The following is a 72,089-nucleotide window of genomic DNA, read 5'->3' on the forward strand; positions in this document are numbered from 1 at the left end:
TTTTACGTGGACCAGAAATCTGATTCTCCCAGGTATGTGTGGGTCAGAAGAGGAGTCTCTATTCCATCATCGTATCACTGGTTCTCAGTCCACAAAAACCTGTTTGCCCCTTTTTAGTAAAATAAAAATTTCCAAACCTCTTAATTTTTTTATTTATCTTTCAGTTGAACAGATCTCAAGAACTAATTCATCTTGCATAACTTACTCTGTGAGTATATAAGCCTCCTTGAAGTAAGCTTTGTGCAAGCCCTCAATAAACCCTGGGAATTGAGCCTCTAGTTATATTCTCCTTGGACTTGCAGAATCATCTGCATTCAACTGTTGAGGGGTCTGAGTGGGGATGTATGGGGAGACACTCCCCAACTGGTGCAGATGGCAAATTTACACCAACATACTTTCTTTTATGGTTACACACAAGAATGTATGTGTGTGTGTGTGTGTGTGTTTCTGTGCATGTTTTTGCTGGTAAGGATGACAGAGTCATGTCTTTTTTCAGGGGGCATGTAAGACAGATAAGCAAACATCCACAAAGACTGATTTCCTTTGACACAATGTGATCATGCAGTATATTTATTTATGGAAATAAATTCCATTCGAATAAACAAGGGTGCAAATGACTGAAGCTCTGCGTTGGGATGGTTCTTGCTTGTGGTCCTGTGGGGACTGCAGGGAATGGGGGACAAGCACCCCTCATCTGTTCTCTGGAGAGAAGAAAACTCAGTGCAGGGAAAGACAGCCAAGGCCACTGGAGAAGAGGCAAAGCAACAGTGGTCTTTGGCTTCAGTAGTGAGAATGCTTAGGGAGGCTGGGTGGTATGAGACGGTTTTGGTGGGAGATGGGTCTCGGCAGAACTCTCACGGTGGTGGATTAAGGCGAGGTGAGGGAGGAGAGGAGAGTCTGTGAGCTCTGAACACCAAGTGAGGAAGATGAATGCGATTATCAGCTGAGGGGTCAGAGCCACGTTTACAATCTGTCAGTCAGATCTGACCTCAGCAAAGGCCGCCGACCAGCGCCTGTGGAGCAGCACGCAGAACAGGAGTGCGCCCCCCGGCAGCAGGGCCAGGCCCAGCCTCTAGCTCCAGAGCGGCTTCGGCCACGCCCACAACCCGGCCCGCAGCCAGGCGCCCCACGGCCTCCTCCGCATGCGGGCGGCCACGCCCTCCACCACCCTCCGGAGCCGCTCCTCCGGGCCTGCCCAGCGCAGGAGATGCGCCAGCTCGTACAACTCGTTGGAGTAGTGGGCGCCCTTGTGCTCCCGCACCAGGCCCTCCACCAGCCCCAGAAGCTGCTCCGCCTGAACCTCCTGCTCCCGGCCAGTGGCCCGGTTGTCAAAGGCACAGACCTGGCCCCCGCACTTGGCCACCAGCTTGCGCAGGGCCCGGTTCTCTGTGCTGCCCACGTAATCCTGCAGGGAGCCCCCCGCCAGGTCCTCCTTCCTGGTGAAGACGATGACAGTCCATTTCAGGACGTCCTCCCCGAACATGTCCCTCACCTGCCTCACCGCTTGCTGGTCCTGGGCGGTGAACCGGCCCAGCTGGGTCACCAGGAGCAGCGCGTGGGGCCCGGGGGCCGAGAGCAGGTAGCAGCGACCTCTCTCCTCACAGCCGGGGTCTGTCTTAGGCACTTCGGAGCTGAAAATGTCCAGAGTGTCCACTACTTCCACATGCCACTTGTCCCACCTGCGGCTGGCCGTGGTGCAGGCCCTGGTCACAGATGTGGCCCCCAGCCTGGAGAGGAACCGTCTCTTGCCCAGGATGCTGTTCCCAGTGGCGCTCTTTCCGGCCCCTGTTCTCCCAACAAGGATGAGCCTCAGCGTGGGCTCCTGCCGGGACTGGGTGTCCTCTGCTGAACCTGCGAGAATAAATTATTTGTAAGCTTTCAAACCTAAGCCAGCATACCTAGGTAAATGGATCTCTTGGATGCCTTCTGAATCAAGGAGAAGAGTGCGTTCGACTTTCACTTTTTAAAGCAAACCTTCACTGAGGTGATCTAATGAGAGATTTACCGTCCCGGGTGGTCCTTACTCATCCAGTCCTGTCCCCTTTGGTTTCACCACATGCCCCTGTTGATGTCCCAGAGCTTGAGGAACCTTTCTCCAGGGGGAACCCTTTATAGTTTCAGGCCATTACCTCATCTGACAGTAGCTCTCTCTGGTCATCTGCACACATGCAGGCTGCACAGGGATTTATTTCCCCTGCTTTCGCATTGGCCTTCCCACTCTGGACAACTGCAACTGTGGTGGGCTCTCTAACAAGTCTTCCAGAAACCACCCTTTGGAAGTGGGAGTAGGATCTGAGTGGGGGCTAGAGTCAGCTCAGCCCCTGGGTTTGAACCACCGCCTCTGCACTGGCTAACCGGGTAGCTGTGGGAAGTTATTTAATCTCCCTGAGCCTTAATTTCCTTCTTCTGTAAAATGGGAGTAATAATATCCATGGTTCCTCAGAGGGTTCTTGAGAGGGTTATATGAGCTAATCCGCATACATGCTGAGCAGAGTGGCTGGCACGTGGAACATCTTTAGTGAATCTAAGTCGTTGCTTTCAGAGGGCTGGGAATAAGAGACCATGTCAGCTTGGGTGGTAGATAAGGAATGTGATCTGGCGGTCTCCTGACTAAAATTCAGATCTTGGTGCCATTTCTAAGGCCCCTGTCTGTGATTTTGAGCCAATCTCTGGGAAGCTGAGCTGATACAAGGCAACTGTTTTTAGGTCAGCCTTGTATACAGAGCCTAAGAGAGTGAGGCAATATATTGGTTTCCACTTCTCTAAGATCAACTTCTTTTGAAATCTCTGTCCCTGCCCATCCGGATCTGGGCATTTGAGGGCTGGCATTATTCTCTGCAGGGGCTCTGGGGACTTCAAGGTCTAAAGTTATCTAGGCCAGTGGCAGACAGAGTGGAATCTACCATCCCACCCCAGAGATCAAAGCCTAACACTTTATTCCTAATCAACTGGGCCATACCAGCCTTTGCCATTGTATTAACAGGGGCAAGGAAATTACAAAGCCAGTGCTCCTGAATTTTCTTAGTCCCATTCAAAAGTCACGAATTGACTTCTGATTCTGATTCTGATTAGGAGAGAGGCACCTACAGGGTGTTAAGAGCTGCCCATACCTGGAAGGTAGAACACCTGAATGGTGGCATCTGCCCTGCTGCTGTCTGAAGTCCATGTACAGGAAAATCTCTGAATTTCACTTTTGTCACATTTTAAATGAAGGGGGTTGAATTTTGATAATCCCTGAGGTGCTCTCCAAATATACCCTTCCAAAATCTTCTTGTATCACTTCTCTTGGTAAATTTCAAAGTTTGTTCATTTCTGTCACAGAGTCTAGCATGACTCATTACCCATCCTAGTACCACACAATATTTCCAAGTCAACTATTTTGTAGTGTATGGCAAAAGTCACTTCTTTCCATATATAGCTCTTCTCAGTAATTATTTCTGACTTTACTTTACCTCTGCTATCCTCAGTTTCTTCATATTGAAAAATGCAGATAATAACTGTTTAACCTACCTTAAAGATTCCTTTGAGGATTAAGTGGGATGTTGCATACAGAGCCTGTCATACACTGAACTACTCATGATGCCCCTGATCCACAGGCTGTCCTGCAGTGCCGGCTTCCTGACCAAGTGAGTCCTTTATCATTTGAATAAGTAGTGCCCCGCCAAAATGGAAGGTAGGCAGAGACATTTCTTTTAAGGTGGGATGTGAAATAAATGATTGGGATTTATTCCACCCCCCCCTTTTTCTGTTCAGTCAGGATGTCATCTCTCTCCCAACTAAGTGCCCTCACTGGGCTCTGTCATCACTCCGCTCTTACATCACCATGTAAGTCGGTCATTGAGAGGAAATGATGCATGTGAATCCCCGTTCGTCTCCCCTTCTTGACTTGGATCTTAGTTTGTAAAATCCAACAGCAGAACCATGTTAGAGAGGTGCTCTCTTTGTCATTATCAGTCAGTCTCCATTTCCCATCTTCTGTCTCTCAGTCTCCCTTTCTTCTCTCTTTCTCCCTCCCTCATTTTCTCTCCCTTGAGCTCTCCTAATATTTTAACTCTTACTCATTGTTCTCCAACACTTTCTTTGGTAAATCATGTTTACTCTATCCTCTATACCCTTGGTCCTCACCCTGTTGAAAAGGACAGAGCCTCAACTATGCTCTCTTACTGAGGCCAGAGCAGTCAAAAGACTTTCCACAACATCACGCAGCAGACCAGGAGCAGCGATGGTGCCAGGGCTTTCACGGTGATATCCTACTGGTCACAACCCCTCTATCTTTTAGAAGATAGCTAAAGGAATTTTCTCCCAAAAGAAACATATCTTAGCTGTCTTCAGCCTTGAGTCATTCTCCACCCCTGTACCCAATCCAGGCACAAACACAGAGGGCATACGTGCCCTCCAGACACAAGTTCTTACCATGGACATGCTCCTTATTGCCTCCCATCTTCCCTTGTTGTCCCATGCTCACCTGGAAGAGTCACAAACACAGCTCATTTGTCCATTCATTTGTCACATAGGTATATATCACCTAAAGTCAGGAGGAGAACAAGATTCTGGGGAAACCACAGCGAGAAGACATTGTCCCTGCCTTCAAGAGTCTTAGAATCTAGTTGTGTACTGTGGTGTGTGTTTGTAGGAGTTGGGATGGGATGGGGAGGGGCAAGAATACAAATGGAATCAGTGATAAGTCCTACTTTAGGAGTGACATTAAGATATTGAATGTTAGCATTAGGATATTAGGATCTGGAAGGAAAGAATAAGGGCACCCATCCTGTTCCTGAGTTAGAAGGACATTTTGGAACCGTTTAATGTTTTCAGTTTCTGGTTCAGAAACTAAATAAGAGGATATTCTATGTCAATGACACATGAACTGTAGAAATACATTTTTTTCTAGGGAATTTGGGGATTACAAGAGACTTCAGTAAAAACTCTGAGTGTCAGAACATGTACTCGGTAACTTAGGGAATTGCCTTAGTGGGAACTGGCCTAGCAAACAAATGAGAAGACACTTGGAAAAATCTCAAGTTTCTTGGGTTCACAAATACATACAACAAGCTCACCAGAGCTTTTAGCTTTGCTTTCACAAAGCCAAGTATCTATTTGCTTGTCTGAATATGAACTCTGCTGTGGAGGCTCAAATGCTGTCCTCCACCTTTTGATGTCCTTCTACTCAAATCTGCGGCTTTTCTAAATAAAGTAATTGTGCTCAATCCTAACATTATTTAATATAACTAACACTCTGTGATCCAATTTGCCTGATCACACAAGCTCCTGAACACAAATGTACTTCTCCCTGCCTCTACGTCTCCAGCCTAATTCCCAGCCAATCCCCTACTCAGTCAGCTACTCCACAAACAGCAGATTTCAGGGCCTCCAACCTGCTCTGCTTCTCCTCCTAGGATTATTGATCCTCCCCAACCGTCTGTCTGTGCCTCACCATCCATGTCAAACTCACCTCTTTTTGTCTTCCACCCTGGTCACTCAGGTACCTGTGTTTTTTCCCATCGGCACCATACGTGAAGGAAGGGCAGAGAGAGAGGCTGCCTGGGTAACTTGTCTCTGGCTGAAGGCTTCTGGAACAGGTTTGCCTTGTACTCATTCCAAAGCTGTTTGTATCTCTGCAGGAACTCCCCTAACCTCCCCCTGCCAAAGTCTCCAATAAAGTTCACTCCGTGGGCCTTAATGTGATTAATTATTTTGTGTGTAGGAATTAACAGATGACCATAATTGACACCAGAGCAGAAAGTGAAGAATCAGCCACAAGATTCAGAGCAAAGGACAAGAATTTGACTGAATCAAAAAGTACTTGTCAACGACGACAAGGCGAAAGTGTGCCTCAGGGACCTGGAGAAATCAGGTAGGCCATTTGGAACTTCCCACAGAGTTTGGGATACAGTTTCAAAAGTTAGTGCAAAGTTCTTAAGTGCCAAAATATGGAGTTACAAAAGGCATATATTTAATGGAGATTGTAAAATGTGTAGAATCCTATAATTGTAAAACTCTGAGGTATCTCCAAAATTATCTAGTTCAATGCTTCCCCAAACTGCTACCTTTTGAAATTGTCTAAAGGACTCTTTAAGGTGAAAAGCATTATTTCTTACAGATTGTGGCTTACTAATCTGTATTTTTAATAAGCACCTCGCTTTTAATTTTGGCTTTTGTTGCCATTGCTTTTGGTGTTTTAGACATGAAGTCCTTGCCCATGCCTATGTCCTGAATGGTATTGCCTAGGTTTTCTTCTAGGGTTTTTATGGTTTTAGGTCTAACATTTAAATCTCTAATCCATCTTGAATTAATTTTCGTATAAGGAGTAAGGAAAGGGTCCAGTTTCAGCTTTCTACTTATGGCTAGCCAATTTTCCCAGCACCATTTATTAACTAGGGAATCCTTTCCCCATTTCTTGTTTTTGTCAGGTTTGTCAAAGATCAGATGACTGTAGATGTGTGGTATTATTTCTGAGGGCTCCATTCTGTTCCATTGATCTATATCTCTGTTTTGGTACCAGTACCATGCTGTTGTGGTTACTGCAGCCTTGTAGTATAGTTTGGAGTCAGGTAGCATGATGCCTCCAGCTTTGTTCTTTTGGCTTAGGATTGTCTTGGCAATGCGGGATCTTTTTTGGTTCCATATGAACTTTAAAGCAGTTTTTTCCAGTTCTGTGAAGAAAGTCATTGTTAGCTTAATGGGGATGGCATTGAATCTATAAATTACCTTCGGCAGTATGGCCATTTTTACAATATTGATTCTTCCCATCCATGAGCATGGAATGTTCTTCCATTTGTTTGTGTCCTCTTTTATTTCACTGAGCAGTGGTTTGTAGTTCTCCTTAAAGAGGTCCTTTACATCCTTTGTAAGTTGGATTCCTAGGTATTTTATTCTCTTTGAAGCTATTGTGAATGATAATTCATTCCTGATTTGGCTCTCTGTTTGTCTGTTACTGGTGTATAAGAGTGCTTGTGATTTTTGCACATAGATTTTGTATCCTGAGACTTTGCTGAAGTTGCTTATCAGCTTAAGGAGATTTTGGGCTGAAACGGTGGGGTTTTCTAAATATATGATCATGTCATCTGCAAACAGGGACAATTTGACTTCTTTTTTTCCTAACTGAATACCTTTTATTTCTTTCTCTTGCCTGATTGCCCTGGCCAGAACTTCCAACACTACATTAAATAGGAGTGGTGAGAGAGGGCATCCCTGTCTTGTGCCAGTTTTCAAAGGGAATGCTTCCAGTTTTTGCCCATTCAGTATGATATTGGCTGTGGGTTTGTCATAAATAGCTCTTACTATTTTAAGATATGTTCCATTAATACCGAATTTATTGAGAGTTTTTAGCATGAAGGGCTGCTGAATTTTGTCAAAGGCCTTTTCTGCATCTATTGAGATAATCATGTGGTTTTTGTCTTTGCTTCTGGTTTTTTTTTTTTTTTTTTTTTGTTATTATACTTTAGGTTATAGGGTACATGTGCACAATGTGTAGGTTTGTTACATAAGTATACATGAGCCATGTTGGTGTGCTGAACCCATTAACTCGTCATTTGCATTAGGTATATCTCCTAATGCTATCCCTCCCCCCGTCCCCTCCCCACAATAGGACCTGGTGTGTGATGTTCACCTTCCTGTGTCCAAGTGATCTCATTGTTCAATTCCCACCTATGAGTGAGAACATGCAGTATTTGGTTTTCTGTTCTTGTGATAGTTTGCTGAGAATGATGGTTTCCAACTGCGTCTATGTCCATACAAAGGATACAAACTCATCCTTTTTTATGGCTGCATAGTATTCCATGGTGTATATGTGCCACATTTTCTTAATCCAGTCTGTCACTGATGGACATTTGGGTTGATTCCAAGTCTTTGCTATTGTGAATAGTGCCACAATAAACATACATGTGCATGTGTCTTTAAAGCAGCATGACTTATAATCCTTCGGGTATATCCCCAGTAATGGGATGGCTGGGTCAAATGGTATGTCTAGTTCTAGATCCTTGAGGAATCGCCACACTGTCTTCCACAATGGTTGAACTAGTTTACAGTCCCATCAACAGTGTAAAAGTGTTCCTATTTCTCCACATCCTCTCCAGCACCTGTTGTTTCCTGATTTTTTAATGATTGCCATTCTAACTGGTGTGAAATGGTATCTCATTGTGGTTTTGATTTGCATTTCTCTGATGGCGAGTGATGATGAACATTTTTTCATGTGTCTGTTGACTGTATGAATGTCTTCTTTTGAGAACTGTCTGTTCATATCCTTTGCCCACTTTTTGATGGGGTTGTTGTTTTTTTCTTGTAAATTTGTTTGAGTTCTTTATAGGTTCTGGATATTAGCCCTTTGTCAGATGAGTAGATTGCAAAAATTTTCTCCCATTCTGTAGGTTGCTTCTGTTTATATGCTGGATTATGTTTATTGATTTGTGTATGTTGAACCAGCCTTGCATCCCAGGGATGAAGCCCACTTGATCATGGTGGATAAGCTTTTTGATGTGTTGCTGGATTCGGTTTGCCAGTATTTTATTGAGGATTTTTGCATCGATGTTCATCAGGGATATTGGTCTAAAATTCTCTTTTTTTGTTGTGTCTCTGCCAGGCTTTGGTATCAGGATGATGTTAGCCTCATAAAATGAGTTAGGGAGGATTCTCTCTTTTTCTATTGATTGGAATAATTTCAGAAGGAATGGTACCACCTCCTCCTTGTACCTCTGGTAGAATTTGGCTGTGAATCCATCTGGTCCTGGACTTTTTTTGGTTGGTAGGCTATTAATTATTGCCTCAATTTCAGAGCCTACTATTGGTCTATTCAGGGATTCAACTTCTTCCTCGTTTAGTCTTGGGAGAGTGTAAGCGTCCCGGAAAATATCCATTTCTTCTAGGTTTTCTAGTTTATTTATGTAGTCGTGTTTATGGTATTCTCTGATGGTAGTTTGTATTTCTGTGGGATCGGTGGTGATATCCCCTTTATCATATTTTATTGCATCTATTTGATTCTTCTCTCTTTTCTTCTTTATTAGTCTTGCTAGCGGTCTATCAATTTTGTTGATCTTTTCAAAAAGCAACTCCTGTATTCATTGATTTTTTGGAGTGTTTTTTGTGTCTCTATCTTCTTCAGTTCTGCTCTGATCTTAGTTATTTCTTGCCTTCTGCTAACTTTTGAATGTGTTTCCTCTTGCTTCTCTGGTTCTTTTAAACGTGATGTTAGGGTGTCAATTTTAGATCTTTCCTGCTTTCTCTTGTGGGCATTTAGTGTTATAAATTTCCCTCTACACACTGCTTTAAATGTGTCCCAGAGATTCTGGTATGTTGTATCTTTGTTCTTACTGGTTTCAAAGAACATCTTTATTTCTGCCTTCATTTCATTATGTACCCAGTAGTCATTCAGGAGCAGGTTGTTCAGTTTCCATGTAGTTGAGCGGTTTTGATTTTCTTAGTCCTGAGTTCTAGTTTGATTGCACTGTGGTCTGAGAGACAGTTTGTTATAATTTCTGTTCTTTTACATTTGCTGAGGAGTGCTTTACTTCCAACTATGTGGTCGATTTTGGAATAAGTGTGATGTGGTGCTGAGAAGAATGTATATTCTGTTGATTTTGGGTGGAGAGTTCTGTAGATGTCTATTAGGTCCGCTTGGCGCACAGTTGAGTTCAATTCCTGGATATCCTTGTTAACTTTCTGTTTCGTTGATCTGTCTAATGTTGATAGTGAGGTGTTAAAGTCTCCCATTATTATTGTATGGGAGTCTAAGTCTCTTTGTAAGTCTCTAAGGACTTGCTTTATGAATCTGGGTGCTCCTGTATTGGGTGCAAATATATTTAGGATAGTCAGCTCTTCCTGATGAATTCATCCCTTTACCATTATGTAATGGCTTTCTTTGTCTCTTTTGATCTTTGATGGTTTAAAGTCTGTTTTATCAGAGACTAGGATTGCAACCCCTGCTTTTTTTTGTTTTCCATTTGCTTGGTAGATCTTCCTCCATCCCTTTATTTTGAGCCTATGTGTGTCATGTGAGATGGGTCTCCTGAATATAGCAAACTGATGGGTCTTGACTCTTTATCCAATTTGCCAGTCTGTGTCTTTTAATTGGACCATTTAGTCCATTTACATTTAAGGTTAATATTTTTATGTGTGAACTTGATCCTGTCATTATGATATTAGCTAATTATTTTTCTCGTTAGTTGATGCGGTTTCTTCATAGCATCGATGGACTTTACATTTTGGCATGTTTTTGCAATGGCTGGTACTGGTTGTTCCTTTCCATGTTTATTGCTTCCTTCAGGATGTCTTGTAGGGCAGGCCTGGTGGTGACAAAATCTCTAAGCATTTGCTTGTCTGTAAAGGATTTTATTTCTCCTTCACTTATGAAACTTAGTTTGGCTGGTTATGAAATTCTGGGTTGAAAAATCTTTTCTTTAGGGATGTTGAATATTGGCCCCCACTCTCTTCCGGCTTGTGGAGTTTCTGCCGAGAGATCTGCTGTTAGTCTGATGGGCTTCACTTTGTGAGTAACCCGACCTTTCTCTCTGGCTACCCTAAAGATTTTTTCCTTCATTTCAGCTTTGGTGAATCTGACAATTACGTGTCTTGGAGTTGCTCTTCTCGAGGAGTATCTTTGTGGCATTCTCTGTATTTCCTTAATTTGAATGTTGGTCCGCCTTACTAGGTTGGGGAAGTTCTCCTGGATGATATCCTGAAGAGTGTTTTCCAACTTGGTTCCATTTTCCCCATCACTTTCAGGCACACCAATCAGATGTAGATTTGGTCTTTTCACATAATCCCATATTTCTTGGAGACTTTGTTCATTTCTTTTTACTCTTTTTTCTCTACATTTCTCTTCTTGCTTCATTTCATTCATTTGATCTTCAATCACTGATAATCTTTCTTCCAGTTGATTGAGTCAGTTACTGAAGCTTGTGCATTTGTCACGTAATTCTCATGTCATGGCTTTCATCTCTATGAGTTCTTTTAAGGTCTTCTCTGCATTGATTATTCTAGTTACCCATTCATCCATTCTTTTTTCAAGGTTTTTAGTTTCTTTGCGCTGGTTACGTAGTTCCTCCTTTAGCTCTGAGAAGTTTGATTGACTGAAGACTTCTTCTCTCAACTCATCAGCCATTGTCTATCTAGCTTTGTTCCATTGCTGGCGGTGAGTTGCGTTCCTTTGGAGGGGGAGATGCGCTGTGATTTTTTGAATTTCCAGCTTTTCTTAGAGATTTTAATCTTAGCTTTTCTTCTTCTGGTAATGTTTTTGTCTGTTGTTGATAATTTGGTGAGTCTGGCCTCATAGAATGAGTTAAATAGTATTCATTCTGCTTCCATCTTCTGAAAGACATTGCAGAGAATTTAAGAATTTCTTCCTTAAATGTTTGGTAGAATTCTCTGGTGAACCCACCTGGGCCTGATGCTTTCTGTTTTGGAAGGTTAATAACTGTTTTAATTTTTTTTTTTTTTTTTTGAGATGGAGTCTTGCTCTGTTGCCCAGCCTGGAGTGCAGTGGTGTGATCTCGGCTCACTGCAAGCTCCGCCTCCTGCGTTCATGCCATTCTCCTGCCTCAGCCTCCCGAGTAGCTGGGACTACAGGTGCCTGCCACCACGCCTGGCTAATTTTTTGTATTTTTAGTAGAGACGGGGTTTCACCGTAGTTAGCCAGGGTGGTCTCGATCTCCTGACCTTGTGATCCGCCCTCCTCAACCTCCCAATGGTTTAATTTTTTTAATCATATAAACTTATCCAGATTGTCCATTTCTGCTTGTCTAAATCTTAGCATACAAAATCTTTCAAGGAATTCATCTATGCCCAAATATGTGGGCATAGAATTGTTCATAATATTTCTTTATTATCATTTTAATGTCAATGGGATCTGCATGATGTCACCTCCTTCATTTCCGATGTTAGTAATTTATGCCCTCTCTTTTTTTTTTTCTTATCCTGGCTGGAGGCTTATCAATTTTATTGATCTTTTCAAAGAAGTAGCTTTTGCTTAGTTTCTCTGTTGATTTTCTATTTTTAATTTCATTGATTTCAGCTCTAATTTTTATTATTTCTTTTTCTGAACAGGCATTTTGTAAAAGAAGACATACAGATGGTCAACAAGCGTATGAAATAATGTTCAGCATCACTAATCATCAGAGAAATGCAAATTAAAACTACAATGAGATATATTACACCAGTAGAATGGCTATTATTGTCATTTTAACTTTTATTTTGGATTCAGGGGTCCATGTGCAGGTTTGTCATGTAAGTAAACTATGTGTCATGGGGGTTTGGTGTACAGATAATTTTGTCATCCAGATAGTAAGCATAGTACCTGATAGGTATTTTTTCTGGTTTTCTCCCTCCTTCCACCCTCCACTCTCAAGTAAGCCCCAGTGTCTGTTACTCCTCTCCTAGGATCCATGTGTTCTTGTTGCTAACTCCCACTTATAAGTGAGAACATATGGTATTTGCTTTTCTATCCTGCTCGAGATAATGGCCTCCAACTCTATCCATGTTGCTGCAGAGGACTTGATCTTGTTCTTTTTTATGACTGCATAGTATTTCATAGTGTATATGTACCACATTTTCTTTATTCAGCTACTATTGATGAGCATTTAGGTTGATTCTATGTCTCTGCGATTGTGAATTGTGCTACAGTGAACATATGCACGCATGTGTCTTTATGGTAGAGCAATTTATATTCTTTTGAGTACATACCCAATAATGTGTTTGCTGGGTTGAATAGTTATTCTGTTTTAAGTTCTTTGAGGAACTGCCACACTGCTCTTTCCACAACGGCTGAACTAATTTACATTTCCACTAGCAGTGTATAAGTGTTCCCTTTTCTCCACAGCCTTGCCAACATCTTTTTTTTTCTTTCACTTTTTAATAATAACCATTATGACTGGTGTGAGGTGGAATCTCATTGTGGCTTTGATTTGCTGTGATAAACATTTTTTCATATGCTGTTTGTTCACATGCATGTCTTCTTTTGAAAAGTGTCTGTTCATATCCTTTGTTTTTTAATGGGGTTGTTTGTTTTTTGCTTGTTAATTTAAGTTCATTATAGATTCTAGATATCAGACCTTTGTCAGATGGATAGTTTGCAAATATTTTCTCCCATTCTGTAGGTTGACTATTTACCCTGTTGATAGTTTCTTTTTTTTTTTTTTTCCTGTTCAGAAGCTTTAGTTTAATTGGATTCCATTTGTCGGTTTTTGCTTTTGTTGCAGTTGCTTCTGGTGTCTTTGTCATAAAATCTTTGTGAAGTCTTGTGTTCAGAATAGTATTGTCTAAGTTGTCTTCCAAAGATTTTATAGTTTTAGGTTTCACATTTAAGTCTTAATCCATCTGGAGTCGATTTTTGTATGTGGTGTAAAGTTAGGGTTCCAGTTTCAACCTCCTGCAAAAAGCAAGCCAGTTATCCCAGCACCATTTACTGAATAGGGAGTTCCTTCCCTATTGCTTGCTTTTGTCAGCTCTGTGGAAGATCAGATGGTTGCAGGTGTGTGGTATTATTTCTGGGCTCTCTATTCTGTTCCATTGGTCTAGGTGTCTGTTTTTGTACCAGTACTATGCTGTTTTGGTTGTTGTAGCCTTGCAGTTTAATTTGAAGTCAGGTAACATGATGTCTCCAGTTTTTTTCTTTTTTGGTTAGAATTGTGGAATGGTTATTATTAAAAAGACAAAGAATAATAGATCCTGGGAAGGATGCAGAGAAAAAAGAATGCTTATACTGCTGCTAGAATGTAAATTAATACAACCACTATGAAAAACAGTATGGAGATTTCTCAAAGAACTAAAAGTGAAACTACCAGTTGGTCCAGCAATCCCACTACTGGGTACATACTCAAAGGAAAAGAAATTATTATATAAAAGGCACGTGCACTCATGTTTATTGCAGCACTATTTACAAATGTAAGGAATCAACCTAAGTATCCATCAACGAATATTTGGATAAAGAAAATGTTATACATTTATATATGATATATATAGTATATTTAATTAAATATTAAATATTTCATATTATAAAATATCAAATTTTCCTTATATGTACATATATTTAAATATATACATTTATATAAACACCTAAATTTATATTATGTATATTTATGAATGATATTTAAATTATATATTTAAATATATTTACATATATAAACTGGATCCCTTCCTTACGCCTTATACAAAAATTAACTCAAGATGGATTAAAGACTTAAGTGTAAGACCTAAAACCATAAAAACCCTAGAAGAAAACCTAGGCAATACCATTCAGGACATAGGCATGGGCAAAGACTTCATGACTAACACACCAAAAGCAATGGCAAAAAAAGCCAAAATAGACAAATGGGATCTAATTAAAGAGCTTCTGCACAGCTGTAGGGAGACCCCCTGAAACTATTGCTACAGAATAAAAGATGAAATGCTCCTGATTATTGTAAATACAAAATTGCATGCAGGATTGTGTAACGACAATGCCCGGTTGGACTGCCAGAATGGGCCAACAGCGCGTGATGTGCTTCCCCCTGCAGAGAGCCTATGAATGGACCTGCAGTCAGGGAGGTTTCACATCACCAAGATTCCTATCCCAGAAAAGCAGATGTTCATAGCTCTGGGAATAGAATGTGACCCTCGTGGAGAGCCTATAAACAGACGCATGGGGGCGCCTGTCCATATGGATAAGATAGGGCTATAAACGCCTTCATCTTGCTGCGGCTCTTCTAGGCCTCTTTAGGGTTAAGGCATACTCCCTTCTGAGAAATTCTGGTCTAACCGGTTGTCTAACTTCTTGTCCTGTTTCTATGAATTGTTTGTAACCAGCTTTTGCTGTAACTGTTACTGCTGATTAATATCTTGCTAATCATAGGTTATGGAAAGGCTATATTCTTGTTTTAAGGCTCTGTTAGAAATTACTGATGCACACACTATATTGTAAATTTGTATCTGTATATACTGCTGCATACAGATGCTATGTTAAATAATTACTTCATCCCCATGTGACCATTTCACCTCATAATCAAATGACCCTAAATACCTCACAAACCTACCCCTGCCCTCACTAAACTTAATAATAAATGCTAACATATCCAGCACATTGTTGGCACTACGGGACCAGAAGGCGGTGACCCCCTGGACCCAGCTTTCACTATCTTGTGTGTGTCTATTATTTCTTGACCTGCCAGTCCACCTGGGAACAAAGAGGGAGCCCCATTGCATTGTGGGCTGCTGGCCAGATCCCGTAATATCTGGTGCCCAACGTGGCCTTCTTTGTTCCTCAGCTCAGTGCACTCTGAGTGCGGGTTCATGATGGCTAGTCTTCAGACTTGATGATAAGGTCTCTGGGTGTGCTTTTTCTGACTCTCCCCTCTTTTTGGATTTGTCAACCGGTAATATTCCAGGGTCATTATGGGACAATCGCAGTCTAAACACCAGGCTTATCTGTCTTTTATTAAACTTCTTCTTAAACAGGGTGGAATCAAGCTGATTCCAATAATCTTATTCTCTTATTTCAGACTATTGAAAAATATTGTCCTTGGTTTGCTGACAAAGATTCTATGGACCTGTTAGACTGGGATAGAGTTGCCACCACTCTCCACCAACTCATTAGAGATGGTGTTTTACTTCCTATTTCTGTTTGGACTGACTGGGCTCTTATTCGTGTTGCTTTACTTCCTTTTCAGTCTGGTGATCCTCTTCAACTGCCAGAAGTTAACATAGATGGTGAACCGTTCCCTTTACCTCGGGTAGCTGACTCCCCTACTGGCCCTCCTGATGATGAGGAAGAATTTGATCTCTCCTTGTTTTCTCCCCAAGAGGAGAAACCTGGTGATGATCCCCTCCCTCTGCCTCCTATCTTGGAACCTGTATATGTTAACTCTTCTTCTACTAAGCCGTTTCCCCCTCTGCCAGAGGAGGACATGTGGCATTCATTTAAATGGTCTTGTTCTCATTCCTTTCGTCCTTTTCAAACTCTCCTCTCTTCTAAGCCTACTGTTTCTTTTGGCACTCCGGGACCCCTTCTTTCAGAGGCTTGGAATCCTGCTTCCCCCCAGTCTGTATCCCAGCACCCTCAGTCTCCTTCTCTTCCTTTGCCCCTGCACAATGGATGTGTGAGTCACCTGTTTGGGTAGAGTGGTGGCCACTTTCCAAACACAAGTTGGAGGCTTTAATGGAAATTGTTAATGATTTACTGCAAGCAAACACTATTGAGCTCTCCTTGTCTCCATGGAACTCACCTGTGTTTGTTGTACAAGAAAAGTCAGGAAAATGGAGAATAGTAACAGATTTAAGAGCTGCTAATGCAGTTATTAAACCTATAGGGGCGTTACAACCCAGTGTACCCTCCCCTTCCATGATTCCTAAGGAATGGCCTGTAATTATCATTGACCATAAAGACTACTTTTTTTCATATTCCTTTAGACAAGTCAGACTGTGAAAAATTGGCTTTCATTATACCATCCATTAACAATTCTGCTCCTCCAACTAGATATCAATGGAAAGTTTTACCTCAAGGAATGATTAACAGTCCTACTATTTGTAAGTTGTTTGTCAGTACTGTGTTACAACCTATCCGACAGATTTTTAAAAATAATTACATTCTTCATTATATGGATGATATACTGATTGCTGCCCCCACTAAAGATGGATTAATTCAATGTTTTACCTCTTTAAAATTAACTGTTGCCAATGCAGGACTCCACATTGCTCCTGATAAAATTCAACAAGCCACTCCTTTTCTGTACTTAGGAATGCAGCTAGGAGCTCGCTCCATTAAGCCCCCAAAAGTCCAACTTCGTACTGACAATTTAAACACCTTAAATGATTTTCAAAAATTACTAGATGACATCAATTATCTCAGACCAACCCTAGGCATTTGTGCTTATGCATTATCTCATCTATTTGCCACTTTATCAGGAGATACAGATTTAAACAGTCCTCGCTCTTTACCTGAATCAGCAAAACAAGAGTTGTCTTTTGTAGAACAATGAGTGAGAGAGACACAAGTCTCTCGTATTGACCCAAATTTACCTTTACAATTTTTAGTTTTTCCTTCCATCCACTCTCCTACGGGACTTACAGTACAAAACGATTCTCTCGTTGAATGTGTATTTCTTCCTAATTCAGCCTCTAAAACTCTTTCAATATATCTTGATCAAATAGCCACTTTGCTTGGGTTAGAACGTCAATATATCACTAAAATTTCCGACTTTGATCCAAACATTATTGTGGTCCCTTTGTCAAAAAATGAAGTTGGAAATGCCTTTTCTACATCTTTGTGCTGGCAGACTAATCTGGCTGACTTCATTGGCACTACTGATAATCATTTGCCTAAGTCAAAATTCTTTCAGTCTCTGTGAAATAATTCCTGGATTCTACCAAAACTTACTTGTTCATCACCACTAGAGACAACCATTACCATTTTTACTGATGGATCCAGTAATGGAAAGGCAGGGTATGTAGGACCAAAAGATAAAGTCATTTCTACTCCATATACTTCTGCTCAAAAAGCCAAGTTGTTTTCTGTTATCTCTGCATTACAGGATTTTGATTAGCCTCTTAATATTGTCTCTGACTCAGCTTCTGTAGTCCATGCCACTAAAGCAATATAAACAGCTACCATCAAAAATATTGCTGACACTAATCTGTTTTCCTTGTTCTCTTTGTTACAAAAAACTGTCAGAAACTGAAACCATCCTTTTTTCATCACTCACATTCGTTCTCATACTAACTTGCCGGGACCTTTATCCAGTGGTAATCATAAAGTTGATACTCTAGTTTCTCTAGCCATTACAGATGCAGAACAATTTCATCAACTCACTCATACTAATACCTCAAGTCTTAAATATAAATATTCTCTCAGTTGGAAACAAGCTAAACAAATTGTACAATACTGTTCTCAATGTCAGGTTCTTGTCTTACCCACACAATCTCCTGGAGTTAATCCCCGAGGCCTATCTCCTAATGTTATCTGGCAAGTGGATGTTTCTCATGTTCCTTCTTTTGGAAAATTAGCTTATGTGCATATCACAGTTGACACCTTTTCCAATTTCATCTGGGCTACCTGTCAAACCAGAGAAGCCACTTCTCATGTTAAAAAACATATGTTTTCATGTTTTGCAGTTATGGGAATTCCCAGTGAGCTCAAAACAGACAATGGTCCAGCCTATTGCAGTAAAGCTTTTAAAAATTTTCTTGATCAGTGGCATACTAAACATCTTACTGGTATTCCTTATAACCCACAAGACCAAGCTATTGTAGAAAAAAGTAACAGAACTTTAAAATTATGATCACTTAAACAAAAAGAGGGGGATAAGGAGTTGTCTATCCCTCACATACAAGTAAACTTGGCATTGTTGACGTTAAATTTTTTTAATATTCCTAAATCTAGTTCTATTACTGCTACTGAAAAACATTTCCCTGGTAACCATCCTACGGTAAACCAAGGAAGGGTATGGTGGAAAGACGTCCAATCTAGTATATGGTCAAAAGGTTCTATTTTAACGTGGGGAAGAGGCTATGCTTGTGTTTCCCCAGGTGAACATCCATCTCCTGTTTGGATTCCTGCTAGACACCTGAAATTGTGTCCTGAAGATGCCTGCAACAACAAGACAGAGAAATTTGCTGAAAAAGCACCACAGCAGGAAACAACTAACACATCCAATTGTCAAAAAGAAGAAAATGACCACACTAACTCCTTTACAACAGACAATCCAGTCAGCCATCCTGAACAACTTGTCTCCAGCGATCCAGGTCTGGCTCAACCTCTGCCTACTCCTGATGACACTGATCCTTCTACCCTCTGTCACCCCACAACTGTTAAAAACTGTACATATTGGGCCTGTATTCCTTTTCCTCCTCTTATTCGAGCCAGGACATGGATGGACACTCCTATCGAAGTCTATGTTAATGATTGTATTTGGATGCCTGGTTCTGTAGATGATCGTTGTCCTGCCCAACCTTCAGAAGAAGGAACTCCTTTCAATATCACTTTGGGTTTTAGGCTCTGGCCCCAAATGTGCCTGCCCTTGTCCTCTGTCTCTGGATCTAGAGGGGCTGCTGAGCACTCCAGTAGCCCTTGCAGCCACTGGGACCTCCCACAGCTCTTGCCACCAAGAACTACACAGTTGCTGATGTGATGGACCCCAGCTACCTGATCTGATAAGACATCACACCTCCTAAACCTGGAGCCACTACATGCCGCAACACATGATTCCCTGAATGACTAGATCTGGTTCCACTACACTCCAGCATTCCCCCACCCCAGATGAAGGCCTTTCTTTAATGAAGTCAATCCATAAAGTCTGGAAGAAATGACTGCTTTTTCAAATGTACAGACACGAATGCAAGACTACAAGAATCAAAAACAACCAAGAAAACATGACACTATTAGAGAAACACAATAAACTTCCAGTAATTGACCCCAAAGATTGAAGAACCCCAAAAATTGACCCAAAAAATGAAGAAGTCGAAATAATTGTTCTAAAGAATCTCAGTGAGTTACAAAAGAACACAGATAAACAACTTAATTAGGAAAATAATACATGAACAAAACGAGAAGCTCAACAGAGAGACAGAAAACAAAAAGCAACCAAACACATTTTGGAGCTGAAAATAGAAGAACTAAAAATACAACAGACTGTATCAAGAAAATAATAAGTAAATTCAAAGATAGATCATTTGAAATCATCCAGTCAGAGGATAAAAAAGAAAAAAACTAATGAAAAGGAATGAAAAAAGCCTGTAGATCCTATGGAACACCATATAGAGCTAACATTCACATTTTAGGAGTTTTAGAGGGGGTAGAGGGAGAGGAAGGAACAGACGGCTCCTTTAAAGAAATAATGGCTAAAGCTCCCCAAATCTGGGGAAAGATATGAACATCCAGATATGTGAAGCTTATAGGTCTAGAATCAGATTCGACCCAAAGAATACTTCACCAAGACACATTATAAATGAAGCATCAAAAATCAAAGACAAAGAGAGAATACTGAAAGCAGTAAGAGAAAAGAAGCATATCCCATCCCAGGAAATCCCAATAAGGCTATCAATGATGCCTGCAGACCAGAAGTTCTGCTATAATCAAATACTATAGTCAAAGTAATGGAAGGGAAAAAAAGAACAGTCAACCAAGAATATTTTACCCAGAAACATTGTCCTTCAGAAATGAGAGAGACATAAGGACTTTCCCAGACCAACAGATCTGAGAAAGTTCACCACCACTAGATTTGCCTTACAAGAAAAGCTAAAGGGAGTTCTTCATTCTGAAACTAAAAGACACTGTATTAGTCTGTTTTCACACTACCATAAAGATACTACCTGAGACTGGGTAATTTATAAAGAAAAGAGGTTTAATTGACTCACAGTTCCACATGGCTGGGGAGGCCTCAGGTAACTTATAATCATGGCGGAAGGCAAAGGGGAAGCAAAGCATGTCTTACATGCCAGCAGGAGAGAGAGAGAGAGCAAAAAGGGGGAAGCACCAGATACTTATCAAACAACTAGGTCTTATGAGAATGCATGCACTATCACAAGAATAGCATGGGGCAAACTGCCCCCATGATCCAATCACCTCCCCACCAGGTCCCTCCCTTGACGTGAGGATTACAATTTGGATTACAATTCTATATGAGATTTGGGTGGGTATACAGCCAAATCATATCAGACACTAAGTGGTAACATAAAAACATATGGATGTATAAAACTCACCAGCAAAGGTAAATATATAGTCAAAATCAGAATAGTCTAATGCCACAATGATGTATAAACCACTTATCTTATTAGTATGAAGGTTAAAAGACAAAACTATTAAAAATAATAATAGCTACAATAATTTGTAAAGGATATGCAATATAAAAAGATGTAAATTATGGTATCAAAAATGTTGGTGGTGTATTTGAGTAAAACTGTAGAGTTTTTTTAAAAATGTGATCAAAGTTAAGTTGTTATCAGCTTAAAACAGACTGGTATAGGCCGGGTGCGGTGGCTCATGCCTGTAATCCTGGCACTTTGGGAGACCGAGGAAGGTAGATCACCTGAGGTCAGGAGATCAAGACCATACTGGCCAATATGGTGACACCCCATCTCTACGAAAAATACAAAAATTAGCTGGGCATGGTGGCGTGTGCCTGTAGTCCCAGCTACTTGGGAGGCTGAGGCAGAAGAATCACTTGAACCCAGGAGATGGGGGTTGCAGTGAGCCAAGATGATGCCACTGCACTCCAGCCTGGGTGACAGAGTGAGACTCTATCTCAAGAAGAAAAATAGACTGATATAGCAATAAAAACCTCCCATACAATGTTAAATTGATGTGACTAGAGAAGAACTCTTGTCTTGTTCCTGGGTGGGGGAAAGCTTTCAGGCTTTTACTGTTAAATATGGTATTAGTAATCACATATTCATAGATGCCCTTCATCAGGTAGTAGAAGTTCTCTTTCACAGAAAGAAATGATCATGTGATTTTTTTTTTCTGCATTATTTTGCTGACATAATGTTTGGTCAGCATTATGGTTGGTTTGGATGTTAAACCAATCTTGCATTCCTAAGATAAATTCCGCTTGGTCATGATGTATATTCCTTTTTGTAGATCGCTTAATTTTCTTTGCTAGTGTTTTTATTGGGGATTTTCTGAATCTGTAGTTATAGGAGATAATGATATGTGTTTTTCTTTGCTTGTCTCTTTCTGGTTTGGTATCATAGAATGAGTTGGGAAGTGTTCTTCCTCTTCTAAATTTTTGAAGTTAGTGAAGAAATGGTATTAATTATTCTTAAATGTTTTGTGGAATCCACTAGTGAAGCCATCTGGGCCTGGGTTTTCTTTGTAGGTAATTTTTAAAATTACTAATTGAATCTATGTGTTTTGCTAATTGAATCTATGTATAGGTCTATAATGTACTATGGAAGTAGAAAGCCTGTCAGTAGTTTTAGATCAAACTTTGGTCACATTGCTAACTCCTCTCTTCTTCCTGTTGATTGCATGGATTTTGCAGAGGTTGATTTTTCCCTTTTTGTTGTTATTTATTGTATTAGAATAAAATTGCTAAATGGGGACCTGGGTAGCCATTTAGCAATTTTATTCTAATACAATAAATAATAATCCATTGACATTGTCTTCTGGGTTACTATATTTATCTGTAAGTCATTGGTCTCCCACTAATTGCAAATCTGTTGTGCTTATAAAGGATAAGAGAACTGCTGAAGACTGGTTCCAAGCTAGCTGAATAGGAACAGCTCCAGTCTGCAGCTCCCAGTGTGATTGATGTAGAAGATGGGTGATTTCTGCATTTCCAACTTAAGTACCTGGTTCATCTCACTGGGACTGGTTGGACAGTGGGTGCAGCCCACGGAGGGTGAGCCGAAGCAGGGCAGGGCCTTGCCTCACCTGAGAAGCACAAGAGGTTGGGGTATTTCCCTTTCTTAGCCAAGGGAAACCGTGACAGACTGTACTGGGAAAATCGGGACACTGCCACCCAAACACTGTGCTTTTCCAATGGTCTTAGCAAACGGCACACTAGGAGATTATATCCTGTGACTGGCTCAGCAGGTCCCATGCTGATGGAGCCTTGCTCACTGCTAATGCAGCAGTCTGAAATCAAACTGTGAGGTGGCAGCCTGGCTGGGGGAGGGGTGTCCATCATTGCTGAGGCTTGAGTCGGTAAATAAAGTGGCCCAGAAGATTGAACTGGGTGGATCCCACTGCAGCTCAATGAGGTCTGCCTGGCTCTATAGACTCCACCTCTGGGGGCAGGGCATAGCTGAACAAAAGGCAGCAGAAACTCCTGCAGACTTAAACGTCTCTATCTGACAGCTCTGAAGAGAGCAGTGGTTCTCCCAGAACAGTGTTTGAGCTCTGAGAATGCACTGACTGCCTCCTCAAGTGGTTCCCTGACCCCATGTAGCCTAACTGGGAGACATCTCCCAGTAGAGGCTTACTGACACCTCATTCACTGAGGTGCCTCTATGAGACAAAGCTTCCAGAGGAAGGATCAGGCAGCAATATTTGGTGTTCTGCAATATTTGCTGTTCTGCTGCCTCTGCTGGTGATACCCAGGAAAACAGGGCCTGGAGTGGACCTCCAGCAAACTCCAACAGACCTGCAGCTGAGGGACATGACTGTTAGAAGGAAAACTAACAAACAGAATGGAATAGCTTCAACATCAACAAAAAGGACATCCACACCAAAACCCCATCTATTAGGTCACCATCATCAAAGACCAAAGTTAGATAAAACCACAAAGATGGGGAGAAACAAGGGCATAAAAACTGAAAATTCTAAAAAACAGAGTGCCTATTCTCCTCCAAAGGATTGCAGATCCTTGCCAGCAATGGAACAAAGCTGGATGGAGAATGACGTTGACAAGTCAACAGAAGTAGGCTTCAGAAGGTCGGTAATAACACACTTCTCTGAGCTAAAGGAGGATGCTTGAATCCATTGCAAGGAAGCTAAAAACCTTGAAAAAAGATTAGACAAATGGCTAACTAGAATAAACAGTGTAGAGAAGACCTTAAATTACCAGACAGAGCTGAAAACCATGGCATGAGAACTACGTGATGCATGCACAAGCTTCAGTGGCCGATTTGACCAAGTGGAAGATAGAGTATCAGTGATCGAAGACCAAATTAATGAAATGAAGTGAGAAGAGAAGTTTAGAGAAAAAAGAGTAAAAAGAAATGAACAAAGCCTCCAAGAAAATATGGGACTATGTGAAAAGAGCAAATCTACATTTGATTGGTGTACCTGAAAGTGATGGAGAGAATGGAACAAAGCTAGAAAACATCTCTAGGATATAATCCAGGAGAACTTACCCAACCTAGCAAGGCAGGCCAATATTCAAATTCAGGAAATACAGAGAACACCACAAAGTTACTCCTTGAGAAGAGCAACTCCAAGACACATAACTGTCAGATTCACAAAGGTTGAAATGAAGGAAAAAATGTTAAGGGCAGCCAGCGAGAAAGGTCGGGTTACCCACAAAGGGAAGCCCATCAGACTAATGGCAGATCTCTCGGCAGAAACCCTACAAGCCAGAAGAGAGTAGGGGCCAATATTGAACATTCTTAAATAAAAGAATTTTTAACCCAGAATTTCATATCAAGCCAAACTAAGCTTCATCAATGAAGGAGAAATAAAATCACTTACAGACAAGCAAATGCTGAGAGATTTTGTCACCACCAGGCCTTCCTTACAAGAGCTCCTGAAGGAAGCAATAAACATGGAAAGGAACAACCGGTACCAGCCGCTGCAAAAACATGCCAAATTGTAAAGACCATCAATGCTAGGAAGAAACTGCATCAACTAACAGGCAAAATAACTAGCTAACATCATAATGACAGGATCAAATTCACACATAACAATATTAACCTTAAATATAAATGGCCTAAATGCCCCAATTAAAAGACACGGACTGGCAAATTGGATAAAGAGTCAAGACCCATCAGTGTGCTGTATTCGGCAGACCCATCTCACGTGCAGAGACACACATAGGCTCAAAGTGAAGGGATGGAGGAAGATCTACCAAAAAAATGGAAAGCAAACAAAACAAAACAAAACAAAACAAGAACAAAAACAAAAACAAAAACAGAAAAACCGGGGTTGCAATCCTAGTCTCTGATAAAAACGACTTTAAACCAACAAAGATCAAAAGAGACAAAAAAGGCCATTACATAATGGTAAAGGGATCAATTCAACAAGAAGAGCTAACTATCCTAAATATATATGCAATGAATACAGGAGCACCCAGATTCATAAAGCAAGTCCATAGAGATTTACAAAGAGACTTAGACACCCACACAATTATAATGGGAGACATTAACACCCCACTGTCAATATTAGACAGATCGATGAGACAGAAGGTTAACAAGCATATTCAGGACTTGAACTCAGCCCTGCATCAAGCACACCTAACAGACATCTACAGAACTCTCCACCTCAAATCAACAGAATATACATTCTTCTCAGCACCACATCACACTTTTTCCAGAACTGACCACATAGCTGGAAGTAAAGCACTCCTCAGCAAATGCAAAAGAACAGAAATCACAACAAACTGTCTCTCAGACCACAGTGCAATCAAATTAGAAATCAGGATTAAGAAACTCACTCAAAACCACACAACTACATGGAAACTGAACAACATGCTCCTGAATGACTACTGGGTAAATAACGAAATGAAGGCAGAAGTAAAGATGTTCTTTGAAACCAATGAGAACAAAGACACAATATACCAGAATCTCTGGGACACGTTTAAAGCAGCGTGTAGAGGGAAATTTATAGCACTAACTGCCCACAAGACAAAGCAGGAAAGATCTAAAATAGACCCCCTAACACCACAATTTAAAGAACTAGAGAAGCAAGAGCAAACAAGTTCAAAAGCCAGCAGAAGGCAAGAAATAAGTAAGATCAGAGCAGAACTGAAGGAGACAGAGACACAAAAAACCCTTCAAAAAATCAATGAATCCAGGAGCTGGCATTTTGAAGAGATCAACAAAATTGATAGACTGCTAGCAAGACTAATAAAGAAGAAAAGAGAGAAGAATCAAATAGACACAATAAAAAATGATAAAAGGGATATCACCACCAATCCCACAGAAATACAAACTATCATCAGAGAATACTATAAACACCTCTATGCAAATAAACTAGAACATCTAGAAGAAATGGATAAATTCCTGGACACATACACCCTCCCAAGACGAAACCAGGAAGAAATTGAATCCCTGAATAGGCCAATAACTGGCTCTGAAATTGAGGCAATAATTAAGAGCCTACCAACCAAAGAAAGTCCAGGACCAGATGGATTCCCAGTCGAATTCTACCAGAGGTACAAAGAAGAGCTGGTACCAGTCCTTCTGAAACTATTCCAATCAATAGAAAAAGACAGGCCAGCATCATCCTGATACCATAGCCAGGCAGAGACACAATGGAAAAAAGAGAATTTTAGACCAATATCCCTGATGAACATCGAGGTGAAAATCCTCAATAAAATACTGGCAAACCAAATCCAGCAGCACACCAAACAGCTTATCCACCAAGATCAAGTTGGCTTCATCCCTGGGATGCAAGGCTGGTTCAACATATGCAAATCAATAAGCATAATCCATCACATAAATAGAACCAAGGTCAAAAACCACAATTAGTAGAGCAGATAAGGCCTTTGACGAAATTCAACAGCCCTTCATGCTAAAAACTCTCAATTAACTAGGTATCGATGGAACATATCTCAAAATAATAAGAACTATTTATGACAAACTCACAGCCAATATCATACTGAATAGGCAAAAACTGGAAGCATTCCCTTTGAAAACCGGCACAAGACAGGGATGCCCTCTCTCGCCACTCCTATTCAACATAGTGTTGAAAGTCCTGGCCAGGGCAGTCAGGCAAGAGAAAGAAATAAGGGTATTCAGTCAGGAAAAGAGGAAGTCAAATTGTCCCTGTTTGCAGATGACACGATTGTATATTTAGAAAACCCCATCATCTCAGCCCAAAATCTCCTTAAGCTGATAAGCTACTTCAGCAAAGTCTCAGGATACCAAATCAATGTGCAAAAATCACAAGCATTCCTATACACCAATCACAGAGAAACAGAGAGCCAAATCATGAGTGAACTTCCCTTCACAATAGCTTCAAAGAGAATAAAATACCTAGGAATACAACTAAAAATGTATGTGAAGGACCCCTTCAAGGAGAACTACAAACCACTGCTCCATGAAATAAAAGAAGACACAAACAAATGGAAGAACATTCCATGCTCATGGATAGGAAGAATCTATATCATGAAAATGGCCATACTGCGCAAGGTAATTTATGGATTCAATGCCATCCCCATCAAGCTACCAGTGACTTTCTTCACAAAATTGGTAAAAACTACTTTAAAGTCCATGTGGAACTAAAAAAGAGCCTGCTTTGCCAAGACAATCCTAAGCCAAAAGAACAAAGCTGGTGGCATCACGCTACCTGACTTCAAACTACACTACAAGGCTTCAGTAACCAAAACAGCATGGGTACCAAAACAGAGATATAGACCAATGGAACAGAACAGAGGCCTCAGAAATAACACCACACATCTACAACCATCTGATCTTTAGCAAACCTGACAAAAACAAGAAATGGGGAAAGGATTCCCTAGTTAATAAATGGTGCTGGGAAAACTGTCTAGCCATATGTAGAAAGCTGAAACTAGATCCCTTCCTTTCCCTTTATACAAAAATCAATTCAAGATAGATTAAAGACTTAAATGTAAGACATAAAACCATAAAAACCCTAGAAGAAAACCTAGGCAATACCATTCAGGACATAGGCATAAGCAAGGACTTCATGTCTAAAACACCAAAGGCAATGGCAACAAAAGCCAAAATAGACAAATGGGATCTAATTAAGCTAAAAAGCTTCTGCATGGCAAAAGAAACTACCATCAGAGTGAACAGGCAACCTACAGAATGGGAGAAAATTTTTGCAATCTACTCGTCTGACAAAGGGCTAATATCCAGAACCTACAAAGAACTTAAACAAACTTACAAAAAAAAAATCAACCCGATAAAAATGTGGGCAAAGGATATGAACAGACATTTCTCAAAAGAAAACATTTATGCACCCAACAGACACATGAAAAAAATGCTCATCATCACTGGTCATCAGAGAAATGCAAATCAAAACCACAATGAGATACCATCTCACGTCAGTTAAAATGGTGATCATTTAAAAAATCAGGAAACAACAGGTGCTGGAGAGGATATGGAGAAATAGGAATGCTTTTACACTGTTGGTGGGATTGTAAACTAGTTCAACCATTGTGGAAGACAGTGTGGTGATTCCTCAAGGATCTAGAACTAGAAATACCATTTGACCCAGCAATCCCATTACTGGGTATATATACCCAAAGGATTATAAATCATGCTACTATAAAGACACATGCACACGTATGTTTATTGTGGCACTATTCACAATAGGAAAGACTTGGAACCAACCCAAATGTGCATCAATGATAGACTGGATTAAGAAAATGTGGCACATACATGCCATGGAATACTATGCAGCCATAAAAAAGGATGAGTTTGTGTCCTTTGTAGGGACACGGGTGAAGCTAGAAACCATAATTCTGAGGAAACTATCTCAAGGACAGAAAACCAAACACTGCATGTTCTCACTCATAGGTGGGAACTGAACAATGAGAACACTTGGACACAGGGTGGGGAACATCACACACTGGGGCCTGTCGTGGGGTGGGGGTTGGGGGAGGGATAGCTCTAGGAGAAATACCTAATGTAAATGACTAGTTGATGGGTGCAGCATACCAACATGGCACATGTATACCTATGTAACAAACCTGCATGTTGTGGGCATGTACCCTAGAACTTAAAGTATATATATATATATATATATATATATATATATATATATGAAAAAAAGAATATATAACAATAAAAAAGAGAACTGCTGATGCCTCTTTATATTTTCAGATAGTCATTTATAATATTTCTCAGCTTAGAAATGTGTCATTTAAATACTATTTTCAAATTATCTTTCCTCATAACGAACAATTTAAAAACACGGAGTCTGCTCCACTGTTTATTAGCTACATAAGTTTTCAGAACTTCATTGTTAGGGTTTAGAAAAGTAGCAACACACATAAGCACCTGTTCCAATTCACAGCAAACTTTATTTTGTTTAGCTCACGTCAGAGTCAAGAATGATAATGATTGCACCTCCGAATAAGGCACTGGTGTGGGTTTGGAGACTCAGAGGAATACTCTTCTGCCTCATCTCCGGGCCAGTACCAACTGGAAGAAGGACCAAAGGAGGAGACAGAGCACAGTTGAAAGCAGTCTCCATGGTGATATTTCTTCTTGGCACTGTCTGTCTCTTTCAGATTTCTTCTGAATACTTCAGCAGATGCAAAGATGGAGACCTGGGCCTTGTAGCATAACCTTTCTAGCCTGTGATTTGACCACAGCTTTAAGTGATGGGTAAGACAGAATGGGAAGGAGGTAAGGCAGGAAATGGCTGTGGCTGAGGCAGGATGCATTTTTTTTTAAATGAACCAGTGAATTTACAATAAATCATCTTGTAGCTTATTTCTTGAAGATATAAGGGATTACGGGAAACAGAAGAAGAAAGGGTGTTAAATTGAAAACAAAATGAGGAAATTAAGATAATAGCAGAAATCGCACAAGCCTAATTATAAATTCTAGAGAGAGGGTAAGTTACTGAATGCTATCTGGTGGCGATGGCAACCTCTTAATTATTTCCCCAGTTTCTGTTCTCCTAAGCATATTTTGCTTCCACAATTAGTATTATGGAATGGCTAAGAATTCAGGAGTGTATAAGCAAATCCTGGATTTTAGAGGGGTGGGGCTAAAAAGACTGTGTAAACAAGTATGGAAGGAATCTGGGGTGTGGAGAGAGTAGCAGAAACCTATGGAAGAAAAATACCTGCTTCCTTGCTTCATGCTTTGTTGGCTGTTCTGTGCCGAGTAATACATAAAGCTGGTATCTGTAACTGTCTGCACATTACTCACATGACCATAGGGCCTCAACGGCACTGGGAGAAGAGGGCTTGTACTAATATTGCTCCCTCATGTCGGACTCCTCAAGAGAAGTCCTAGGACTGTTCTGTCCCTTGTAGTCTCTCTTTGAGGATCATTGTTCTCTGCACCACTTTGTAGGTTTATAAATATGTTCTGACCAACATACCACCCTGTAGGTTTGTAACTATGTTCTGACCAACATCTGAGAAGTACTGTGGGTAGGTGGGCCAGGGCTCATGATTTGAGAGAGTCTGGGAATTTGTACTCATTGGGTAAGGCCTAAAGATACTGGTGCTTAGTAACATTTTTCCCCTTTAAAGCCATAGATATTACCAGTGGCAGAATCAGACTCATACACTTTTCCACTGATGCATTTTGTATAGTAATGGGAGACATCCAGTGCTGATATGCTAACCTGAGAATCTACTACTGAAGCTCATGGAACAAAGCAGGCGTCATTGGGCTAACAGAAAGATACCGTTTACTCTTAAACAACTCAGATAAAGTTAGTAATCTTGTGCTGACAGTGTCCCCCAGGGAGAAATCCCCTGTATATTTAAATGCATTAAAGCTTGTTTTATTTCATTTTAAGGGATAACACCCTCCTCTTTAGTGATAAAACAGTTGTTTTGATATAAATTGGAAATTCTGTAAGAGTAGGCAATCGGCTCCTGCTGGTGAGACTGGGACATGCTTTTAGGCAGAGGTGGCCTTATAAGCTGCTCAGCTCTTCCTGTTTCAACTGTCTGTCTGCTCCTCATAGGATTCAAAGGCCTGTTTGCACACCTTAATTTCCTATGACTGTCTTTAAAGGTAACACTTTTTTTTGTCTTGGTGTTTATAAATTGATGACAAAAGTTAAATACTTCTGCCAAAGGATCTGAGGTAGGAAAGGGTAAAGTAAAAGGGAGTGGGTTGAAGGCAGCTGCAGAGTCAGAGAGACCTGGCAAATGAAAAGTACCCGAGGAACAGTCTCAGGTAATGTCTAAAATGACCTTCGGAGAAAGCCCACAGCTACTTCTCTCATCAGCGAGAGTTTCATGTTCCATCTGGGCCAGATATGTGGATGAGGAATGAGGAAGGATGTACAGGTGCACTTCATTTTATTGTACCTCACTTCATTGCAGTTTGTGGATGACGTGCTTTCTACAAATAGAAGAAACCCTGCATCAAGCAAGTCTGTTGGTGCCATTTTCCCAACAATACGTGTTCACTTTTTGTGTCTGTGTCACTTTTTGACAATTCTCACAGTATTTCAAACATTTTCATTATTGTCTGTCCTGATGATTTGGGATCAGTGATCTATGATGTCCCTATTGTAATTGTTTTGGGGTGCCACAAACTGCACCTTATAAGAAGATGAACTTAATTGATCATTGTGTGTTCTGACTGCTCCACCATGCAGCTGTTCCCTTGTCTCTCAACCTTGCCTCAGGCTTCCCTATTCCCTGACACAACAATATTGAATTGCAGCCATAAAAAAGGATGAGTTTGTGTCCTTTGTAGGGACATGGATGCAGCTGGAAACCATCATTCTCAGCAAACTATCGCAAGAACAGAAAACCAAACACTGCATGTTCTCACTCATAGGTGGGAACTGAACAATGAGATCACTTGAACTCGGGAAGGGGAACATCACACACCGGGGCCTATCATGGGGAGGGGGGAGGGGGAAGGGATTGCATTGGGAGTTATACCTGATGTAAATGACGAGTTGATGGGTGCTGACGAGTTGATGGTTGCAGCACACCAACATGGCACAAGTATACATATGTAACAAACCTGCACGTTATGCACATGTACCCTAGAACTTAAAGTATAATAATAATAATAAAAAAAAAACCTTACAGTGGCCTCTAAGTGTTCAAATGAAAGGCAGAGTCACACACTTCTCACCTTAAACCAAAAGCTATACACGATTAAGTTTAGTGGGGAAGGTATGTGAAAAGCTGAGATAGACCAAAAGCTAGACCTCTTGCACCAAACAATTGGCCAAATTTGAATGCCAAAGTAAAGTCATTGAAGGAAATTAAAAGTGCTACTCTAGTGAATACATGAATGATAAGAAAAGCTAAACAGCCTTACTGTTGATATAAGGAAAGTTTTATGGGTCTGGATAGAAGATTAAGCCAGCCACAACTTTCCCTTAAGCCACAGTCTAATTCAGAGCAAAGACCCCACAATTTTATATAGGCGGACAGAGGTGAGGAAGCTGCAAGAAATAAGTTTGAAGCTAGCAGATGTTGGTTCATGAGGTTTAAGGAAATTACTTGTCCCCATTACATAAAAGTGGAAGGTGAACCAGCAAGTGCTGATGGAGAAGCTGCAGCAAGTCATCCAGAGGATCTAGTTAAGATCACTGATGAAGATGGCTACAATGAACAACAGATTTTCGATGGAGACAAAACAGACTTTTGTAGGAAGATTATACATTCAGGACTTTCATTGCTTGAGTGGAGAGGTCAATGCCTGGCTCCAAAGCTTCAATGGGCAGGCCGACTCTCTCATTAGGGGCTGATGCAGCTGATGACTAAGTTGAAGTCAATGCTCACTTACCATTCCAAAAAACCCTAGAGCTTTTAAGAATTATGTTAAATCTATTCTTCCTGTGCTCTATAAATGGAACAATAAAGCCTGATGACAGCACATCTGTTTACAGTATGGCTTACTGAATATTTTAAGCCCACTGTTGATACCTACTGTTTAGAAAAAAAATTCCTTTCAAGGTATTACTGCTCATTGACAATGCATTTGTTCACCCAAATCTCTTATGGAGGTGTACAAGGAGATTTCATGCCTGCTAATACAACATCCCTTCTGCAGCCCATGGATCAAGGATAATTTTGACTTTTGAGCCTTATTATTTAAGAAATACATTTTGTAAGGCTATAGTTGCCATAAATAGTTCCTCTGATGGACCTGGGCAAAGTAAATTGAAAACTTTCTGGGAAGGATTCACCATTCTAGATGCCATTAACAACATTTATGATTTATGAGAGGAGATAAAAATATTAATATTAACGAGTTTGGAAGAAGTTGATTCCAACCCTCATAGATGACTTGGAGGGGTTCAAGACTTCATTGGAGGGAATCACTACAGATATGGTGGAGGTAGCAAGAGAAGTAGAATTAGAAGTGGAGGCCAGGTGTTTTAGCTCATGCCTGTAATCCTAGCAATTTGGGAGGCCAAGGTGGGAGGATCACTTGAAACTAGGAGTTTGAAACCACACTGGGCAACACAGTGAGATCCTGTCTTTACAAAAAATAATTAATCAGGCATGGTGGTGTGTGCCTATAGTACCAGCTGCTTGGAAGGCTGAGGTGTGAGCATCACTTGAACCCAGGAGTTCAAGGCTGCAGTGAGCTATGATCACATGACTGTACTCAAGCCTGGGTGACAGAGTGAGACCCTGTCTCTAACAACAAAAAAGAATGTAGGCTGAAGATGTGACTGAATTACTGCAATCTCATGATAAAACTTGAATGGATGAGGAGTTGCTTCTTATGGATGAGCAAATAAACTGATTTCTTGAGATGAAAACTACACTATGAGAATGCAAAGGCATAAGAATGATACAATGGACTTTGGGGACTTCGGGAAAGGGTGGGAGGGGGTGAGGAATAAAAGACTACACACTGGGCACAGTGTACACTGCTCAGGTGATGGCACCAAAATCTCAGAAATCACGACTACGGAACCTATCCATGTAACCAAACACTACCTGACCCCCCAAAACCTATTGAAATAAAAAATAAATAAAATCTCCTTCTTCATCTTAAAAAAAAAAAAAAGAAACTACTTTTGGTGAAGATGCTGTGAACATTATTGAAATGACAACAAAGGATTTAGAATAATTAAATAAACTTGATAAAACAGCCGCAGGGTTTGAGAAGATCGATTCCAAGTTTGAAGGAAGTTCTACTACACTTAAAATCCTATCAAACAGCATCACACATGCTACAGAGAAACATTTTGTGAGAGGAAGAGTCATTCTATGTGACAAATGTCATGTTATTTTATTTTAGGAAATTGCTACAGCCACCCCAGCCTTCAGCAATCACCATCTTGACCAATCAGCAGCCATCAATACTGAGGCAAGTCCCTCCACCAGCAGAAAGATTATGACTCACTGAAGGCTCAGAGGATTGTTAGCATCTTTTGGCAATAAAGTATTTTTAAATTAAAGCATATATATTGTTTCCTAGACATAATGCTATTGCACATGTAATAGACTACAGTGTAGTATAAACATAACTTTTATATGCACTGAGAAACCAAAAAATTCATGTGGCTCTTTTTATAGTTACATTTGCTTTATTGCAGTGGCTGGCATTGAACTTGCAGTATCTCTGAGGTGTGCCTGTAGTATCTATAAAGGGGTTAGAAGGGTACTCAGCATACAGTAAGTGATCAGCAAGTGTCAGCCAGTAGTAGTGGTGTCAGCAATAGTGATGGTAATGGTAATACTCTTGATGTCAGTCTCAGGATCATGGTTTGGTCTCCTTAAGCTCATGTATTATATAATTTCACATCATAGGTGTCCAGATACATAAATAGAACTGAAGGCTCTAAAGGGAGAGACAGAGGTGGCAGACTTGGAAAACACTTGCCTCATGTTACCTATACACTGCAGACAGCCTCACCTTCCAATTCCAAGAAAGGACTGTGCCTTACTAGCAGATACGAAAGTTCTCAGTTGCTGTTGATTTGTGGTTCAGCAGCTCCTCCTCTGCCTATGTATCTGAAAACACTTCCCTCCTAAGTCTTCAAAAAAGGCAAAATCATAAACTTCTGCTACAAAACATCCCTTCCTTCAGGCAGGGATCAATGTGGGGACAGACATTGGGCCTGACCCAGTTTGTCTTTTATCTGGACCGTCAGATAGATGATGGGTGATGAAGGCAGCCAGGGACACCAGCACTAGGGCCTTATCTAGACTGTGATATCTGAGAGTGGTTTTCATTTAATCAGGTACAATAAGGCCACTACTGAGGAATAGTGATTAATATTCTATGTGAGACTAATGCCTCCAAAACCCTCCCAAGAAAATTGACATTGTACCTGTCATCCAGGCTCCTAGTGTCACAGGCAGTAAGTAAGTCTGCTACCTGTCAGGCTGGGAACCTCTGCAAATTTTGGAGACCTCACAAAAAAGTAAAATTCACCTACATTTATAAGAACTGCATGTAAAATCTATTGGAAAAAGTGTCTTTGTCTTGGTTTTCTACATTTGTGATAGAAAACAAATAATAGAACTTTTCAAGATTGTAATTCAAGATTCATTTTGAAAATTTCCAAACAGAAGTTCATTCTTTGGCATTGGTAGTTATTTAACACTGTTAGGCTCTGGATTTCCTGAGCAAGCTTAGGAAGGCCTATCTGGCTAATTAAAACTCTTGCTGTATATTTGTAAATAACCAAGCCATACATAATAATGGTGTTGAGGGATCAAGAATCATTGTTGGAGATTATGTATGATTACAAGGTAGTAAATGACATTAAAATGATCCAACATATGGAAATAAGCAAAATAGATTAATGGGTATTCTTTCTGTGTGATTCGAGGCTTGGCTGATGTCTAAGATACTACAACTCTGTTGAGAGGTAACTTGCAATTTTGCTTATAGACAAGTAAATAATTTTTTTGTCTGGCAGAACATATACCCCAAAATTACATTTTATGACTGATATGGTTTGGGTCTATGTCCCTGCCCAAATTTCATGCCAAATTGTAATCCCCAATGTTGGAGGTGGGGCCTGGTAGGAGGTGATTGGGTCATGGGGGTGGTCCTTCAGGAACGGTTTGGCACCATCCCTTGATGCAGTTCTTGTGATAGTGGGTAAGTTCTGACGAGATCTGGCTGTTTAAAAGTGTGTAGCACTGCCACCTTCCACTCTTGCTCCTGCTCCAGCCATATAAGACATGCATACTTCCCCTTTTCCTTCCAACATATTGAAAGTTTCCTGAGGTCTTCCAAGAAGCCATCATGCTTCCTGCACAGCCCATGGAACTGTGAGCCAATTACACCTCTTTTCTTTTTAAATTACCCAGTTGCAGGAATTTCTTTATAGGAGCACAAGAACAGACTAATACAATGACCATCTTAGGAACAGTCATTAAATGGGCACACGGGAAACCTTATCCCCTTACAAATGTCCTTTGAACTAATTATAATATCTTACTGGTTTCCTCATTAATCAATAAGTTAAGTAAAATCTTTTACATGTATGTATTTTAAATTTGCATAAAAATCATGACCTTGCTTTTTTTTTCCTTTTAATTTTACTTTAACAGGAAACACAGAAATATCACAAGCAAAGCCTCAGGGGTGGGACTATGAGACACAGAGAAGATTAACCAACTTGAGGAGGGATCTGCTGCTGTCTGAATGTTTGTGTATCCTCTTCCAAATTAATGTATTGAAACCTAATCCCCAAGTGATGGTATTAAGAGGTAGGGCCTTTGGAAGGTACTTAGTTCATCATGGTGGAGCCCTCATGAATGGAGTTAGTGCCGTTATAATAGGCTGGAGAGAGACCCTTCACCCCTTCCACCATGTGGGGACACAGCAAAAAGGCACCATCTATGAATCAGGAAACAGGCCATCACCAGATAACAAACCTGTCAGTACTTTGATCTTGGATTTCTCAGCCTCCAGAACTGTGAGAAACAAATTTCTGTTGCTTATAAATTACTCATTCTACAGTATTTTGTTATAGCAGTCCATACAAACTAAGATGGGATCATTAAAAGCATTTACTGAGTACCTGTGACATTTCAGAAACTGCCTTTATACCTCTGTCTCCTTTAGCCATGTGAAATAGGTATTAACAGGAACTGTGATTGGAATTTTAGGTAAGCAGAGCTCCACTGAAACATTGTGTTAAATTGCCTCTCAAGGAGAGGAATAGAGGAAGATTTGGCCCAGAAAGAAAGATTGAAACACTGCAACAATAGCTGAATTCCAGGCTTAGCAATAAGGATGCTAAATCTTATGCAATAAGAGCTTTCCAACTACCATGACATGGACTGTCTGCGTAGGCTTCACCAATTCATTGCAACGGGGACTGGAAAGGGAGAGATCTAGAGTGTTTCACTCTTAAAATGCGTACACTGTCCTTTTTTTTAACAACCAATTTTCTATCACAATTTAGAATTGTATCCACTAAAAGAAATGTTCAAGATCTAACCCCTAGTACCCTAATACTTGAGAATGTGACCTTATTTGGAAACAGTCTTTGTGATGTAATCAAGTTAAGATGAGGTTTTGGGGCAAGCTCTTCTAATGCAATGACTTTTATCCTCAGAAAATGAGTGAAATTTGAATAGGCACATGGGGAGAAAACCATGTAGCTGCGGAGGCAGAGATTGAAGGGACACATCTACAAGTCAAAGAGTAGCAAGGATTGCCAGAAACCACTAGAAGCCAGAAAGAGGCAAGGAAGGATCCTCCCCTAGAGTCTTCAGAGAGAGTGTGGCCTTGTTGACACCTTGTGGCCTCAAGAACTGTGAGACAATAATTTTTTCTTGTTTTAAGCTACCCAGTTTGTGGTAATTTTTTACAGCAGTCCTGGAAACTAATACAAACTTGATATTGGGAGGTACCAGTGACTGTTGCTTTATATAGCAAAAGAGTCTTTGTAGATGTGTAGATGTGATTAAATTAAGGCTTTCACAGTGAGGAGACTGGATTATCTAGATGAGTTTAAATCTGAACACAAAGATCTTTCTAAGAGGGAAACAAGAAAGTCAAAGAAGGAAGGCAATGTGAAGATGGCAGCAGAGATTGGTGCTATGCAGCCACAAGCCAAAGAACACTAGTAGCATAGAGATGCTGGAAGAGGCCAGGAACAGATTCCCCCATGGAGCCTCTAGAAGATGCCCTGCTAATTAACTTGATTTTATCCCCATAATGCTCATTTTGGACTTCTGACTTCCAGAACTGTAAGAGGAAAATTTTATGTTGTTTTATGCCACTACATTTTTGGTAATTTGTCATGATAGCAATAGCAAGCTGATACTCGAAGGTTACATAGTTAATTTGTGTAAGAGCTAGAACAGTACTATACCTTTCATCTCCTGTTATTATTTCTGCACTATCTTAATAAGTTAAGCTTTGCATTTATCTAGCATTGTGGCAGCAGAAAAAAAGCCCCGAGTTTTGTGCACACACACATATACACATACACACAAAATCAAAAACATAATATTCCTTTTTTATTTTTATTTTTAAACACAGTATTCTTTTTTATATATTTCAAGTGAATCATTTAATGTGAGTGAGGCTGAGTTAGATGTTTCCATAAGTATTAACAGAAGAAAAAGGGAAAGTAAAGACATTTTCCCTCTACCATGAAAGGGTCTGATGCAAGATAAACTAGCCTGTTGGTTTAACAATAGCTCATTAAAAAGGCCAGAGAATCTGGGAGAAGATGTATTTGGAAGCACTATCCTCTGAAGGACCATTCCCAAGAGGACAGCAAAATACTGAAAAAATTAACTGACTCAAAAATTATATTGAGAGATCAAGAGAGTTAGTCACAGCTTAGAATAATTTCCAGAATAAATAACACTAGCTAGATTAGTAGTTCTGATGTTTCCTTGGAGTTGTCATAGCACTCTGTGTGAACCGAAGGGACTACAAACTGATGCCCCTTTGAACAGAGTGATTTTAAAATAATAGATTCTCCAGTGCGCCAACTGTGTTTTCAAGTATAATTCTGGTATTTGTACCTAGCAATACAGAAGAAAAAGCAGCAAGGAGAAAGCGTCAAGTATATAGGACATAAAATGATTTGGCAGCCCTAGAATTCCCAATATGAGTCTTTTTCATCAGGAAAGTCACAATCTGGCTCAGTCCAGGGTAACACTGGAGGCAATGACACTGATGGCTTGTTATAAGCAGGAGGCAACAGTGAAAGTATTGAATCCTGGCTATCTTCTTTCATCTGTTTGAAGAAAACATGGGACTATAAACTGCTTGCTGATGGCCTTTTCTCCAGATCTTGTTGCAAACACAGTGGTAAAAAGCTAAGGAAGGCCGGAGAGACGGTTTTTGAGGATGGTGTGTGTAATCGGTCACTATTTACTGTGTGAGTTCCACTGGAGATAAGCACACTTGCTCCAATCCCAGAGTCTACACCTGACCGGGAATCTTTCATTTTGGATTCTGATTGTGGGAAAATACTGATATCCAATGGGCTTTAAGGGGGAACTTTCAGTTTCTGTAACAGCATCTGAGTTCTCTTCATATCCTGGAAAGGCACCTGCGTACTGGCTAATTCACATGTTGTAATCCCAACACTGTAAATATCTGACTTCACATTATACCCATGTAAATCCTGTCTCAGTAGTTCTGGACTCAGCCATGGTTGCACTGATGTGCTGAACTGTGGGAAATCATACACAGCCCTATGGCTCTGTCCATGCTTAACCAAACTATGCAGATGAGACAGGCCAGAGAGGGTCACTAGGCCATCATCAGAAATGAGGATATGGCTGGCTTTACTACTCCTATGAATACAGCCATATTGGTGCAGATAGTTCAGTCCTCTCACTGCTCCAAAGAGAATGTTTCTTATTAAAGTTTTACCCATTCCTTCAGGAAAATAGGCCCTCAAGAGTTGACTTGCTGAACCATAGGCCATAAATGGAGAAATAACTCAAAGCCAGCTGTCAACACTGAAAACTGTCCAATAAGTTGTAATATTGGGATGCCAGAAAAAGTGGGATAGAATCATGGCTTTCTGTAAAACTTTCAGACATTCTTCATTGCAGTTTTCCAGATTTGTAACTTTTATAGTTACCAGTGTTCCTGTAGGAGTATGCCGTGCAAGATGGACAGAAGTCAAGTTGTCAAATCCTCTTCCTATTTCTACTTGGAGCTCATAGTGAGAAATGTTGATGGAACATACTACTTCACTGGCTCTAGTGGATGGACCCGACCAGGAAAGGGTTGGCTCATCGACCAAGTATTGATGGATGCTGGTTTCAGGTTTGTGTTTTGGGTTTGAGTGATCCAACTTGTGTTCTTGAAGTGCAGAAACAATCCAAAGGAGACACCAAATCGCTTTAGTTCACAGAAAGTGACAAAAATCCAAATATTCCAAAGAAGGCTTTTGTTTCATCTTCCTTTCAAGATGCAGATACATCATACCTAGCGGCGACCACGGCCAGCGACTCCCTTCAGGCTGCCAGTGGTGCGGACCTGGGCAGGTGCCGGAGCCCGGATCATGGAGGGGCAAGGCGAGTGCTCTAGGCCCGCTCCTGGCATGGGGTGCTGGAGGGTGGCAAGGCCGCGACAGGGGCTATGGGCTTGGAACTCTAAACATAGTATTCTTATGGAGCCAACCGGAATATCTGGTCAACTGCGAGAGCTTTGGGAGCATGCCTCTCACCTCAAGAAACCTCCAGAGCAGATTGGAACCATCCACTGGGTAAATTTGGGAAAATCTATCTCTGCCTGAGACTGGAGTAGGAAGATGTGGGGTAGAGAGGAAGGTGGGGGAAGGGATGTAGGATCTATTCCATGGGTGCATCTTTACTTGTTAGGTCATGCGTATTTTCAAACTTGGAAGAATTATATGAAAAGCAACTAGAGAAACTATGTGGTCAAGGGCAGATTATTTTTCCAGGCCTCACCTTCCTTTTTTTCCGTGGTTCCTAATGATTTAGACTCTGCCTTTGAGCCTCAGTGCTGTTAACTTTTGAATGAGTAACTTGAGGCCTTCCTGAAAGACTACAATTAAAAACCCATATTACACAATCAGTAAGAACCCCCAGCTCTACGCTTGGAAACAGCAAGGTATATGCCTGTCTCCCTTCTTCCCCAAATCACCCCTCAGCCTCCCACTCCACCCAGGGAAGACAATCAGATCCTGTGCCTTGTTTTCTAGGCAATATTTGGGTCGTTTAATAAGGCTTTTTTGCACCCATCACTATAACCTGAAGCAAAAATTGTAGCTTTGGAAATGGTGTTTACAGCAGGCCCATGGGCAAAAGGTTTCAACCAGCAAAATTGAAGCAATCACCAGATTATGGATCAGTATTTCTGTTTCTTTAAAGACAAACTTTTTTTTTTTTGTGGCTCCACCCAGTCTGAGCTTCCTGACTTAGAGGCTTTGGTGGGGGTGCAGGCACTTCTGCCTCATAGTCAAAGCAAAAGCAACAGCTCAAGCAGCCTCCTTGGAGAAAATCTGAAAATTCAACTTGTTCAAGAGAAGGTGAGCCTGGCTGAGAAGAGGGCCGGGGGTATCAGGCTGTGAAGGGCAGTGAGGACAGGGTGTGTGGGTGGAGTGGACTCTGCCCTTAGGAGGGACAAGGCACTGTGCCAGCAGCACTGCAGAGAAGGGACTGTGGGAGGGGTGAGTAGGAAGGGGAGTGAGGAGATTTATTTGCACTTGAAAACTCAACTTGTTCAAGAGAAGATGAGCCTGGCTGAGAAGAGGGCTTGGTGCTATTGGGCTGTGAAGGGCAGTGAGGACAGGGTGTGTGGGTGGAGTGGACTCTGCCCTGAGGAGGGACAGGGCACTGTGCTAGCAGCACTGCATAGAAGGTGTTGTGGGAGGGGTGAGAAGGAAGGGCAGTGAGGAGATGTGTTTGCGGAGTCTATGCATCTCATATGTAACAGAACATGCGTGGCTGCATAGTGCACCCTCCACTCACTGGCTGTTGTGATAGACACAGAGTATTGCCTGATAACTTGCATAAGAAATTAAGGGCTCCTAAGGCAGATTTGTAGAGGTGACAGGCAATTTAGGGTCCACCTGTCTAAGTCCCTCTTCTTACTGAAAAAGAATCAGAATCCCAATTCAAGGGGTACCCAGAATCCTAACCCAGAATCCCAAATCCAAGGGGTACCCAGATCACTCATGGCAGAGGAACACTAGAATTCAGCCTGCTGAGTTTTTCCAGCATTAAGCAGAGACAAGCTGTGTCCCTAACAGTATAACTTGTGAGGCTGCTCCGCCATTCAATACAAAAAGAGTTGCTATAAAAGACCTTTATAGAAATCACTCTATGAAAGCCTAAGGACAACCCTGCAAGATTGGTTTTATTTTCCCTTTTTATAGCGGAGGGACTAAATCTCAAGGAGCTTATGAAATTTTCTAGAACTGTTGGGTCTGGCCACAGTTTAGAACTGTTCACCTCTGTTGTAAATGCTTTTGTCACTTCTCAGCCTGTCTCTTAGCTGGAGGTCCTCTGGATCTCCAAGAACCACTTGAGAAAGTTTTAAAGTGATTTTTCTGACTGTCTCTCTCACGTTTGGCTTCTCAATATGGGAGAGATGGAAAAGTCCATGAGAAATGCAGAGCCCTCCTCACGGTTCCCTTATCACAGGCTGGCTCCCAGCTCACTTTTTTGCAGAAAGTGTGGATCATCTCCTTTGCCCTCCACTGATCTATCTCTGATGCCATGTCAATGAAAATTTAGAATCATGGCCTGAGAGTAACCAAGAACAGGCGGTAGAGTGCATGGTTAAGAGTGAGCATGGTAGAGTCAGACAGACTTTGAATCGAATGTCTTCTCTGCCCAATACCTATTAGCACAGTGACCAGAGGCATGTTTCCCAGAATTTTTGAGCCACACCAGCTTCCTCATTTAAAAAATTAGAATAATAAAATTAGTTTCACTGTCGAGTATTTTGGAAGAGTAAACGAAATATACAAAACATGTTTTATCAGGGTGTTCTGATATGCATTATATACTCGATAGTGGTTACACTATACATGGGTTCATTTTTTTATTTGAGGAAAATTTATACTTATTCAAAGGTAAAAATAATATAAGGAACTTCCTTGTACCTATACTACAATCTAACAGTTGTCAATTTATGCCAGTCTTGTTCAACTATCTGCTCCTATTCTCAACTCTATCACAGATTATTTTGAAGCAAATGTCAGACATTACATCATTTTATCAGTAAATATTTGCGTATGTGTCTCTGAAAGATAAAGACCATTTAAAAGCATTTCCACAATTTCATAAACAGGCTTCAAAAGACAATTATAAATTTTAATACTACCAGTTGTATTCAGATTTCCCTGAAGATCTCATAATTTTTAAAATCATTTGAGGTAGGATCTAAGTAAAATTCATACATTACAATTGTTTGACATCTCTTAAGTTTCACTTAATGTTGTGTTAAATTTCTTTGTTTAAGGAAGGGAAGGTCTTTTGTCCAACAGAACTGGACAGTATTCATACTGCTGAATGCATCCTAACAATGTCATTTAACATTCACTTCTAGCTCTAGTGTTTTCTGTGAATTTATATTAATGGGGAGGTTGGATCAGATTAAAGTTTGACTTTGTTTTTTTAGTGGGAATACTTCATAGATGCTATCCTAAACTTCCATTAGAAGGCACATAATATTTGAGTGTCTCTCTTTTTGTGATGTTAGCAGATGTTAATGATTGTCTAGAATGAATTTGTTTCATTAAAAGTTACCAAAAGATGATATTCTATCATTCTTTTTTCATTTATTAGATGGAATAGTCCTATGCAAAGGAACTTTCATTCAGCGATTCTTTCGCTTTTGTGAGATATAGTTAAAAGATGAGATGTATGAAAGACAAAATAAATGCTTCTTTCCCTTTAGTTGTCATTGTTCAGCATGATGAGTCACTTTCCTAGAATACTTCCAAGGGAGCAATTAGGTTCTTTCAGGAACATGGTGTTGTTATAAACTACTGGATTTCAATATATTTGGTATATTTTAATCCATTGGAACAATCTTTATTAGTGATGCTCAAATTGTTCCATCTTCGTCCAGTTGGAACCTCTTTAAGATAGCTTCCAAGTTCTTCTGATAAAACTAAGTAATTTTTGATAACATCCCTGCTTTCTAGTATGAAAGATGTTATAGGCTAAACTTGTATGTTTACTGGCCCAGACCTGCAATCAGTACTTTTTCCTAGTAGTCCTAATTTATTTTGTGGGAAATGCCATTTGAAGATCACAATCTGGGTGTTAAGTGCACTCATTGCTACTTGGCTGACCATGGTTTATGCCTTTTAGATGGACTTCAAAACAGTACACACACATACACACACACACACACACACACAGTGAAATTATTAATACTATATTTTCAAGCCTCTCAGGACAAATCTTTGTGTGGTTCATCCTTGACACAAAATACAATTAGGTTTATTTGTTCCATTTCTTTTAACTTTTACTGGTGTTTTAAAATATAATTGTTATTGTACAATTATGTAAACCATTGAAATGGTCTCAAGATCAAATTTGCAAAAACAAAGGATATTCAAAGAAGTCTAGTGACCATTTTCTGTTCCTGTCCCTTGTGCCTTGTTCCTCCCATCTTCATATAAATAATTCTTTCGTTTGTTTAGTTTTCAAATGGTTCTGCCATTGCTTTTTCACATGCACATAAAAATTATTTATACATAAAACTAATATTCCTTCTTACTATATAAATGGTAGTAAAAGATACGTTATTTTCTTCACTTGGCTTTTTTCACTTAACAGTATATCCCAGAGATCTCTTCATACTGGTATATCGATCTATTTCTCATTCCTTTTTGCAGTTGGATAGTACTTTTCTGTATGAATATACCTTAGTTTATTCAACTGGTCCCCACTGATGGCCATCTGATAGGGTTTTGATCTTCTGCTATTACTAATAGTACTGCATGAATAACCACATGCATATATCTTTCTGTATTTTTGTCAGTGCAGCGCTGGGATAAATCCTAAAATTGGGATTGATAATCAAAGAGTAAATGCATGTGTAATTTTCCAAGGTATTGCTACTTTCTCCTCTATAGGTGTTAGGTTGTTTTCCCCTTCACACTAGTCATGCAGGACATTACCTGTTTTCCCCATACATTTACCACCAGATTACGCTGGGAAATGTGTGGATTTTTGCCATACCTATAGTTGAGAAAGAGTTATCTCTGAGAATTTTTTATTTTTTCTATGTTTTTAATTTATTCTTCTCTATTGTGAATGAACTTGGATATCTTTTTATGTATTCAAGGATAATTTGCATTTTTTCCTTGGCTGCGTATTTATATTTTGCCCAATTTTCTATCAAGTCATTGGTCTTTTGTTTCTTTACTTTTAGATATTCTTCGTACAATAGGAAAAGTAGCCGTCTTTGAGATAAATTGGAAAAAATGTTTTCCTAGTTTGATATTTGTGTTTTGTCTATAGTGTTGTATGGCTTACATAATTTTTTAGATTTTTGTGTAATCAAACTTACCAGTCTTTTCCTTATACTATTTTAAATCTTAGTTATTAACATCCTCTCCACTCCCAGGTTACAAGGAATTTACCTGTGTTTCTCTTATTATTTATATGGGATAGTTTTTTACATTTAAATTTCTGATCTATTTGGAATTTGTATGACATTTTAAGGATAAAATTGCATTAAATTATATGGTGGTATAGTTATTTCAGTGTTACTAATCAAAGTGTCCATCATCTTTCCCATTGGTATGAGGTGTTGCTTCACAGAATGTAAGTTAATGTAATTGAATTGAATATAAATGAATGTAAAATGAGCAATGGCCTATTTGTGAATTCTGTTTCTGTTTCATGGCCCGTCTCTGTTCACTCACCAATATCATACTGCTTTAATTATAGAGATTATAATGTTTAATTGTCTGGTAGAGCTAATCTTTCCCTGTTCTTCTTTTCCTTGATTGTCTAGGCTAACTTGCACTTTCCTTCATCCAAATGAACTTTATAATCAACTATTTTAGTTCCAGAAAAAAAATAAAGATGACAAAATTAAAAAATTATATTTATATAAAATCATATTAAAGAAATATATATTTTTTCTGTTCTACAAACTACTTTAAACACGAATCCGTGTTAAATTTGGCCAAATATCTTTCCTGCATCTAGCTAATTTTCTTCTTAACCTATTAATGGGATGTGTTGTAACAATCAGCATTCTCATATTTGACCCACCATAGTATTTCTGAAATAAATCACACTTAATCACAGTCTATTATTTATTAGAGTCTAATAATTTATTTAGGATTTTTATATTAATATTCACAAATGAGACACATCTGTAGTTTTCTTTATTGATGAAATATTTGTCAGCCTTTGGAATCAATATACTTGCTTCATAGAAAAAAATGTAACTTTTTCCTTCTTTTTATATGTCCAGGAGCAGTTTTAGGTAGCTTTGAGATGATCAGATCTTAAAAGGTTTAATAGAATCCCCCTGTGAAACCATCTATACCTGGTACTACTTTGTGGGGAAACTCTTTAACTGCTTTCTCTATTATTTCTTCCATATTAATCGGACTATTTCATCCTTCTGTCTTTACTGGGATTAATATGGATAATAGGATGTTACAAATTTTCAGGAAGAAAGAGAAAGCAGAAAAGAAGGTTGGGAATGGATCCCACTTACCAAAATCGGCTTTTTTTCCTATCTTCCCCTCTTTAAGGTCTTGTACGTGCCTAAGTTCCAGAGCCTCCTGACGTGAGCATGGCTGAGAGTGAGGACCCCTCTCTGAGGATCGTTCTGGTAGGGAAAACTGGAAGTGGGAAAAGTGGAACAGCGAACACCATCCTTGGAAAGAAAATCTTTGAGTCTAGAATTGCTGCCCAAGCTGTTACCAAGACCTGTCAAAAAGCATCCCGGGAATGGCAGGGGAGACACCTTCTTGTTGTTGACACTCCAGGGCTCTTTGACACCAAGGAGAGGCTGGAAACCACCTGTAGGGAAATCAGCCGCTGCGTCATCTCCTCCTGCCCAGGGCCCCATGCTATTGTCCTGGTTCTGCAGCTGGGCCGCTACACAGAGGAAGAGCAGAAAACTGTTGCATTGATCAAGGCTGTCTTTGGGAAGCCAGCCATGAAGCACATGGTCATCTTGTTCACTCGCAAAGAAGAGTTGGAGGGCCAGAGCTTGAGTGACTTCATAGCAGATGCGGATGTGAACCTAAAAAGCATCGTCCAGGAGTGCGGGAACCGCTGCTGTGCCTTTAGCAACAGCAGCCAAACCAGTGAGGCAGAGAAGGAAGGTCAAGTGCAGGAGCTGGTGGAGCTGATAGAGAAAATGGTGCAGTGCAACAAAGGGGCCTACTTTTCTGACGCCATATACAAGGACACAGAGGAAAGGCTGAAACAACGGGAAGAGATTTTGAGGAAAATCTACATTGATCAATTAAGTGAAGAAATTAAACTAGTAAAAGAGGATGAGCATAAATCAGAGGCAGAAAAGGAGGAAAAAATAAAATTATTAAAAATAAAATGTGATGAAAAAATAAAAAATATAAGGGAAGAAGCTGAAAAAAATATATTTGCAGATGTTTTAAATAGGATTTTGAAGATGATTTCAAAAATATGGCATTTCTTTTGGTAGTAATGTAAGTTTTATTCTTCTTAATTTACTATGATTTGTTAATGTGATGAATTGTATTTTGCAAGATAGTTACAGAAATACCTACCTCCCTTTAGCTTTATTAAGGTATCATTGATAAATAAAAATTAAATGTTTAATGTGTATAATGTGATTTTTAATATATATGTGTATATATACACATATACATTGTGAAATAATTAAATCAAGGTAATTAACACATCTAGCACCTCTCAGTTACTATTTTCTTTGGTATGGTGAGAACATTTAAGGTCTACTCTCTTAGCAGATTGCAAAAATGCAATACAGTATTATTAAGTATAGTTGTCATGCTGTATGTTAGATCTCCAGAGGTTATTCATCCTGCATAACTAAAGTTTTGTACCCTTTGACGAACATTTCCCCATTTCCCCCAACACCCAGCCCCTGGCAACCAACATTCTATTCTTTGCTTCTGTGCATTCTACTTTATCAAATTCCACATGGAAGTGAGATCAAGCAGTGCTTGTCTTTCTGTGCTTAGCTTACTTTACTTAGCATACTGTCCTCTGGGTTCATTGATATTGTTGCAAATGACGCGATTTACTTCTTTTTCAAGGTTGAATAATGTTCCATTGTTAATGGAATGTTAATAGTGCACCACATTTTCTTTATCCATTCATCTGTCCATGGACGCACTTGAGTTATTTCTATATCTTGGCTATTGTGAATAATGTTGCAGTGAGCGTGGGAGTGCAGATATTTCTATAATAATGCTCATTGCAGCATTATTCACAATGGATAAAGATACATTTCAGTGGAATATATATATATATAATATACATATATATTATATATATATAGTTGTTTATAAGCCACCTAGTTCATGATATTTTTATAGCAGCCCGAATGGGCTAATACCTAAAGGAAACTAAATATATCTTTATCCGCTAGAATATATATATTCAGTGGAATATATATTCAGGGGTCTCTCTTCAGCCTCTTTTATGAGGGCATTAATTTCATTTCTGGAGGCTCTGACCCGATGACCTAATCACTTCCCTAGGGCCTACCTCCTTATACTATCCCATTGGGAGTGAGGATTTCAACATATGAATTTTGGGGGGATGTAATCATTTAGACCATAACATTCTGTTCCTGGCTCCCCAAAATGTATGCCCTTATCACATGCAAAATACATTACTTTCATCCCAGTAGCCTCAACAATCTTGTTTCAGGATCAATTTTCACATGTAACTCCAAAGTCTCATCTAATTATCATCTAAATCAGATATGGGTGAGACTTAAGGTATAATTCATTCTGAGGCAAATTGCTTTCCAGTTGTGAATCAGTGAAATCAAGTAAATTATGAGCCTCAAACATATGATGGTGGGACAGGCATAAGATAGACATTCTCATTCTGAAAGGGAAAAATAAAAATGAATAAAGGAGTGACAGTTACCACGCAAGTCCAAAACCCTGTGACTCAAGAATAATCTTTTTTGGTTTGATGCTCTCAAGGCCCACTGATATGGAGGTCCTGCCTTTTGGACCCTTTTTGGCAGTAGTCCAGCTTCCAAAGCTTTGCCTGTCCCCACACTTTGCTGAGCTCAGCACACACCACACCAGAGCCTGCCAGAGCAGCACCGAGGGGAGCCGAGCAGCATGGCAACAGAGTGTGGGGAGCAGAGTCCACAATGTGAGGTAACTCTGGGCAGCAGTGGCCCCTCCTTTGAAATTGTTCTGATCCCACGGGCCCTAGCATTCTGTGACGGCAGTCAGCCCTACTGATTTCTGAAATGCCTTTGGGGTCATTTTCCCATTGTCCTGGACAATAGGTCCTCGCTTGGGTTTAGATGGCTCACTGCCTTGGTCAATAGCACATGACTTCCATTGAGATGGCTGATCCATACTAATTTTCTTTATCAAATGATCAATAGGCCACATCATTTTCTCTTCTGATAAAGCTTTCTTATCTTTTTCCAATATGGACAGACTAAGAATTTTCTAAATGTTTCAATGCTACTTCCCTTTAACTAACAAATCCATTTTCATTTCTCTCTTCTCACATTTTACTATAGGCAGTGAAGAGAAGCCACACTGTACCTTCAACGCTTTGCTTATAAATTTCCTCAGCCAGATACCCAATTTCATTACTCACAAATTCTACCTTCCACAAAATACTGGAACAAGAACACAACACAGCCAAGTTATTTGCCACTTTATGATAAGGATTTCTGTTCTTCCATTGTCCAAACAACACATTCTTCATTTATCTCTGGTGAGATCTCATCAGAATGGTCTTTACCAGCCATATTTCTACCAATAACCTAAGTTATTAGTATATCCACTTAGGTATTCACTAAGAAAACTGAGGCTTTCTGAACTTCAGCAGAATCATCCTTAATGGTCCATTCATAGCAATGCAGGCTTTTTCTAGCACAAACCTCTCACTCCCAGCCTATACTTATCACCCAGTTCCAAAACTGTTTGCATATTTTAGGTATTTATTACAGCAGCACCTTCAGTTCTTGGTACCAATTTTCTCTTTTAGTTTGGACCGCTATTACAAAATACTATAAGTTGCATGGCTTATAAGCAACAGAAATTTATTTCCTACAGTTCTGGAGGTGGAGAAGTCCAAAGCACTGGCAGATTCAGTGTCTAGTGAAGGCCCACTTCCTCATAGACATCTATCTTTTCACTCTAACCTCACATGGTGAAAGGGACAAGGGTTTTCTCTTGAGCCTCTTTTATTTTTGGTTTTAAACTTCCTATTGAGCCTCTTTTACAAGGGCACTAATCACATTTATGAGGTCACTACCCCCATGACCTAGTCACATTCCAAGAGCCCCACCTCCTGTTATCATCACATTAAGCATGAAGATTTATCATCACATTAAACACATCAATTTTGTGGGAACATAAACAATCAGAATATAACAGATATATACCCAGAAACTTGATGGATTATATGATAGTTCTTATTTTTAATTTTTTGGGGGAACTTCCATCCTGTTTTCCATAATGGCTGTACCAATTTACATTCCCACCAACAGTGTACAAGAGTTACTTTTTCTCCACATTCTTGCCAACACTTGATATCTTTTGTCTTTTTGATAATATACGGGTATGAGATAATATCTCATTGTGGTTTTGATTTGCCTTTCATTGACGATTACTGATGTTGGGCATTTTTTCATACCCTTGTCATAAAGAAACCTGTATGTCTTATTTTGAGAAATGTCTGTTCAGGTCCTTTGCCTATTTTTTAATCGGGTTATTTGTTTAATTGCTCTTGAGTTATTTAAGTTCCTTGTGTATTTTGGATATTAACGCCTTGTGAGATGTATGATTTACAAATATTTTCTCCTATTCCATAGGTTGTCTCTTCACACTATTGATCGCATCTTTTGCTATGCAGGATATGTTTTGTTTGAGGTAACCATGTTTGTCTATTTTTGCTTTTGTGGCCTTTGCTTTTGGTGTCATAAAAAATCATCACCCAGATCAAGATTTTCCCTGTGTTTCTTCTAGTAGTTTACAGTTTTAGGCCTAACATGTAACTATTTAATCCATTTTGCGTTGATTTTTTTTTTAAGATAAGGGCCCAATTTCATTCTTCTGCATGTGGATATCCAGTTTTCCCAACGCTGTTATTGAAGAAACTATCCTTTTCTCTTTGTATGTTCTGTGTTCAACTGACCATAAATGTGTAGCCTTATTTCTGGGTTTATTATTCTGTTCATTGGTCTTTATGTCCATTTTTACGCTAGTAGCATATTTTTTATTACTATAGCTTTGTTTTAATTATAATAGTATGTTTTGATTGCCACAGCTTTGTTTTGGTTACTATATTTTGAAATTAAGTAGTGTGAGGGCCCCAGCTTTGTTCTTTTTGTTGAAGATTGCTTTGGCTACTTAGGGTCTTTTGTGGTTCCATATAGATTTTAGATTTTTTTAAACTCTTGTGAAAAATGATATTAGAATTTTGACAGAATTTCATTGACTATATAGATTGCTTTGGGTAGTAAAGACATTTTAACAATATCACTTTAATCCATAAACATCACTCTCTCTCTCTCTCTCTCTCTCTCTCTCTCTCTCTCTCTCTCTCTCTATATATATATATATATATATATATATATATATATTTGTATCTATTTGTGTCATCTTCAATTTCTTTTATCAACGTTTTATAGTTTTCAGTGGATAGGTCTTTTGCCTCCTTGGTTAAATTTATTCGTGAATATTTTAGGGGTAGCTATTGTAAATAAGATTGTTTCTTTAATTTCTTTTTTGTATAGTGAATTGTTAGTAGGTAGAAACACAACTGATTTCTGTATTTTTTTTTTCAAGTGGAGTCTTTAGTTTTCTATGTATAACATCATGTCATCTGTAAATAGAGGTTATTTTATGTCTTTCTTTCCAATTTGGATATCTTTTATCTCTATTTCTTGCCTAATTGCCCTGGCTAGAACTTCCCACCGTGTTAGAAGTGGCAAAAGTGAGCATTCTTGTCTTGTTCCTGATCGTGCAGGAAATGCTTTCAGCTTTTCAACATTGAGTGTGGTGTTACCTGTGGGCTTGTCATATAAGGCCTTTATTGTGTTGAGGTACATTTTTTCTTTCTTTTTTCAACTTTTATTTTAGGTTCAGGGATACATGTGAAAGTTTGTTACATAGGTAAACTACCATTTCTAGGTAAATTAAACTAGATTACTTCATCACCCAGGTATTAAGCCCAGTACCCAATAGTGATCTTTTCTGCACCTCTCCCTACTCCCACTATTCACCCTAAAGTAGATCCCAGTGTCTGTTGTTTCCTTCTTTGCATTCATAAGTTCTTATCATTTAGCTTCCCCTTATAAATGAGAACATGCGGTTTTTGGTTTTCTGTTCCTGCATTAGTTTGCTAAGGATTAACAGCCTCCAGCTCCATCCATGTTCCCAGAAAAGGCAAAACTTTATTTTTTTTGTGGCTGCATAGTATTCCATAGTGTATATGTACCATATTTTCTTTATCAAATCTGTCATTGATGGGTATTTAGGTTGATTCCATGTCTTTGCTATTGTAAATAGAGCTGCAGTGAATATTCATGTGCATGTGTCTTTATGGTAGAATGATTTATATGCCTCTGGGTATATACCAAGTAATGAGATTGCTGGGTTGAATGGTAGTTCTGCTTTTAGCTCTTTGAGAAATTGCCATACTGCTTTCCACAGTGATTGAACTAATTTACACTCCCACCAACAGCATATAAGCATTCCCTTTTCTCTGCAACCTCACCAGCATGCTATTTTTCTGGCTTTTTAATAATAAATATCTTGACCGGTATGAGATAATATCTCTTTGTGGTTTTCATTTGCATTTCTCTAATGATCAGTGATGTTGAGCTTTTTTTCATATGCTTGTTGGCTGCATATATGCCTTCTTTTGAAAAGTGTCTGTTCATGTCCTTTGCCCACTTTTTAATGGGGTAGTTTTTTATTTCTTGTACATTTGTTTAAGTTCTTTATACATGCTGGATATTAAACCTTTGTCGGATGCATAGTTTGCAAAAATGTGTCTGATTCTGTAGGTTATCTGTGACTCTGTCGATATTTCTTTTGCTGTGCAGAAACTCTTATTTAGATAACTGTTTGTCAATTTTTGCTTTTGTTGTGATCGCTTTTGGTGTCTTGGTCATGAAATGTTTGCTCATTCCTATGCTGAGAATGGTATTGCCTAGTTGTCTTCCAGGGTGTTCATACTTCTGGGTTTTCCATTTAAGTCTTTAATCCATCTTGAGTTGATTTTTATATATTGTGTAAGGAAAGGGTCCAGTTTCAATGGTTTCAATCTTCCACACATGGCTAGCCAGTTATCCCAGCACCACTTATTAAATAGGGAGTCTTTTCTCCATTTCTGGTTTTTGTCAGCTTTGTTGAAGATCAGATGGTCATAGATGTGTGACCTTATTTCTAGTCTCTCTAATCTGTTCCATTTATCTATGTACCTGTTTTTTTTTTTGTTTTTGTTTTTGTTTTTGTTTTTGTTTTGTTTTGTTTTTTACCAGTACTATGCTGTTTTGGATATTGTATCTCTGTAGTATAGTTTGAAGTGAGTAATGTGATGCCTCCAGCTTTGTTCTTTTTGCTTAGGATTGCTTTTGCTATTTGGGCTCTTTTTTGGCTCTATGTCAATTTTAAAATAGCCTTTTTTCTAGTTCTGTGGAGAATGTTGTTGGTAGTCTGATAGCAATAGAATTTAATCTGTATATTGCTTTGGGCAGTATGGCCATTTAAACAATATTAATTCTTCATCTTCATGAGCATGGAATGTTTTTCCATTTGTTTGTGTCTTTTCTGATTTCTTTGAGCAGTGTTTTGTAATTCTCAGTGTAGAGATCTTTTACCTCCCTGGTTAGCTGTATTCCTAGGTATTTTATTCTTTTTATGGCAATTGTGAATGGGATTACCTTTCTGACTTGACTCTTGGTTTGGATCTTGTTGGTGTATAGGAATGCTAGTGATTTTTGTACATTGATTTTTGTATCCCGTAGCTTTGCTGAAGTTGTTTATCAGCTCAAAGAGATTTTGGCCCATGACCATAGGGTTTTCTAGATATACAATCATGTTGTCTGCAAACAGACATAGTTTGACTTCCTCTCTTCCTATTTAGATGTTCTTTATTTCTTTCTCTTCTCTTATTGCTCTGGCCAGTACTTCATCCTATGTTGAATAGAAGTGGCAAGAGAGGGCGTCCTTGTCTTGTGCTTGTTTTCCAGAGGATTTGCTTCCAACTTTTGCCAATTCAGCAATGTTAGCTGTGGGTTTGTCATAGATGGCTCTTACTATTTTAATGTGTGTTCCTTCAATACCTAGTTGCTTGAGAATTTTTAACATGAAAGAATGTTGCATTTTGTCAAAAGCACTTTCTGTGTCTATTAATCATGTGGTTTTTGTCTTTAGTTCTGTTCATGTGATGAATCACATTTATTGATTTGTGTATATGGAACCAACCTTGCAACCCAGGAATAAAGCCTAATTGACCATGGTGGAATAGCTTTTTTTTTTGCGGATGATAGGATTTTTTTTAAAATTATTATACTTTAAGTTCTAGGGTACATGTGCACAACGTGCAGGTTTGTTACATATATATATATATATATATATATATATATATATATATATATATATATACACATGTGCCATGTTGGTGTGCTGCACCCATTAACTCGCCATTTAGATTAGGTATATCTCCTAATGCTATCCCTGCCCCCTACCCCCTCCCCACTATAGGACCTGGTGTGTGATGCTCCCTTTCCTGTGTCCAAGTGATCTCATTGTTCAGTTCCCACCTATGAGTGAGAACATGTGGTATTTGGTTTTCTGTTCTTGTGATAGTTTGCTGAGAATGATGGTTTCCAGCTGCATCCATGTCCCTACAAAGGACATAAACTCATCCTTTTTTATGGCTGCATAGTATTCCATGGTGTATATGTGCCACATTTTCTTCATCCAGTCTGTCACTGATGGACATTTGGGTTGATTCCAAGTCTTTGCTATTGTGAATAGTGCCACAATAAACATACATGTGCATGTGTCTTTAAAGCAGCATGACTTATAATCCTTTGGGTATATCCCCAGTAATGGGATGGCTGGGTCAAATGGTATGTCTAGTTCTAGATCCTTGAGGAATCGCCACACTGTCTTCCACAATGGTTGAACTAGTTTACAGTCCCACTGACAGTGTAAAAGTGTTCTTATTTCCAGTCTTCAAGTTCTGAGATTCTTTCCTCAGCTTGATTTATTCTGCTGTTAATACTTGTGATATTATTGTATTATGTTATTCAGCTCTGTCAGATGCATTGGTTCTTTTTTATACTGGTTATTTTGTCCTTCAGCTCCCGTATTGCTTTATTGTGATTCTTATTTTCCTTGCATTGGGTTTTGCCATCCTTCTGAATCTCGAAGATTTTTGTTTCTATCCATATTTTGTACTCTATTTCTGTCATTCCAGCCATTTCAGCCTGGTTAAGAACTCTTGTTGGATAACTGGTGTGCCATTTGGAGGACATATGACAATCTGGCCACTTGAGTTATTGGAGTTCTTGCGTTGGTTCTTTCTCATCTCTGCGTGTTGGTGTTCCTTTAACTGCAGTGTAGATTGAATACATCAATAGACTTCTTTTTCTGGATGTTTTCGCAGGGCCAAGTCTTTGTGCAGGGCCTTGTTTGAAGCTGACTTCTTGTCTCTGGTTTCAGAGGAGGGCATGTTAGTGAGGTATTTTTGGTGTTAAAGGTTTAGGGTGTGATCCAGCAGGTGGCACTTGTGTTTGTTGGTCAGTTTGTAGACTCTTGCTTGGTTGTGTGGCTCCCCTATGTTTCCTCACAGTTGTGGCCATGTTCCCTCTCAATGCTCTGAAAGTATTGGTTTCTCTCTCCTTTGAGTGCTGGCTGTAGATCGTGGCTTGGCGCTCCTGGGCTGCCCACTGCAGCTCTGGGGTGATCTCAGTGTTGATGTTCCTTCCTCAAATTGGAGGCAGAAAGGAAGGACCTTAGTAGTGGTTGTGGACAAGGGTCTTTTGCTTGTCTCCCAGGGGCCCTACCCCAGAAAGATGCAGGTCAGCAGCTGCTCAGTGCAATTAGCCCAAGATGGAGGGTCTGTGCTGGTGGGCCCAAGCCGGGGATTCCTTGTCTGGTGATGAGCAATGGGGGGTGTGGGGGACCCATGGAAAATTGTCTGGCTTCCTCTTCTTGGGTCAAATGTAGCTTGTTGGAGGTGTGTATAAGGCACTTAGGGTCTTTGTTCCTATGTTAGTCCAAGGGTGGCAAAGGCAGTTCCATTGCAGAGGCAGGGGCAGAGAGGTTTTCAGTTGCCCTGGAAGGTTCTGTCCAGGGAGTTGCTGAGTTGCTATTGGCTTGATAGCTCTGGTGGTGGGTGGCTGGAGGCCAAGCCTGGAGGACCTGTCTGGTAAGGAGATACGGGAATGGGCACCCACATAACAGTCTGGCCACTTTTCCATAGGGCTTCTGCGGTATGCTAGGGGCCCACTCCAGTCCCTAGTCACCTCGGATTTTCCAGTGCCTGGAGATATCACCAGTGAAGGCTGTTAAATAGCAAATATGGCAACGTGCCCATCCCTCTGGGAGCTTCATTCCAGGGAGGTGCAGGCCTGTTGCTAGCCTGAACACACCTGTAGGAGGTGGCCTGAGACCCTGATAGAAAGGCCCCACTCAATGAGGAGAAATGTGATTGGGGACCCACTTTAAAAAGCAGTCTGGCCATCATTTCATAGAGCAGCTAAGCTGTGCTTGGGATCCACTTCAGTTCCCCATTGCCTCAGACACCCCAAAGCCTGAATGTTGGAGTAGCTAAGTTGCCCAAACAGCAAGGATGGTGGCCCACCCTTCATGCTGAGAGCTTCATCCCAATGTATTAAAATCTCTGTTGGCTGGAGAACACTAATGGGGGTGGCTGGAGGCCCTGGTTGGGAAGTCCTACTCAGGGAAGAGTGATGGGATTGGGCACCCACTTAAAGAAGCAGTTTGGCCACGTTTTGTTAGAGCAGCTATGCTGTTCTTAGTGGGTCCCTTCTGCCTGTGGTCAGCCAAGACTCTCCAAATTCTGAAGGCTTGGTTGGGGGCTAAGTAGCTCAAACAACAAAGATGAAAGATGGTGGCCTGCCCCTTCTCCTGGGAACTCCATCACTGGGAAGGGCAATGCTGCCACCAGTGGCTGGCTGGAACTCCAAGCTAATGGGTCTTATCCTGTGAGGTGCCATGGAAGTGGGGCCTGCAGGCTGTCACTGCTCAGTCCCCTGGATTCAGCCTCTTTCCTAAGGGTATGTGCAGGGATCTAACCTCCCACTTTGCTGGAGTTGCAGCTACTTTTGCCAGAAATCCTGAGTAGCTAAGGTTCTCAGGACTCCATGCATGCCTGAGCAGCTGCTCTGCTGAGATTCCACAGCTCTGTTTGTCCACAAAAGACCCCAGTGGAGTGGGTTCACAAGAAGATCTCCTGGCCCATGGGTTGCAAAAATTTGTGGGAGAAGTGTGGGTTCCTGAGATCGCACATGCACTCACTGCTTCCCTGGGTGGGAGAGATTCCCCTGGCTCTGTGTTGCTCCTGTGTGGGCCGTCATGCTGTCTTGCTTTTCTTCATTCTCCAGGGTCAAATTATTTCCTTGATTAGATGCAATGCAAGTACCTGATGTTTCACTTTGAGATGCTGTATTTACTTGTTCTTTTTGTTCCTCTCCATCAGAGCCATGCATACTAATTGTTTCTCGTTGGCCATCTTGGCCACCATAAAAGTACATTCTTTCTATACTTAATTAGTTGAGCATTTTTGTCATGAAAGGATACTGAATTTTGTCTAGTGCTTTCTTTGCATCTATTGAGATGATCATATGATTTTTATCCATTATTTTGTTAACATAGTGTGTCACACTTATTTATTTGCATATGTTGAGCCATTTTTGCATTCTAGGGATAAATCCCACTTGCTCAAAGTGTATAATCTTTTTAATGTGCTGTTGAATTCAGTATGCTTGTATTTTATTGAAGAGTTTTACATTTATGTTCATCAGAGATATTGGCCTCTAATTTTCTTTGCTTGTAGTGTCCTCTGGTTTTGGTATTAGGGTAATTGTGGCCTCATAAAATGAGTTTGAAAGTATTCCTTTTCCTTCAATTTTTCAGAAAAGTTTGAGTGGAATTGGCATTACATTCATTTTGCTGTAAGTGTTTGTTAAAATTCACCAGTGGAGCCTTCATGTCTTGAGTTTTTCTTTGTTAGGTGGGGATTTAATCTCCTTACTTGTCATTGATGTATTAAGATTTTCTATTTCTTGGTTTCAATCTTGATAGGTTGTATATGCCTATGAATTTACTAATTTTATCTAGGCTATCAAATTTATTGGTCTATAATTATTATAACAATTTCTTATGGTCCTATGTATACCTGCAGTGTCAGTTGTAATGTTTCTGCTTTTATTTATAATATTATATAGTTCAGTCTTTTTTCTTAGTTAGTATAACTAAAGGTGTTTCTATGGCTCCAGACTCCAGGTCTTTCCCATTGTCAGGTGGCCTTTTGTAGCCCCAGGCTCTAGGGCCACCTTGCAGACACAGGTCCTAGTCCAACTCTAGCAATAGGTCTGCCCTCATAGCCTCAGGCTCCAGGTCTGCTCCAGCACCAGGCCATCCTCACAAAGCCCCAGGCTTCAGACTTGTCCCACAGCCTCAGGTTCCAGGTAAGCCTCTGCAGTCTCATTCTCTAGACTAGCACTCATGGGATGAGGGTTTGTGTTGGATCTGAAGATCAGCCTTAAGGCCTGCTCCAGGGCCAAGCTGGCTCCCATTGCACCCCTGTAGACTCTAGGCCCACAGACTCAGAACTAGGCTCATCCCCATGGTCCCAGATGTGAGGCCCTTCTTAATGATAGGCCTGCCTGCATGGACCTAAGCTCCAGTGCCACCCTAGCGGACCCAGGCTCCAAGCTGGTCATTGTAGATCCAAGCACCAAGCCTGCCCACCTACTTGCTGAGGGACCAGGGTAGCATGCTCAAGGACTCCAATACCAAGCTGTGTTAAGCCATTCTTGCACTGCTGTAAAGAAATACCCATGGCTTAGTAATTTGTAAAGTAAAGAGTTATAATTGACTCATCAACCTGTAGGCTGCATCAAGATGGCTCCAGCATCTGCTTCTGGTGAGGGTCTCAAGAACCTTACAATTATGGAGGAAGATGAAGTGGGAATAGGCAAGTCACATGATAAGAACAGGAGCCAGAGAAGGGGGGTAGGTTCCACACACTTTTAAACAACCAGTTATCTCACATGAACTCAGAGCAAGAACTCACTTATTACCAAGGGGATGGTGCTAAAACCTTCATGAGGGATCTGCCCCCATGATCCAATGACCTCCAACCAGGCCCCACTTCCAACATTGGGAATCACATGTCAACATGAGATTTGGAGGGAACAAACATTTAAACCATATCACAAACCCACTGATAAACCCCATTAGTTAGCTTACCTAGAATCTTCAGGCTGACTGGTGAAGAGCTTTCCCTGCTGAATCCAGTCTGTAAAGACTGAAAAAGCTGCCTACTTCTTTAAATATGCAAACATCAATTTAAGGCCCCAAGGATTACAGATAATCAGAAAAACATGACACCAAAGGAACAAAATAAAACACCATTAACAGACCTTACAGAAATGCAGATCTATGAACTGCCTAAGAGTTTAAAATAATTATCTGAAAGAAGTTTAGTGGGCTACAAGAAAACACAAACTAAACAATAATCAGAATACATAAACAAAGAGTTGTTCAACAAAGAAATAGAAACCGTTAAAAAGAATGAAATTCAGAAGCTGAAGAACACAATAACTGAACTGAAAATTTCAGAGAGCTTCAACAGCAGATTTGAATGATAAGAACTAGTGAGTTCAAAGATAGGTCATTTGAAATTACCCAGTATAAGGAACAAAAAGAAGAATGGAAAAGTGTGAAGAAAGCCTGCAGACTTATGGGACGTCATCAAGTGAACCAACACACATTACAGAAATTTCAGAAGCAGAGAAAGATAAAAACAGCAGAACGTTTATTTAAAGAAACAATAACAGAAAATTCCTCAAATCTGGAGAGGGAAATGAACATCTAGGTCTATAAAGCCTAAAGGACTCTAGACATCATAGACCCAGGATCTAAGTTATAACCCTGGCCCCTGCTTTCAGGCTTTTGCCCACAAGCCTAGGCCCCAGTGGACCCTGGTGCCAAGTTAGCCCCTATAAACTAGGTAGATTAAATGTAAAGAGATCTTCACTGAGATGCATTATACTCAGTTCTCAAAAGTAAAAAAATCAAATATAATTTTCAAATCAGTAAGAGAAATACAGCTTAACAGAAAGAAATCCTTTTTTTTTTTCTTTGAGACAGTGTTGCTCTGTCATCCAGGCTGGAGTGCAGTGGCACAATCTTGGCTCACTGCAAACTCCACCTCCTAGGTTCAAGTGATTTTCCTGCCTTAGCCTGCTAAGTAGCTGGGATTACAGGTGCTCACCACCATGCCTGGTTAATTTTTTAGTTTTTAATACAGATAAGGTTTCACCATGTTGTCCAGGCTGTTCTCAAACTCCTGACTTCAGGTGATCTACCTGCCTTGGTTTCCCAAAGTGCTGGGATTACAGGCATAAGCCACTGCACCTGGCCAAGGAATCTTCATAAGACTGTTAGCAGATCTTGCCAGAAACTTTGCAGACTGAGAGAGTGAAATGATATATTCAAAGTGCTAAAAGGAAAAAATTGCCAACCAAGAATCTTATACCCAACAAAACTGTTCTTTACCAATGGAGGAGAGACAAAAGATTTTCCCAGACAAATAATAGCTGAAGGAATTCATCACCATCTGCCTTACCATGCATGCAAAAGGGAGTATTTTAGGTTGAAATTAAAGGATGCTAACCAATATCATGAGAATATATAAACGTATTATTGAGCAATGGGCTTGCCGATCAATGTACATAGAAGCCAACACTATGGCACTGACTTTTGAGAATAAAAGCTTCATTTTGAGTTTACTGGCAAGGAGACAGGAGGAAATGCTCAAATGTGTCTCTTCAATTTGGGGGTGGACCAAGCTTCAGTGGCATTTCTAACTAGGCCTAGGTGATGCCACTGCAGCTGGTTTGCCAGATTGGTAGTGTTCGAAATCAGGAGGTTAACATTGTTCATGGCTGTGGTAAATGACTTGCAATTTTGCCTCTGCAACATCTGTAACAACTTAAGCAGTGGTTAATTGGTTTGAGCTGGTCCCACCGTTATAAGCCCCCTGTATTACGTCATTCTTGCATTGCTATAAAGAAATACCCGAGGCTGGCTAATTTATAAAGAAAAGAGGTTTAACTGGCACAGTTTTGAAGGTTGATGAAGCATAGCTCTGGCATCTGCTCAGTTTCTAGAGAGATGAATAAAAGGGAGCTTTTATTCATGGCAGAAGGTGAAGTGGGAGTGGACACATCACATGGCCAGAGCAGGAGCAAGAGAGAGAGGAGGGAAGGTGGGGGAGGTACAACACACTTAAACAACCGTATCTCAAGAAAGCTCACTCACTATTACAAGGACAGCACCAAGCCATGAGGGATTCACTCCCATGACCCAAACACTTCTCATCAGACCCCACTTCCAACATTGGGGATTACAATTCAACATGAGATTTGGGAGGGACATATATTTAAAGTATATCATTCCACCCCTGGCCCTCCAAATTTCACATCCTTCTCACATTGTAAAATAAAATCATGCCTTTCCAACAGCCCCCTGCCCACACACAAATCTTAAGTCATTTCAGCATCAACTCAAGGAAAAGTTCCAAGTCCAAAGTCCAAAGTCTCATCTGGTAATGAGTTCCTTCCACCTATGAGCTTGTAAAATCAAAGCAAGTTATTTACTTCCAGGATACAATGGGTTATAGGCATCGGGTAAACCACCGCAAAACAAAGCAATCAGCCACAAGAAATAGACTACAGGTCTCATACAAGTTTGGAACCCTGACTTGTATAGGAAGTCATTAAATCTGTTTGTTTTTTTCAAGATGGGGTCTCACTTTGTTGCCCAGCTTGGTTTCAAACTCCTGGCCTCAAGCAATCCTCCTGCCTCAGCCTCCCGAATGCTGGGATTACAGGCATGGACTACCATGCTCGGCCCTGAAGTAATTAAATTTTAAAGTGCCAAAATAATCTCCTTTGACTCCATGTCCCATATCTAGGGCACACTAAAGGAAGGGGTGGGCTCCCAAAGCCTTGACCAGCTCCACCCGTGTCTTTTCCACACTGAGGTTGCAAGTTGTTGGTGGATCTACCATTCTTGGGCATGGAGAACAGTGATCTCCTTCTCGCAGCTCCACTAGACAGTGCCCCAGTAAGGAATATGTGTGGGGCCTCTAACCCACACTGCCCTATTAGAGTTCCTCCATGAGGGCTCTGCCCCTGCAGCAGGCACTCAGTCTTTCTCACGCATCTTCTAAAATCTTGGTAGAAGATGCCAAGCCTCCTTCAATCTTTCATTCTGTGTGCCTGTAGGCTTAACACCACATGGAAGCCACAAGGCTTATGGCTCACACCCTCTGAAGTAGTAGCCTGAGCTGTACCTCGGCTCCTTTGAGCCACAGCTGGAGTTGGAGTAGCCAGGAGATGGGGAACAGTGTCCCAAGGCTGTGCATGGCAGTAGGTCCCCAGAACAGGCCCATGGAATTGTTCTCTCCTGGGCCTCTAGGCTTGTGATGGGAAGGGCTGCCTCAAAAATCTCTGAAATGTCTTTAAGGCCCTTTTCCCATTATGTTGGCTATTAGCACCTGGTTCCTTTTTAGTTATGCAAATATCTCTAGCAAATGGTTGCTCCAAAGTCTGCTTGAATTCCCTTCCCAAAAAAGCTTTATTTCTCTGTCACTTGGCCAGGCTGCAAATTTTTACAAACTTTTATGCTCTACTTACTATTTAAATATTCAAACTTTAAGTCATTTATTTGCTCCTGCATCTGATTGTAAGCTGTTAGAAGCAGCCAGGTAACATCATGAATGCTTTGTTGCTTAGGAATTTCTTCTGCCAGATATCCTAAATCACTCTTTAGTTGAAACTTCACCAACTCTTATGGCATAAACACAATGCAGCCAAGTTCTTTGCTAAGGCATAACAAGAGTGACCTTTGCTCCAGTTCCCAGTAAGTTTCTCATTGCCATCTGATATCTTGGCAACCGGGACTTAACTGTCCTCATTAAGGGAGGAGACCACCCTTCATATCATCTTATACCCAATTTTTGCCTCCAAAGAAAGAAGAAGTAAAAACTAAAAGGCAGAAATGAAATCCACAGGCAGACAGCCTGGTGCTGCACCCTGGGTCTGGTAGTTAAAGATCAATCCCTGACCTAATTGGTTCTGTTATCTATAGATTACAGACATTATTTAGAAACGCACTGTGAAAATCCCTATCTTGTTTTGTTCCAATCTAATTACTGGTGCATGCAGCCTCCAGTCGCTTACCCCCTGCTTGCTCAATCAGTCACGACCCTCTCACATGCACCCCCTTAGAGTTGTGAGCCCTTAAAAGGGACAGGAATTGCTCACTCCGGGAGCTCGGCCCTTGAGAGAGAAGTCTTGCCGATGCCCCTTGCCGAATAAACCCCTTCCTTCTTTAACTTGGTGTCTGAGGAGTTTTGTCTGCCTCTCGTCCTGCTACAATATCACTATCAGCATTTTGGTTAAAACAATTTAACCAGTCCCTAAGTAATTTCAAACTTTCCCTCATCTTCCCATCTTCTTCTGATCTCTACAAAGTTTTCTAACTGCTGCTACCCAGTTCCAAAGCTGCTTCCACATTTTCAAGTATCTTTATAACAACGCCCCATTCCTCAGTACCAATTTTCTATATTAAGCAGTTCTTACATTGTGATAAAGAAATACCTGAGACTGGGTAATTTGTAAAGAAAATAGGTTTAATCAGCTCATGGTTCTGCAGGCTGTACAAGCATAGTGCTAGCATCAGCTCAGCTTCTAGGGAAGCCTCAGGGAGCTTTAACTTCACTAGGCATTGCCTCAGTAGGGATTCTGTGTGGGGCTTCTAACTCCACATTTGCCCTCAAAACCCTGCTATTAAAGGTTCTCTGTGAGGGCTCTGCCCCTGCAACAGGCTTCTTTCTGGGCACCCAGGCTTTCTTACACATCCTCTGAAATCTTGGTGGAGGCTGCCAAGCTTCCTTCACCCTTGCATTCTGTATGCCTGCAGGCTTAACACCACATGAAGCCCTCCACAAACTCTTCCAGCCTCTGCCTGTTACCCAGTTCCAAAGCTGCTTCCAGATTTTCAGGTATTTTTATAGCAGTGCTGTATTCATCAATACCATTTTTTAATGTGACAATTTTGTTTTGATTTTTTTAAAAAAATGAGTCTCTTGATTTAATCAGGGCTTTGGGGTCATAGGACATTGAGAGATAGGACTAGCTGAATTTCCTAGGCCGACTAAGAATTCCTAAGCCTAGCTGGGAAGGTGACCACTTCCACCTTTAAACATGAGGTTTGCAACTTAGCTCACACTTGACCAATCAGAGAGCTCACTAAAATGCTAATTAGGCAAAAACAGGAGTTAAAGAAATAGCCAATCATCTATCACCTGAGAGCACAGTGGGAGGGACAAGGATCGGGATGTAAACCCAGGCATTTGAGCCAGCAGCAGCAACCCCTTTGGGTCCCCTCCTTTTGTATGGGATCTCTGTTTTCATTCTATTTCACTCTATTAAATCTTGGAACTGCACTCTTCTGGTCCATGTTTGTTACAGCTGGAGCTGAGCTGTCGCTCACCATCCACCACTGCTGTTTGCTGCCATCACAGACCCACCACTGACTTCCATCCCTCTGGATCCAGCAGGGTGTCTACTGTGCATCTGATCCAGCAAGATGTCCATTGCCACTCCTGATTGGGCTAAAGGCTTGCCATTGTTCCTGCATGGCTAAGTGCCTGGGTTCATCCTAATTGAGCTGAACACTAGTCACTGGGTTCCACCATTCTCTTCTGTGACCTACAGCTTCTGATAGAGCTATAACACTCACCGCATGGCCCAAGATTCCATTTCTTGGAATCCATGAGGCTAAGAACCCCAGGTCAGAGAACATGAGGCTTGCTGCCATCTTGGAAGTGTCTGGCCACCATTTTGGAAGCAGTCTGCCACCATCTTGGGAGCTCTGGGAAGGAGGACTCCCCGGTAACAACAACATTATGACTATGATAATTAGTCACTATCATAGTCATAATGATGCATGTATTCAGGGAATATTTTAATTTTTTTTGTCTTCTTCAGAAACAGCTGCAGTAACACCTAAAATTAAGTAATGTTCATCTGAAAAACCTTTACCAAAACTTGATTCCTTTTGCCAGAGGAAGGTCCTTACCATAGTTGATGGTACAAGTAAACCTTCTCAGGTACTATTTCCAGGCATCATCACCAGACTCCCTGCCACTGCAAGTGTGCTTTTCTCCTCTAAATGCATCTGCAATCTCAGCTCCACTCATTGGAATATTGACATTTACAATGCCACAGTTAGACCCTTTAGGTCCAAGCCAGTGGAAGATTCTGCCCAAATCTTTGGTAAAGATGCTACTTGAAATCCCCTGTTTTATTTCATTATTTTACACAAAGAGCTCCTCTTCATTCTTGAATTTAAAAACATAGAGAATTCAAGTAAAAGTGTCTGTGTATAGAAGCAGGAACAGACACAGCACATGGCAGAGCAGGAACAAGAGAGAGAATGGGTGGGGAAGGTTCCACACATTTAGACAACCAGATCTCAAATGAACTCACTATGACATAAGGGTTTGCCCTTATGACCCAAACACCTCCTCCAAGACCCCACCTCCAACATTGGGGATTACAATTCAACATGAAATTTGGCAGCAACACATATTCAAACTATATCAACTCCCTTTCTGTTGTGCATTCCTCAATCTTGAGGGAAATGGGACAATGGCCATTCTAGCTACTTTTTGCTGACAAGGGGAATTGGTCTAGGTTTGAGGAATAAAACTGTTTTACATTTAATTGCAAATATACATGGGTCCCAGAATGTGGCCAAGGCTTTGGGTTTGGGCTCTTATGTTAAAGCAGAATTTTTTTTTCATGATTGAGAAGGATGGAAAGGGGCATATAAAGGCTCAGGAGGCAAAGTCCATCAATTTGCCCCATGAATAGGCATCTGTGTATAGGTACCTGCCTTTGACTTTGGGGGTCTGAACCCCTTAAAACTGGCCCTTACAATCTCATGCATCCACCTCTTCCCTGGTAGTCGCTGGGCCTAAAGGAAGGGTATATTGTTAACAGAACAGTGCTTTGGCCCAATGGGATTTTAAAGGAAGGAGATTTGCAGGCTTTGTTATTTTTAATTTTCAGGATACCATTTTCCTGGTTTTCTTAGAAAAAGTAAAACAATGAGAGATGAATAACATTGTTAATTTGAGTAGTACAATCAAAAGAAAATGTCTCTGACAGAATGAAAAATAAATCTTATTAAATTAGGAAGCAAAATAAAAACATCATGAAGAAAATTATGGGTCCACCATTACTGAAGCTTGAGAGGGCGGTTTTCCCCTCTCAATGTGAACAAAGCTGCTGGGAAGTTTGGACTGGGTAGAGCCCACAAAGTGCCAGGCCAGTCTTTCCAAAGGGCTTCTTTTTGGGTCTATAAAGTCAACCTTAATTCCTCAAAGCAATCTGGGCATATCTGAAAATATGCCATGTCTCTTGCAGCCTTAATAAAATAACCAGTCTCCAATTGATTCCTGTCATAAAAGAAAACAGATTATTATTAAACTTATATGAATAATTATATTACCATAAATTAAGAATGTTCGCAAATAGTTTCTAAATTCTGAAGAAATCAGGTAGAGAGAAAGACAAATCCTTCGTATTTTTCCTTATAAAGCTATACTTTACTCAATTTGTTGTAAGCTATAAATATCTCAAAAGAAAAAAGTTTTCTTGACTCTGGAAAACAGAACACAAGAAGAATTAGCAATGTTACAACCAAGGAAGTCATAAAATTATTTCAGTCCGCTATTTGTTCAGTTTCATGTAAGTAATTCTTGTTCTGCCTGATGTTGGGTTAGCAATCCTCATAAATGCATTAGCTTTTAATTGGAGTCCTGAAAGTTTTTACCTAATCCAATGATATGGTTTCCAAAGTTATCTGAAACTTGTATTCAAGAGTACTTGTCAGAGTCCTTTCCATGAATATTCTTAAGGAAGCAAATTTTGGACTAAAACAATTATAAACTACTTTGTGAGAAGAATCAAAGTAAAACAATAATTGCATGTGAATGACAAAAGTCTTAGAATAGCCATAGTTAAAGGCTCAATTGACAAGAAAGTTTGGCTATTTCTGTGGTATACAGCAATTTGACATAATAATTATTAGAACATATTAAGACATCAGAATTTTAGAAATCTCATAAATTTTGGAACATATATATATATATATATATATATATATTTTTTTTTTTTTTTTTTTTTTTTTTTTTTTTTGAGACGGAGTCTAGCTCTGTTGCCCAGACTGGAGTGCAGTGGCATGATCTCGGCTCACTGCAAGCTCCGCCTCCCGGGTTCACGCCATTCTCCTGCCTCAGCCTCCCGAGTAGCTGGGACTACAGGCGCCCGCCACCACGCCTGGCTAATTTCTTTTTGTATTTTTAGTAGAGACGGGGTTTCACCGTGTTAGCCAGGATGGTCTCGATCTCCTGACCTCGTGATCCACCCGCCTCGGCCTCCCAAAGTGCTGGGATTACAGGCTTGAGCCACCGCGCCTGGCCTGGAACATATATTAATAATACATGTCTAAAACTATAACCCAAAGAAAATTAAACACCATTTCATATTTGACAATGATTTCCATGAGATTTTAACATAACAAATAAGCCTAATGTGTCTGTGATTTCCAGGAGCTCTAATATCCAAAGAGTTAGTTTGAGGTCAAAAAGATTGAATTAGAATTTGAAAATTTCAATTTTGGAAAGTTTATCAAATATCAAAGTTTTAAAACATTTGCTCAAGGTTTCCTGCTTCAAGATGGCCAACTAGATGCAGCCAGGAAATATCTGCCACTGAGGGACCAAAACATCAGGAAGACTGGCTTACTCCTAGCAGATCTTCAGAGGGGAAGCATTGAAACTGGATGGAGGGAAGACACAGGTGCTGGGATGAAGGGGGAGTAAGCTCAGAACTTTGCATAGGACTATCACATACTAGGATTTGTTCCTGGCCCCCCACCACTCCTGCAGAAGGATTGAGTTGAACAGGCAAAGAACAACTTGCTCTCACCATAGACCTCTGGAATCCCAGCAGGAGGAAACCCCTTGACCACTAGACACTTGAGTTGGCAGGGAGAGCTGCTCATTGAAGTGGTAGGGGCAGAACTCCAGCCAGTGTGGAGCCCAGAGGGTTTGGTGTGGAAGCATCTGTAGTGGAGTATGGCCAGGGACACCCATTCCCCAAGGCTCCACTTACTCCTATACAAGACTTTAACTCTAGGGAAAATGTTAGATCTGAAATCTGACAGGATGGTCTTGCCTATGAGACCGGGCAAGTCTGACCTGAGCACCCCTTGGTCTGCTGCCCACTCCCAGGGCTCCAGTCTGGCTGTGCCTCCTTGCAGTGCAGCCCTCAGGTACCTCCTGGGGACCTGCATCATAACTTCTATGATGGCAGACTCTGCCTGACTGGGAGAATGCTCCAGTAGAGAGGCCCCTATAGATATGCACCAGCCTGCCTGCACCCTCCTTCCACTGCAGCCTCCCATGTGCCACTTTGCCAGTATGTACTCACCCACAGCTATTTCTCCATTGTTTTGCCAGTGCTGCTGTGCAAGGGAGGACCTTGCCTTCCCATCCCTGTCAGCACATGTGTGCATATGCACTCTGCTATGCTACTGCTGCTGGTGTGCATGCATCCTGCCATCCCTCCCCTGCTCTGCACTGCCATCATCTTTTGATCATTGTTGGACACAGAGCATGCCAGCCCCATCTCCATTGGCACCTAGCCCCTGCTCTGACATTGCCACCAGTGTGAAACTATACATGGAGAACAGTAGACCTGTCCCTGCCCTGAGTGGCCACCACCACCTGTGTAAATGTGTATGAAGCGCACACACAGTCCTGGGCCCCCAGTGGCCCACTCCTGTGCTAACACTACCACCAGTGTGAACCAATATACAGTGGCTTTCAGAGGCCTCCTGGACCCCCCAAACTATGATGCCACTGCCACTGCTGCAAGCACCTGCACAGAAGCTGGCACCCTGAGACTGCCAGGAACCTGCCACAGCTGAAGAGCGTGCACACCACTGTTCTGCTGCTGCTGCTGCTGCTGATACATGTGAAATAGAATGAATCTTGCTGCCACTGCCCCACAAAGTGCTTTGGCTGGCACCACTCATCGGAGTGTTGTTACCGGCAGTTCAGGAGCAACTAGGCCCCTCCTGCATAACAGGTTTCTAACCTCGAGGAGCCAGAGAAAAAAGCCAGGGCTTGATACCAGTCTCCCAGAGTTAGAGTATGCAGTACAGAAGTCCTGGACTGAGCCTTGGCCACCTAAAATCTTCCAGAAATGAAGCTAGTTGACTGAAATCACTTTATACCACAAACAAATCCCAAAGGTCATCAAATAGGATACAAGAAAAAAAATTCAAAGGAAAGCAACTTCAAAAATTTAAGGAACATGAGCCCACAAAGATGAGAAAGAACAAGCAAAAGAACTCTGACAACTCAAAAATCCAGAGTATTTTATTTTCTCCAAATGATTGCACTAGTTCTCTAGCAAGGGTTCTTAACTGGCATGAGGTGGCTGAAATGACAGAAATATAATTCAGAATATGGATAGGAATGAAGATTATGGAGATCTAGGAGAGTGTTTAAACCAAATCTAAGAAAGCTAAGAATCACAATGAAATGATACAGAAGTTGACAGACAAAATAACCGTTATAGAAGAGAGTGTAACCAACCTGAGAGAGCTGAAAAACCCACTACAAGAATTTCAGAATATAATTGCAAGTTTAAACAGCAGAATAGACATAATTGAGGAAAGAATCTCAGAGTCTGAAGACTGACTTTGTGAAAGAAGGCAGTCAGACAAAAATAAAGACAAAAGAATGAAAACGAACAAATGAAATCTCCAAGACATATGGGATTATGTAAAGAAGCTGAATCTATAACTCGTTGGCATTCCTGAAAGACATGAAGAAAGTATAAGCAACTTGGAAAATGTATTTCAGGATATCATTTATGATAATGTCCCCAACCTAGCTAGAGAGGCCAATATTCAAATTTAGGAAATACAGAGAACCCTGAAAATACTTCACAAGAAGATCATCCCTCAGACACGTAATCATCAGATTCTCTAAGGTTGAAATGAAAGAACAAATGTTAAAGGCAGCTAGAGAGAAAGGGCCACCTAAAAAAGGAAGCCCTTCAGACTACCTACAGAGTTCTCAGCAAAACCCTACAAGCCAGAAGAGTCTGGGACCCTATGTTCAACATTCTTAAAGAAAAGAAATTCCAACCAAGAATTTCATATCCAGTCAAACTAAGCTTCATAACCAAAGGAGAAATAAGATCTTTTTCAGACAAGCAAATACTGAGAGCATTCTTTACCACCAGAGCTGCCTTACAAGAACTCCTGAATGAAGCACTCAATGTGGAAAGGAAAGACCATTACCAGCCACTACAAGAAAACACACTTAAATACACAAACTGGTGACACTATAAGGCAACTACGCAAACAAGTTAGCATAACAACCAGCTAATGACACAATAACAGGATCAAATCCACATGTGTCAATATTAACCTTGAATGTAAATGGGCTAAATGCCCCACCTAAAAGGCACAGAATGGCAAGCTTGAAAAAGATGCAAGACCCAATGGTATGCTGTCGTCAAGAGAGTCATCTCACATGCAATGACACACATAAGCTTAAAATAAAGAAGTGGAGAAAAATCTACTAAAAGCAAATAGAAAACAGAAAAAAGGAGGGGTTGCAATCCTAATTTCAGAAAAAAAGAACATTAAACTAACAAAGATAAAAAAAAGTTAAAGAAGGGAATCACATAATGGTAAAGACTTCAGTTCAACAAGAAAACCTAACTAACCTAAATATATATGCACTCAACACAGGAGAACAGAGATCCATAGAGACCTTCAAAGAGACTTCAACTCCCATACAATAATAGTGGGAAACTTCAATGCCCCACTAACAATACTAGACAGATCACTGAGGGAGAAAACAAGCAAAGATATTTAGGAGCTATACCCAACATTGGACCAAATGAGCCTGATAGACATCTACAGAACTCTCCACAAAAACACAATAGAATATACATTCTTCTCATTACCACATGGCACATACTCTAAAATCAATTGGACATAAAACAATCCTCAACAAATGCAAAATAACTGAAATTATACCAACCACTCTTAAATTGTAGAGCAATAAAAATAGAATTCGAGACTAAGAAAATTGCTCCAAAGCATACAACTACATGGAAATTAAACAACCTGCTCCTGAATGACTTTTAGATAAACAATGAAATTAAGGCAGAAATCAAGTTCTTTGAAACTTATGAAAACAAAGACATAACATAGTGGAATCTCTGGGACACAGCTAAGGTAGTGTTAAGAGGGAAATTTATAGCACTAAATGCCCATATTGAAAGTAAGAAAGATCTCAAATTAACAACCTAACACCACAACTAAAAGAACTAGAGAAGGAAGAGCAAACCAACCACAGTGCTAGTAGAATACAAGAAATAACCAAAATCAATGCTGAACTGATGGAGAATGAGACACGAAAAACCATTGAGAAGGTTAACGAACCCAAGAGTTGGTGTTTTGATACAATTAATAAGATAGACCACTAGCTAGACTAAAGAAGAAAAGAGAGAAGATTCAAATAAACACAATTAGAAACTAAAAAGGGGATATTACTACTAAACCCTTAGAAATGCAAACAACCATCAGAAGCTACTATGAACACCTCTAGGCACATAAACTAAAAAATCTAGAAGAATTGAATAAATCCCTGGACACATACACCCTCTCAAGACAGAACCAGGAAGAAACAGAATCCCTGAACAGATCAATAATGAGCTCCAAAATGAAATCAGTAACAAATAGCATGCCAACCAAAAAAAGCCCAGGACAAAACGGATTCACAACCAAATTCTGCCACATATGTAAAGAGCTGGTACCAGTCCCATTGAAACCATTCCAAAAAATTAAGGGAGAGGGATTCCTCCCCAATTCTTTCTATGAGGCATCATCCTGATACCAAAATCTGGCAGAGACATTACAAAAAAAGGAAACTTCGGGCCAATATCTCTGATAAACACTGATGCAAAAATCCTTAACAAAATACTGGTTAGCTAAATCCAACAGCACATCAAAAAGCTAATCCACCATGGTCAAGTAGGCATTATCCCTGGGAAGCAATGTTGGTTCTACATACACAAATCAATAAATGTAATTTATCACATGAACAGAGTTGAAGACAAAACCACATGATTATCTCAATAGACACAGAAAATGCTTTTGATAAAATGCAATATTCCTTCATGTTAAAAACTGTCAATAATCTAGATATTGAAGGAACATTCATCAAAATAGTAAGAACTATCTATGACAAACCCACAGACAACATTATACTAAAAGGACCAAAGTTGAAATCATCCCCCTTAAAAACTCACACAAGACAAAGAAGCCATCTTTC

The 72,089-nt window shown here is 40.3% G+C and overlaps 1 protein-coding gene and 2 pseudogenes across 2 annotated transcripts; 1 reads left to right on the plus strand and 2 right to left on the minus strand.

The window, feature by feature from the left end:
* Nucleotides 1-584: 584 nt before the first annotated feature.
* Nucleotides 585-4,459, minus strand: LOC102134918 (GTPase IMAP family member 1-like; annotated as a pseudogene).
* Nucleotides 4,460-38,177: 33,718 nt separating this feature from the next.
* Nucleotides 38,178-39,249, minus strand: LOC102127613 (STE20-related kinase adapter protein beta pseudogene; annotated as a pseudogene).
* A 1,376-nt stretch (nucleotides 39,250-40,625) lies between these two features.
* On the plus strand, nucleotides 40,626-50,262 carry GIMAP7 (GTPase, IMAP family member 7). Of its 2 annotated transcripts, XM_015448278.4 has the most exons (3): nucleotides 40,626-40,699; nucleotides 45,908-46,831; nucleotides 50,188-50,262. In XM_015448278.4, the coding sequence occupies exon 2, from the start codon at nucleotides 45,949-45,951 to the stop codon at nucleotides 46,825-46,827; it is 879 nt and encodes a 292-aa protein (XP_015303764.3). In that variant the 5' UTR covers nucleotides 40,626-40,699; nucleotides 45,908-45,948; the 3' UTR covers nucleotides 46,828-46,831; nucleotides 50,188-50,262. The 2 variants fall into 2 exon arrangements, with proteins under 2 accessions (XP_015303764.3, XP_005551201.4); XM_005551144.5 differs by lacking the exon at nucleotides 50,188-50,262 and having other exon boundaries at nucleotides 45,908-46,970.
* The last annotated feature ends 21,827 nt before the right edge of the window (nucleotides 50,263-72,089 follow it).

Source organism: Macaca fascicularis, chromosome 3 (genome assembly GCF_037993035.2).
Source record: "Macaca fascicularis isolate 582-1 chromosome 3, T2T-MFA8v1.1".
In the NCBI taxonomy this organism is placed as follows: domain Eukaryota; kingdom Metazoa; phylum Chordata; class Mammalia; order Primates; family Cercopithecidae; genus Macaca; species Macaca fascicularis.

What these genes read in the sequence shown, in the direction of transcription:
- GIMAP7 (XM_015448278.4), top strand. Translation starts at nt 45,949, where the DNA reads ATGGCTGAGAGTGAGGACCCCTCTCTGAGGATCGTTCTGGTAGGGAAA.